The following is a 67091-nucleotide window of genomic DNA, read 5'->3' on the forward strand; positions in this document are numbered from 1 at the left end:
CGGTAAGGGCATCTATTATCTACTACTATAGGGTGTTGTAGTAGTTAGTAGTGTTATGTACTAACTACTATATATTGTCTTAAGTCACGTGATCTGTTACGTGCTCGATTTGCCGGTCTTTTTAGTTATATATTACTAACTCGCGGTATTACGGCTAGTATAGTTCTTACCTAAGGAGCTTTTAGTAGGCGTCTCGAGGTTATTAGGTATACGGCTACTAAGCCTATTCTTCTACCCCCTCGGTCTATACTATATCTTGCTCGTAATAAGCGATATATAGGTCGTAGTATTATTTAGGCTCTTTAGCCGGTTCCGCTATTACGATATTCTCGATAGGGGTTATATACCCTACTATTAGGCGTAATAGGTTATAGAACGTAGTCTTATCGAAGAGGACGTCCTTGACTCGTATAACCCTATCTTTTAATAGGTCCTATACGCGGTAGATGTTAGTAGAGTCGTATCCTATAAGGTAGCCTATAAGCGCTCTCTCTTAGAGTTTCTCGCTCTTACTAGGCTGATCTAGTCTATAGATAAACACGTATATAAGGGAGCTATATACTACTATATAACCTACGTTCGGAATTCGTCCTATTACTAATTCGAATAGGGTCTTCTAGCCCTTTAACTAGATAGGGGATCGCTGGAGGATATATACCGCTACTATAGTATATTCTAGCTAAAGCTTTTCTAGTAATCGTACGTAGATACGAATAGTTCTACTTATAGTAATGATTAGAGCTCTAGCTCTTTCTACTAGGTCCTACGTAGGCGCGTATTCCGCGGTTACGTACTATTTAATCTTGTTATTATTAATAACTAAGCGAAACACCTTCCTAATAGCGGGCTCGTTATCGCTATAGAAATATACGAACCTACGACTAATGAAGTTAATAAAGCTTAGTAAGCTATTAAAGCAAGCTAATACTGATTGCTAATCCCTATTCTTAATAGTGAACTAGAAGTGTCTATAGGTATCTAGATCGTAGAAGTAGACGAGGTACCTATTACCGTTATAGGCGATAGTGAATTCTGCTAAGTCTATAGCTATATAGCCGTATAGGGTCATTACCCTAATAGGCTAAGACCGATTATATACCTTATAAGCTTTGCTAAGCCTATATACTCTATAATATATAGTAAGGGGTACGCTTAGACTATCGTTAATAATCACCCCCTTAACTCTAAGCGGCAACTACTTAATACGTTTAGCGCTAATATAACTAAAGATTTAATGCCACTAGCGGCTAGAGAGCTTTCGGTGTTTAATAGAGGTCCTACTAGACGTAGCTACACCTTTAGTGCCCCTAGTACTATTCATAACTACGAGAACGGTACGGTTACTATCCTCTTAAGTAGTTAGAGATACTACGCTATTAGTAGGTTTATCGCTAATATTTATACCCCTACTAATAGTACTAATAAAGTGCGCGTTACGTATCTTTTTAGTGACCTTCGGTAGTACTAGGCCCTCTTTTATAGGCTATTAGTAAATGATAGGTGACTTAGGTAGTAGAACCACCTTAAAGAAAGTGATTGTACTAGTAGGGCGGTATAGGTCTATCAATTTAGTATCGTTATACTATATTGAATTGCTATGTCCGTGCTACTAGAGTCCGGCTCTTTCTATACGTATATAAGAGATGACGTTTATATAAAAGCCTAGGTAGTAAGCCACATCTAGTAAGGTAAATAAATGGCCCCTAATTGATATATAAACACGCCCTAACGCTATAATTAGAAAGGTGGTTGTTCTAGCCTAGATTTCTAAGGTAGTAAGGCGCTCTATAATGAACTCTATACCCTCCTAGTTATAATGATTAATTATATAAGTGTCTAAACAGTTATTATATACCTAGTAATCCCTAAAGTTAACGCTTAACTTACTAATTAAGCTAGAAAGAACAGTAAGGCCAATAAAGCCCTTATCGCTTAGTAATGCCTTCTTCGTATTAGTAATAGCCTTGTTACGTTTCTAGTCCTTACGATTGTTACGATTAATACGCTAAGTAGACGCTCGCCGTCGTCGCTTAAGTAGTAGTTAATAAAGTTTCTCTAGTACTTCTTCTACTACTCTAAGCGCTAATCCTTTACTAGGCGCTTATCGGGGTTAATTATATCGTATAAGAACAGGCCCTTATAATAGGTGTCCTTAGGCTCGCCGGTAATGTTCTAGTAGCCGCTTAGCCTATTATTGTCCTTATCTTTGTTCTTATTGCCGCGGCTACTACTACGACCCTTATTACCGCGGCTATTACTACGGTTATTACTACGGCTACTACTACGGTCACCCTCCTTTTAACTAGTACCTATAGGTACTATTTCATCCTCTACTAAGGTTTCTCCGGAGAAGGTTACGAAGACTAATCGACCGTTAGTTATTACTAGTACGGTGTTGCGTATCTATTCGAGGTAACGCTTAGTAAGCTTTTGTAGTAACATTTTATTACGCTTCTACTCGTTATATAGAGAAGCACCGTAGGCTAGAGCCTACTTCTACTAAATAGTAAGTAGGAAGTGTCTACTAAGGTCGTCGTACTCGGCGTAGTTATACTTAAGTATCTTAGTCTATAAAACTAACTAGTCTAAGTACTAGTTATCGATTCTACGTACGCTATCCTTCTAAAGCCTAGATAGCTTAAGCGTAAGCTACCGCTTACGTAGTATATCGTCTAGACTATACTGATCCTTAAGAGCCTAGTATTTCGCTCTAAGGGTGTTCTAGCCGTGTATTAGCTCTTACCCTAGCTCTGTCGTCGTACGGATAAGGTAGGTAATAAGCTTTGATCGCGTAGTAGTAAAGATGTCGTATATCCGTTACCTTCGGTCTACGTCTATTTATCGTAGCTTAATAAGGTCTCTTAATATAGCGTCTCCTACCGTATACGCTTGTTAGATTTCCTTAAACGTTAAGTGAGTAGGCTCTGTTAGCTCGTTACTCAGTTAGTGAGGATCTATATACTTCTAGACATTTGAAGACTCTACGTAGAGCTCTAGCTAACGGTCAAACTTGTCCTATTAGTTATGGCTCTTCAGAACTACGGTACCCTAAGGTAGGGCACCGGTAGTCACCGGCGTCTCGGTAGTGGCCATAACTGCAAAATGGGTTGTAGGCTAGTAAAAGTTCTACGCGGGTTTACTAGGCCTAGGGGATACTACTGCACTAGTTGTAGCAGTAGTGCTGTGACGATACAAACTCTGCTTTAGGGCTTCCTTGTCGCAGCGAATGTTAGTGAGCGCTAATCGGGCTCATAACTATCACGTTAGAAGTGTGGGAAGTTATTGTACGGGCTTATATAGGGTGTTTCAAAAGCAGGTTGTGTATTGCATGTGTCTATCTAGAATGGACAAGTGTTGCTCTTGAAGAGGCTGCAGGTGACTAATCAGTCACCTGATTCTTAGCGTACGTGGCCTCAAGTTTTGATGATGGGATGTTGCCTATGTGCACGCTCGGATCGCGACAACTCGAAGGTCGTTTTAGTAGCTAACTTTGTAGGCAACTCCGAAAAGCGCGTTTAGCTGTCAGACCCGTGGGGTGCAAGCTAGCTTCCATGAAAATTTCATGGCTTGTGCAACCCACCCGGTCTGATAATGGAGGTAGACTTTTACCCGTTGCAAAACCTCTAAAACGTGCATTCTATAACAGGATCAACTGTTCGCGCGTCGTTGTAACCACTATATAGCAACGAGGGACACCGCAGTATGTTGCAACAATACGAGGGCTACGGGAGAAACTTTTTTGACACAAGAGGACATGGCGGTATTTACCGACACAATGAGGGACATGGGGTTTCACCGAATACCAATTCATCCTCTACTGGCCGCCACTGAAGCACGCTGACGAGTCTCAATCTTCCGGACGTTCAGATGCCTCGACCGGATAGAATCCACTCGAGGCCAATCTGCACACACCGTATGGACACACCATGGACTTCAACTACTACAGCTTGCGAGTGCTGAAACATATGTTCCCAAATCTGGACAAGTACATGATATACGATATCTATTCTCAAATGCAACCCATCGTCGACTAGAACGGCAAGAGACTACGAGGTGAGCAGCCTTTCGCCGATGACAAGTCCAGAGACCTGGCCATTGCGTTGTCACTCGAGGTGTGTCGAGCAGTCATAGGTGGCGGCGTGGAAGAGACTGTCACATTTGATCGAGCCGTGCAGAATATCGTCAACACTGCCTTCACGATCGACCAGGGCAAGATATCGTCGGACGACAATCACTCGCACCATACAGCGATGAATCATCCCGAACACATTGGACAATGGAGGAACGCAGAAGTGCTGACCAAGCAATTGGACATGATGAAAGCGTTCCACAAGCGCACCGGTGAACCAATTGGCGAGAGTTTCATGGAGAAACAGATACAGACCGCGGCAGAACGAAGACGCGCACGTGATTCATCAACCGTACAATTGGAGGAGCCCGACGACATCACTCAGATAAGCCATGAGGAAATCAAGCTCGCTACGGCTGAACTCCGCAGCAATCCTGACCAAGGACAAGCAAATGTCGCATCACATGAGAAGAACATCGATCGATCGCGCAAGGTGAGCAAACTGAGATCGAGATTTCGCACAGCGACATGCGAAAGGACTGCGACCCCGTGCCAAAGCAAAACTTCATGCCGCGCGCCACTCTCCAACACATTTGCTAGGCCGACGCTGCTCGGAGTACTTTCAGCATATCATGCTTGCTCTGCTCTCAAGAGTGGCCACCAGCTGCCACCTCTTTCCTCAACAGCCCTTGCTCGATCATAGCAACCATTGCGGCACGGCTGTCTCCCTGTTCCCGAAAGCAAAGCTTCAAAGCGCGCCACTCTCCAACAACATTCGCTACGTCGACGCTGCTCGGAGTTTTTTCAGCAGATCATGCTTGCTCTGCTCTCAAGAGTGGCCACCAGCTGCCACCTCTGTTATCACCAGCCCTTGCTCGATCACAGCAACCATCTCGGCACGGCGGTCTTCCTCTTCCCTACAACAGCGGTATCAACGCAGTCTTGCAGACTCCCGAAGTGCACCTTCCTCTTGACCAGACCAGGGGCATAATGCGCATACTTTCCAGAGTTGGTCATGATATGCCCGCCTTCTGGAGTTGCTATTGGCTCTTGAATCATGCACCAGCACGTGTCGCACAGAATCTGCGCACCGAAGTCCTCGATTTTCTTCAGCGCGCCAGCTTGAGACGCTTGAGAGTAGTTGTGCCGGCTCGTGGTGACTACGAAGGAGATGTCGGTGTGGCACTTTTTGCCGGAGCACAGGGTGGAGAGCGTGGTTAGCTCTTCGAAGGAGAAGTGAGGGTTGCCTAGGGCGATGAGGGAGATGGAGGAGTCTTGAGCGGTGTTGAGGGTCTGCCAGGTCTGAAATACATCGCCCTTGCTGAGCTGCACTCGCTTCAACGTTGCAAGGCTGGCTTCATGTTTGCTCGCTTCTGGTGTCACGCCTGACATATGGAACATCGGCGCCGACGAGGTGGTCGCGAACGCTGCGCCGAAAGCCTTGAGGTCAGACATGGTCGGTCTAGTGCCCTCCAGGCCGAGCACGACTGGTATGTTGGGACCGCAGACGTGGCCAACGGCATATCCGAACAGTGGCCAGAGCGAGTCATCAGATGCTGCAAGCTTGGCCACCTCAACAACCAGCTTTGGTGCGCGTTGCTCCTCAACATGACATCCAGCAGCGGGTGCTCTGCCAGTCAAAGCAATACACACATCAATGAAGTCCGGGTACTTCTGCGTACAAGCACCGAGCACACTGTTCGCAAAGTTTACCGCATTCGACTCTGCCCACCCAATGTGCTGACCGGATGTTGGCACGGTGTCTAGCAAGTATGGCGCACCAGTATAGGTCGGCCTGGCTCCCATCTTGGTGTAAGCATCTGCCAACCTTTCAGCCTGCTTGGCATACTCAGCATCAACGCCAATCTCCTGCCACCGACGCTTATCGATGGAGATGGCGTTCATCGAGGTTGGTACCGCGAACTTTGCGTCTCCAAGATGGAGGAAATGCTCGGCGAAGCGTATGCCGGCCGGTCCTGTGTACACGCACGCGTCGATGTGTGCTTGTGTCACGTCGATGAACGATGCCGCCTGCTGCACTTCTGCAGACTCGTACAGGACCTTCATAGCGATACTAGCAGCCTCTCCATACTTTCCGTCCAGCATGGCTTGGTCAGACATGGTCAAGGTGACACTTCGTGCGACTAAGGACCTCTTCGGCGATTCGCTGGGCACTTCCACTGGTTCATGGCTGGCCACGACCGATCGACCTGACACAGCAACATAGTCGTATTGCTTCAATTGCTCAAAAGCCTGACCGCCAACCACTACGACTGGGATGGAAAAGTCGAACATCATCTTCGACACAATGATGCCAAGTGTCAAGATTTGCTCCTCATGCTGGAAGATGAGCGCCGCAGGTCCTGTACCATTCAGAAGAACCTCCAGTATCGCAACGCTTCCTGAGCAGGATCCACGGCCGGATGGTATAGCCAAGACATGATCCTTCAGTCGTTGACCTCGAAGTGGATGGGGTCCATCGACAATTTCGCCGCACACTGGGTCAACACCACCCCCGAAGCTCAGAGGCACATCAGAATAGAGCAGGCGACCTGAAGCTGTACCATCGACCAGGCAGCGGCCATTGTATTGCATGGCCAGGTGTGGCTGATGCTGATGCTTGTGGTGTTGATGGGAGAGCTAGAGAGTCGCTGATTCGACGCAGCAAACAAGTCAAACGCCGGCCGGCTGTTGCCGGGTGGAAGTGCATACAGCGGCTCTAGTGCAGTGTGAACTTATCAGCAAGGTATCATACGTTGTAATGCTTCCAACTGATATATCCGCTGATTTCATGACGAGTGAAGATATCCGTTCCCGGCACCCGCTATATACGGCAGGTCATCCCGATCATGCTTCCAATGCTTGTCACTGCTTTGGTCAGCATGCATGTTCGCGACTTCGTGTATGTCGGACTTCGTCGTGCTAATCTTTACTGCACTCCATGATCACAATTTTGCTTCTCTTGCCTTGACTATGACAGGGAAGTCGGTTGCCCTTAGCAGAAAGATGTCCTGAACGGGCAAGTTCCTGCCGTCGGTCAAGTCACCAGCGAGCTGATATTCGAATTCTTGTACGAGGCGTGGCAATGCCTTAAGCATCACCAGCATAGCAATGTTCTTGCCGATGCAGGTACGACTACCGAGACCTGCAGATAGATCGCCAGATTAGTGTCACAACACACAGAATTGGTGAGGTAAGATCTCACCAAACGGAAAGTAGCACTGATTCATCCTCTCCTTGGTCTCCTGATCTTCCACCAGCCACCTCTCAGGTTTGAACTGCTCCGGATCCTCGAAATTGTCCGGATCATAGTGCATAGCCCAAGCATTCAAGCTGACGACTGATCCTTCCGGGAAGTGGTAGCCGCAAATTTCTACACCGCCAACAGGCACGGTTCGAGGCAAGCCGAAGCCGGTCTGCGGGAAGAGTCGTAGTGTCTCGGTCAGTACAGCATTAAGGTACGGCATTTGACCCTGCAGCTGTCTGAACGATATCGATGCGGCGTCGTGGCTGATAGATGTAATCTCTTGTCGAAGCTTCTGCATGCAGTCGGGATGCTTCGCGAGGTAGAACAATGCCCATGCTGAAGTGGAGCTTGTCGTATCAGAACCTGCTGTTACGTTGGCACCAAGGCCCATCTGCGGGCCATATTCAGCTCACGTCCTTAGCTGGAAGATGAGATACTAGCTTACTGTTATGTGAGCGTCTGCGAAATAAGCCGGATCTTTCTCATTGACATCTAGAAACTTGTCCAAAATACTTCTCGGGCCATCAGCTGCCTGTCGAGAGGCTATCGAGTCCGGATTTGCTACTCGGTACGCCCTGCGTTGAGCTGTGGTCTGGCTAGTGAAATTGTCGAGATACATCTTGCCGCTACCTCGAGACTTCTTCAACTTAGCAACGAAGCGCATGGTTGCAATGCCCAGGGCATGAAAGTCTGGAAAGAAGCCCATCCAGCTGCCGTAAGTGAAGGCACCAATCACTGCTTTGGCAAGGTTGCCAACATCTTCCCCCGAATCCAGAAAGCCGAAACGCTTCCCGTAGCTGACTACGCCAATGCTGTCGAACGTGAAGCATTCGAGCCACCAGTTCAGGTCGATCCGTTGTCCTTGCATGCTCTGTAGCTGTTTGCAAAGGAGATCGACACATTCAGACACACCAGTCTCGTAGGCGAAAACACTAGTCATCGAGTACATCGAGGCAAATCGTTTGCGCAGCTCTCCATGGTAGCGGTTAGAACGTTCTTTGAAGAGGGACGTAGTGCCGGGCGGAGACCAGGTTTCGTAGGATGAAGCTTTGTCGAAGCCACCGCCATGGCTATGAATCTTCCTGATTGCATCGACATCATTGATGCTGTATTGACCGGGTCCATATCGAACAACTTTACCGTGCTCACGATGTAGTTGGAGAACCTCCTCATGCCATTGCCCGGCGTAGAACCTGCGGAAGACCCAAAGCTTTGTGAAGCGGGCGATGAAAGGGCCGGGGATCGATCTGAGGGGATCTTGGAGTACCAGAACCAGTTTTCGGCTGGCGAATGTTACAACAGCTGCCAACAGTAGATAGAACGAGAGCGCCATGCTTGTGTCTTGGATCGAGTGCTGTACGCTGGAGGAGCAGGCGTACCTGCGAAGAGTAGTATGTTAGTCATCGAGCCCCAAACGTGCCAACTCATCCTGCACCTGCTAGAGGAGCGTCCACTCTTGACATGCACGCCAGTCACTGAGAGCTTATCGGACCGCCTGTCTGAAACATAGCTGCAGACGCTAGCCATCGGAATCCTGGGTGCCGCCCACAAAATTGCAGTAGCTCTGAGCTACAATGGCAGCGATGGAAGCAGTGGTTTGACAGAACCATGAAGCAAAGCCCACAGGAGGAGAGGGTCATGCTGCGATGCTAGGATCGTCGTGTAGCTGGTGGTCGCATTGGACTTCGTGCAAGTATTGTCAGCCAATCACGCAACGCGCAAACCTCACGGCAGAGCCGAAGAGATCATATCCCGTGAGGTCTGGAAAGCTCATGCGTTGCTTCTGCTGGGAGATGACGTGTTCTTCTCTGCTATGCATGGGAGCTGCCATACCATGTTCCTGACCTCACCTCCGTGGACTTAGTCTATTGGTAAGAGAGCCCGAGTGCAGCGCCGTTGCCTGACCGACACAAGGGTGGAAGTTGCTGCCGCTCCCTCATGGGCTGTCCTGAACATCGTCTCGGCATTGATCGGTGCCAACGCGTCCGCTGGCGGCGATAGACGGGAAGCGGGGGGCAAGGCGTATCCCGCTGGCATGTAGCATCTCATCAGGTACCAGAGCAGGATGTGCAGAGCGAGTAGCCTTGAAGAGGGAGTTACAAGGAAAGAAAACAGGTCCACGGTAGCGTGTCTGGATGCGTCGTGTCAGTGACTTTGTGTTTGGGAGAAGCGCGATGGCCCAAGCTCAGACCATGATTGGGCTTGCCCGAATCAGTCCCATCTGCGGAGGGTCTGATTGCCGAGACAATGACAATGCGCAGATTTCAACGGGGCATTATGTCACAAAACCCTACACACATGTTTGACATGATGCAATTTCTTCCAGGCATTCCAAACGGCCTACTGCACAGGAATGATGCTGCTTTCAATGGGTTGATTGAGAGCATGGTCAGCCCTGTTGGCTCAATCTGACTCTTAAGAGGACTTGATGGCCTCCAGAACTCACCGACTTGACCCTCATCCCGAAGATATCGCCCTCGACTTGCTCTCTTGAACGCCCCCGTACACTGGGCTCAGTGATATCAACTGTCATCACGAAGCAATGGCTTCCATCGAATGTGGCGAGGACGCCGCAAAGCATTTTGCCTTTGCTCCAGGATACCGCAATCTCAATCACGGTACGTGTCCATAAGTGCAGACGTCCACGGCGAGCCATGACACCATTCAATCCCAGCCTGATCGACAGCTAACCACTGCCTTGAAGGGTCATACGGCACTTACCCCATCGAGGTTCGCGACGTGCTGCGGGCCTACCAAGAAGAAGTCGAAGCTCGCCCAGATGCCTTTGTTCGATACAAGTATCGCACCGGACTGCTGGACGAGTGTCGTGCCGCTATTGCACACTACCTGGAAGTTCCAACAGACACGTGTGTCTTCACGCCAAACACATCTACCGGTATTGACACCATCCTGCACAATCTGGTTTACTCTGAAGGCGATGTGGTGATATGCTTCAATACGATATATGTATCGTATGCATACACTCTGGACTATTTGTCGAAGACTACCCCAATGAGAGTGGAAAGCATCAATTTCACGTATCCAGTTTCGGACGACATCCTCTGCCACTTGTTCGAGAAGACGATTGTATCCATCAAGAACAATGGTCAAACCCCCAAACTCGCCATCTTCGATACCATCAGCTCGTTACCGGGAGTTCGGATGCCATTCCAAAGACTGGTGAAGATCTGCCGAGATCATGGAGTTCTTTCCTTGCTGGATGGTGCTCACGGAGTAGGTCAAATCCAGCTTGACTTGACCAACGTGGACCCAGACTTCTTCCTCAGTAATTGTCACAAGTGGCTATACGTACCGCGAGGGTGTGCTGTCTTTTATGTTCCGAAGCGTAATCAGTCTCTGTCGAAAGTGACACTGCCGACTGGATACCACTACGGCGATGGCTTTGTTGCAAACTTTGCTTCTGTAGGAACACTGGACGACACCCCATACCTTTGCGTTCCAGCAGCCATAGCTTGGCGCAAACGGATCACCTGGAAAGGGAAACAAGGCGATGCAGCCATCATGGACTATATGGCAAATCTGGCACACGATGGAGGCTCCGCAGTAGCACGTATCTTGGAGACGGAAGTTCTTGAAAACAAAGAAGGCACTCTCGGCAACACTGCCTGCACGAATGTCCGACTTCCGTTATCACTGGATGACCTTGCTGAAAACGACATGGCTACTGTTCATAAGATCGGTGACTGGATTATGCGTACCATCAACCTTGAGCACGACATCGCATTGAACATATTCCCATACGTTGGTGCCCTCTGGACCCGCCTCCATGCCCAGATATACTTGACACTTGCAGACTTTGAAGCTGCTGGCATGATGTTGCATGTTGTGTGTGAGAGAGCTCAGAAGGGAGAATGGAAGACGGCATCTGCCAGAGCGACATACGACAAAAGCAACGGACACACTTGAAACGATATACCACACAATCTTGCTTACACCTTGAATAATAGATGCTACAAAGCCTACGTACACTCCTCCCCCAGTCTATACGATCGCCAATTACAGCAGCACAAAAGCTCTCACATAGCCGCACCAACATCCTCCATCATGTATTCTTCACGACCAAGTCTCCCCACAATCTTCGGTCTCTGCTCGACTTCCATCTCAGCCAGCTCTTTGTGCAGCGAGCTCGTGCGTTCTAGGTCCATCTCAGCCAGCTCGGCCTGTAAATCCTCCATACCAGTCGGCTTCTGCCCCTCGTCAATGCTCCGCGTCAACGGCATCCTTCCGTCATCAACAACGCCTCCAGCGGTGCAACCGTACACAAGCTCGCGGTCGTGCCGATGTATGCCTGGGCGACAAGCGGGAGGATCACACTTCCGGTCCGTGACGAAGTTGACCGCTCGCAGCATCCAGTCCCGGAAGAATTGGCCGCAGCCCGGAGGCAGCGAGGTTTCGATCAATGGCTGTCCGTAATTGCACCTGACCCTCTTGAGGATGTCGTCGATCAGCAAAACGACCATGGTTTCTGGCATTTCTTCTCGGATGGAGCCCTCCTCAGCAAGAATCCTCTCGAGGTACTCCATGATGGCTGCAATGCTGCCATGTCTTGGGACTGATTGCGAGGCTGGCGAGATCAATTCGAATGTTGCAAATCCTCTCAGTGCCGCTCGGATGGCATCGAGCAAAGTCTTGCCATCGAAGCCGTACTTCACCGGACTCGGACTTCGATCGAGCTTGGTCCAGTGATCGTGGATGCGCGCTGCTCTCTTGCACCTCTTACTCGCCAGCCTCACTTCGTAGGGCAACACTTCCGCACCGGTCAGGAATCGCGTGCCACAGATCTGACAGCATGCCGATGCGCAGTCGTCCTCGCTCATAGCAGCGATCGCAGCGTGTGTGGTTGACAACTCATGGCCGCAGGGAAGAATGTAGCGCACTGATTCCATGCCACAAGCCGCGTCGCATGGCAGACGGCTCAACTTTTCAAGAAAGACGTGCTCCACATCGGTCTTGTGCGATGATGCCCACTCTACGTCCCACGATGCTTCCTCGTCCCTGACGAAGGAATAGCCATGCCAATCAGACAACTGTCCCCGCACATGGTAGTAGGCTCGGAGGGACTCGCGCGAGAGCAGGTGCCGGACCATTGAGATGCAGCCGTTGCTCTTTACTGCATCGAACAGCATCTCCATGTTTTCGAGACCTAAGTCGAAAGTGCGAGTGCTGGTCTGGCCGTCCTTCGTTATAGTCTCGAGCTGGAATCTGGTAATGAAACGCCGACTGTTCCTGTCGAAGAATGGGACGATGGCCAGCTTGGAGCGCCCTGCCACATACACTAGATCCTCGATCCCCTTTAGGAGCTCGCCGTGTGCGCCGTCTTCTGCTAGCAGCCCGGAGGCGATGCTCGAGGACACGATCGCGTGGAAACTTGTGTCGATCAGACCAAGCGAGGCTGGATTCTTGGGCGGACGACTCATGTATGCAGCATACTTGGGTGGATCTAGACACGGGACTGTGTCTCGGTCAGGGAGCAGATTACATGCCGGGCAGACGAGTTCGACGACATGAGTGTGAGTTGGTGCGTTTTGCAGCTGAAGATTATCGAAGTGCGACAGCAGTTGTTCGAGTGACATCTTGAGGTTGCGTGCAATGTTGTTGTAAGTTGGCGCGGATATCTGAAAGAAGAAGCGAAAGGGTGAAAGTGCGTATTATGAGGAGACACGAAGGCATGATGTGTTGTCGGCACATCCCGAAGCCCGCTCGACAAGTGAATGATCTCGAAGCACGAGCCATGACACGTGACAGCTCTTTGCTTAGCCAATTCACTACATCGGTCCGTCATGGTCGGCAATGCTGTATAAATGGTTGATAGTACGTTGAATATAGCTGAGAGAGATGGAGAGTCGTGGACATTGCAGCAGGCGGGAGCTCGTCAGCACTTTGTAGGCCATCAACTTCGCTGCGTGTCTCAAAACGTGTCGTAGTGCAAGCATGAGCTTCTTTGAGATATAAGTCATGGAACTGAGGGTACATTTGCATAATCAGCTACGGTAATATTGACCGGTCCAGTGCTCACCGCCATTGTAAATCCAGTCTGCGCTACAGCTCTTCGTCGAGCTCTTCATCGTCCTGCTCTTTCTCGATATCCATCGAGTCAAGTAATGCATGTAGCGCCGACGTTCCCTCCAAATCCATCTCTTCCATGTCAGCATTGAGAGCATCCATATCAACGTCCACGTGCTGCTGCTCATCGCTGTGTTCTGCTAGTGGTTGCTCACCCTCTCCACCGGCCTGCCACAGTGCTGGATTGTACATCAGCTTTCCACCATGACGATGGACACCGAGGTGGCTGGCCTTCATCTCGTTACACTCGCGATCGCACAGGAAGTTGACAGCTCTGCACAACCAGGCATAAAGAAACTTGACGAATGCCGGCGATACAAACGTGATGCTTAGTGGCCTCCCATTCGCGTCGGATACAGTCTCGAGTGCGTCCTGAATTAAGTAGTCCACGAGGATCTCCGACCTCTGATTCATCCAGACGCTTTCGTCCGACAAAAAGCTCTCAAAGTGCTGCATAATGCTCTGGGTGTATGCAGTCGCCGCGAAACAGAGTGAAGGTGGTGCGACCAGATCCGAAACCATGAAGCTACCAAGTGCCGCTCGAATGGCGGTTGCGAGGGATTTGCCTTCGAAGTTGCGTGTGTGAACGCTTGGAACATGGTCGAGACTAATCCAGTGAGCGTTCTTGCGTTGCCGCTTGTGGCGTTCAAGACTTTCGACTGCAACCTCGACTTCGTAGAGAACACGGTACTGCAGCACAGGAGCCTCACAGTGGGGACATGCTATGGTGCTATATTCTTCATAGTACATCTGCCCGAGAATGGAAGTCGAAGTGTGCATGACATGTCCGCAAGGGAGCTGCAGGCGCAATGCGTTCCGCTCACCAGTCGCAGAGTCGGGGAATACAGACTTCACACGTGAGTGGAAGGCGTCTCGAAGATTGAAGCGCTGTGACTCGCTCCAAACTGTCTCCCATCTTCGCTCTTCCTCGAATGCTGATGCGATCCCGTACTGATCGGTCAGTTGTTTTCTGACATGATAGTACGCAAGCTCGGAGCTGCGAGAGACCAGATGCTGTAGAAGTGAAACCCAGTCGTGCATCGGGGCCAGCCCGAAGAGCATGCAGCTTTCGTTGGAGTCCAATTTGAAGTATCTGGACGAGCTGAAGCCGCTGACGGTAGTCGTTGTTAGGCGGTATAGGTAGACGACTTCGCTGGTCGCTTCGTCGAAGTACGAGGCGACGCTCAAGACAGATAACCCTCCCAACCTTGGAAGATCTACAACTGCGTCAAGCAGGACTTGATGTGGTGCGGTGCCTGCTGTGGGAGCAATCGTGTGCGGTGTGAGCACGACGGGAAAGTCGAGGTCGAGTATTCCAGAGACACGGCGATCCTCGGGTGGCTCACAGCGATGAGTGACATCCTTTGGTGGCTCCAGATAGAGATGAGAGCCATCTGGTAGTAGCGAGCCGATTGGAAACTCGAGCTTCAACACATGATGTTGTTGTTCTGAGCCGTTGCAGTTGAGGTTGCTCAAGCGCGAGAAGATTTGATCAAGCGACATGACTGCTGGATGTATCGAAAGTGATTGATGGTGGATGAGTTGCGAAGATTGAGATGGGTACTAGGGCTTCAAGAGCGACTCCGTATAGTGTGTATGGGCGTGAAGTGTTGTGTGCCAACATATTCACTGTCAACATGAATGGCGTCAGGGCGGCCTCCACTGGTGCAGGTGAATGACGCCCCAGCCCAGCGACTTTCCCTGGTTCCGTGCAGTGTATGAATGCCATGGTTGACATACTGTATCTCGCTCGAGATATTTCGGTAACATGAGTCGTCCAGCAGTAGGCGTAGAGCACCATACAGGCGGCTGTCTAGATGGGCAGCGCATCTCATGGTGAGGACAATGAGACATAGACAGGCCGTAACAAAGAAGTGTGGACTCGTCTCGTCTCAGTATCTGTCGGCAGCACTCGCAGACAACTCGCCAGAAAGTAGCCGCTATGACTACGAGACGAAGTATGGTCAGCATGATAAGATACCCAATTGCGCAATGCTATCTACTCACATCAGAGAATGTCATCTTCTTGCCCTGCAAGATTTTCAACATTCCTGTCATGGTCTGCAGTCTTGGCTTGATGATCGAGATCCATCGCCCCCAAGCGTGTACTCAAGGTGTTTGGCGTTGCTCCGATAAAACTGGTCTCTGTCATGGCAGCTTCCAAGCTCCCCATTTCTGTGGCACTGTTGTCTTCCAGAGGGGCCTCCCCCTCTTCACCGATCTCCCAAAGCGCCGAGTTATACATCAGCATACTGCTGTGGTGATGGAATCCCAGGTGATCAGTCTCTTCGTTCCGACACTGGCGCTCGGCGAGGAAGTTTACAGCTCTGGTCAGCCAGGCAACAAGGCCCTTCACAAGACCTGGATGTAGCGAAGTCTGGTGGAGTAGTACTTGCTTTCCATCTATATCGCGCACCGGTGTGTCGACGGCAAATTGCAACAAGAGTGCCACAAGTCTCTCTGGGTCGTGAGCCATGTAATAGTCCGTCTGGGAGAAGCTTGTGGTGAAGTTATCCAGTATCATCCGTACGGTGTCCATCGATGTCAATGATAGCGATGCCGGACATAGTAGAGTTGGCGCTTCGAAGCTTGCTAGTGCCTCGACGAGCACTTTTGAAAGGCTTGCGGTGTGCAACCCCCTTGACTCCGAATTTGGGGAGTGGTCAAGACTCGTCCAGTCGTGGTTCTTTTGCACAGAAGCATCAGCCTCACGTCTTTCCTTCGCGAGTCTGTACGCAAGACAGTCTTCCACAGACAGTACCGGCTTCTTGCAGATGTTACAGCAGTCAGACAAGCACTCGTCGAATGTGAGAGTCTTCAGCGTGTCCAGAGCTATTCGCTTGGTATGGCTGCAAGGAAGCTTCAAGTCCACCAGATCCTCGGCATCACCGTCTGTTGCGTAGCGAGGCGACACTTTGCGAAGGTATAGCTCTTGGGGCGAGAATTCAAGTTTCGGCGGTCTATCCCACTCATCATTCCACTGGTACTCATCGCGGTCGAGAATATCTGGGTCGAAGTCCAGCAAGTGGTCATGAACGTGATAACAGGCACGATCTGACGCCCTGGTGATGAGATGATCCAGCATCGCGATCCATTCTATCGTCTCTGTATGGCCGAACAGTGCATCCATCTCGGGTGATGTCAGCTCGAAGTCCAGCACCGTTTCCATAGATTTTGTGGTCAACCTGATGCGAAAGATCAGGTCGGCTACCAAGTCGTCAAAGAACGAGACAACTTGAAGTTTTGAATGGCCAGAGACGAGCGCACATTCGTTGATCGCGCTCATGAGGGCGACCATGGCCTGTGGCACTCGTCTGCGAGTTCCTTGACATGTTGGGCATTCAGTCTTTGGTAGCTCGACAAAGAATGTCGGAGATGCGAGTCCGAGACTCGTTCGCTCCTCTGCTGGCTTGTTACGATGCGCCACATGCAATGGCTCCATCAGGTATGGTGCATCGATGGTGTCGGGAAGAAGTTCCCCCACTGGATACTCGAGTTGCAGGAAGTGGGTCGCATCCTCCTGCGCGTTGAAATCGACGGCCGCGAGCTGTGCGATGATCCGGGCGACTGACAGGTCCGACATGATAGTGACGATGCCGTGAAAAGTTGTGGCTGGAAATTGTAGTGTTTGGTCGCATGAGCCGAAGAGTAAAGTAGTTGTTGGACCCAGATGTGTCAGGTGTTGTCTCTTTGTGGGTATAAATGACCCCACTCGAAGTGAATGCCATCGAAGTGAATGCCAAGGAAGTGAATGTGTGTGTACATGTCCAATAGGTAGGACCTCAGAGGGTGGAATAGCAGAACATCGTCAAGCTTTGGCAAGAAGTCTCGGGTAGAGGTACTCGTGGTCAGTGAATGCCTGCTCTTTGTTGTTAGTCGCAGGATCAGCGTGTCTCAAAGGACAAGAGAGTGGCAAACATGGGTAGATGTCGCAGCAGAAGATGCCGTTTTGTCCGCGCTGTTATCCAGGAGACTGACTTCGATATCCGGAAGTGTCACCAGCTCGCAACTCTGGGAACAGCGACTAGATCTTATCAACTTATCCGTTGAATGTGATCTCCACGTAGTCAATCAAGTCCACCAAGTCCTTACACGCCATCAGGCGCTTCTTCTCCTTCTTCGTCATGCCAGGCATCCGCGCAGTCATCTCGCCAATATGATGCAACACCAGCGGGTACGGTATCGGGCATTTGACAGCCCATGCCATGAAGTCATGTACACACTGCACTGGTGTCACTTCAAAGCCCGCAAAGAGAGCAGGATTCTCCAGCATGCCACGAGCTGCCATGACTCCATCCGCCAGAGCGAGCTCCGCGATCTTATTGACGTCGCAGAGCGTGTACGCATCGCCGTTCGCAAACATCGGCACGTTGATGTAAGGCCGAAGCTTGCGGACCGCTTCGTAGTCTGGTGGAGTACTTGAGCGCTGACTGCGTGTGCGGCCATGGACGGTGATGTAGTCGACTCCAGCTTCTTGCACAATCTCGACCCAGCGCGTCGTCTGAGCGAGGTCCTTGTGGAGGCGAATCTTGACACTCACACTCTTGTCGGATGGGAGTCGTGCTTTGGTCATTCTCACCATCTCAGCTACGACCTCTGGATTCTCCATGAGTGAGCAACCAATACCTTCTTTGATCGCCCAGCTTTGCGGACAGCCGCAGTTCAGGTTGACGCCATCTACCCAAGGAGATATAAGTTCGGCAGCACGAGCGAATTCTGTCGGGTCTGAAGCTGCGAATTGAGCTATCACTGCGTGTTCCCGGCCATCAGAAGTGGGCTGGCTCTCGATAGGATGTGTGGTGAAATCAGAAGCTCTTGCTATGTGAGATCGGTTGAACTCATGTGCGAGCATCATCGGAGTATAAGCTACGTCTGTGCCATACTGTCGAGCCAGAAGACGGAAAGGGAGCTTGCTGTATCTGGGAGCACTTTTAGCATCACCTCATGGGCGACTAGGTGAGACATCCGTACCTGACCATCGGTGCTGAGACTATATCACAGCTTAGCCTTATGTCGTCAAGGTCAAAGAGATGCACCTACTATTTAAGGGTCTTCCTTCCTCCTTGGCTGCTGCCAGAATTTTGAAGATGCTACAAGCCAAAGAAATGATCAGGAGATGTACTCAGCTGTGGCAAATATTACCATCATACCGTGGCCTGGTGGCAGCCGCGTCGACATTTGCCATGTCGCCGTTCTCGATGCTGCCCATGTTTACGCTATCGTTGAGGAAGTGAGGTTGATGACTGAAAGTTGTTCCAGAACATCGCGCTCCAGCGACTGGCTTGGCTTCCGCGGACGCTAGCTCATGTGCACGCTCAGAGTCAGGTAAGAGATACCATTCTCGGCAGCTGTGTGGGTTAGAAGTTCCTGATTGTTGGGGTTTCCAGAAGAACAAATGCTAGAAGTTCTACAGTCCTGGGCATAGTTTTTACAACCCCTGTATTTACGCTAACCCCTTCCGGCTATAATGTCCATCTCAGAAGGTGTTGCTACCTTCAATCTCATTATCCACACACTCACACACGCGCTATCTATCGCCACCATGCCGAAGGGACGCGTCTTTACCGAATTCGAGAAGGGCGAGATGTGGTCTCTTCACAAACACGCCCACTAGCCGCTGCAGCAGATTGCAGACGCCCTTCAAACTAACGAAGGCTCTGTCTCTTCAGTAATCTCACGGCTTGAAAGAGTGCCACCTTCCACACCGAAGAAGAGAGGCCCACCACCTGTAATCAACACCTCCAAGCGTCAGCGACTTGTCCATCGAGCCACCACTGATGCTAACAGCCGCCGCCTACGATACGAACAGATTGCCGCGATAGAGGGCATCTTCAGCGACGTCCGGACAGTAAGAGCTGCGTTTGAGAAGGAGGGCTTCTCACGATATGTCGCAACACGCTAGCCGTTGTTGACTGAGAAACATAAGGAGGCACGGCTTCGATGGGCAAGGGCTCATATTAAATGGACAGTGGAACAGTGGGCTCAGGTCCTTTGGACAGATGAAGCTTCATTCAGGTGTGGAATATTCGGACAGGTCTATGTGCCACGCAGGGCAGATGAGGCTTATCACGAACACTGTCTTAAAGCACGCTTCCGCAAGTTCTCAGCCTGTATGATATGGGGCTGTATCTCTGCAGATAGACCTATGGAAGTCCATATATTCGAGAAGGGCTCTGTCGACGGTGAGGTGTATCGTAGCCAGATTGTCCCTCTTATCCACACGGCAATTGAGAAGCAGCGAGTGTCAACAGGCTCGTAGGACTGCATTGTTATGCAAGACAACGCCTCAATCCACAAGGCGAAGGTAACGGTGAGTCTATTTAAGGAGAAGGGCCTACACCTTATGGAATGGCCAGCCAATTCACCAGATCTCAGCCCTATTGAGAATCTATAGGCTCTTCTTAAGCATAGGGTAGGTGCTCATTTTCCTACAACACGAGATGAGGTAATAGCTGCTATCAAGATTGAATGGGCCAAGCTCACACCTGAGGACATACAACGTATATGCAAGAGTATGCGAGAACGCTGCGAGGCAGTAATAGCCAACAATGGAGGACATACCAGGTGGTGAGCTACGCCAAGCAGTGGATACATCCTTCTTAATGAGGAAAGGTGGAAGAACAGGGGTTGTAAAAACTATGCCCAGGACTGTATAGTTTGGCCTCTTGCTAGATTCTAACGGACAGGGGTCTTGGCATAGCGTCGGATATAGCCGTGCCAATCATAAGCTCCACAGTGCCCATATGATCCTTGAGGGCATCGACGGGAACACGAAGTTTGTCGGTCACAATGCTATACATTCCGTGCTAGAGTCCGGTCATACAGCTCTCACAGAGCTAATATGTCTCATAACATCGCTCAATGACGATGAAGTTCACCACGAATTTGCCGGCCTTCGCCAAATCTGAACCCTCGACCCAACTCCCCGCTGATGGCTGCAGTCAGATGGCAGCAACGTTGAATGTTGTCCATAGAAATGAGATGCGCACCATGAGGCGGATGCGATACTGGAGAAAAGCGCTCAGCTTGCTTATCTGCTACGACCCCATACTGTGCAGCCCCATCTGTAGTCCGCTTCTGATTAATCCACATCATGAAGAGTCTCCCCTGAACAACAACGATGCCGCCTCTGCCTGTCTGCTATGTATAATCATTATAGTATGTCCTCGTGTGAACGCTAACATCACTCGCTTTTCTCACTCCGTCAAATGCATCAACTTCGCGCCGAAGACACCCGTCCACAGCATCCATCATCTACCCAACCCCATGCCACGCCATGCACAATGCAAACAGAACGCTCACAAACCGCACTAGACAGGATTAAGACGGCCTCTTGAAGACCTCAACTCCCAGCGCTGGCGTTTCAACATGCTTATTACTAGGTGCGCCCTCGTTTTTGCGCCTTTCGAAGAAATTATGGCACTCGCCGACGACGATCGTCCATTCTGCCAGTGCTCTGCCGCTGTATCGTGCTCGACTTGCGCTCTCGCCACGAGGCTCGACAGCTTTCATGGCTCCTTCGATGGAGTATCGCTTGTTTGAGTGGCTTTGCAAGTACTGCTGAGCGGGTGGAGGAAGTCTGGGCGGAAAGAGTCGCATAGGCGGCATCGGCTTGTTTGCAGGGTGGAATTCGAGCGAGAACTTGAATGTCAGGGTTCGGTACTGAGATTGGGGAGCGGGCTTTGTAGTGTCGTCTGCTTTGCAGGCTTTGTTGGATACACTTGGATCATCGGTTGCGGTTCGTATTATCGGTGATGGTCGTTCTGCTGCAGGTGTCGTGGTCTTCGACTTGGTCGCCTCCTTGGCAGGACCCCTTGACTTCGAGCGAGCTTTCGAGCCGATCATCTTTCTAAAGAACCCGCCAATCCCTTTCGGCGTATCAGTGTCGGAGTCCAGTCCATTAGACGAAGAGGAGTCAGGTCTTGGGTCGACTCCATCAAGGAGAGCCGCGGCTTCAGAGGTACGTCTCCAAGCAGGCTTCTGCATGGTTGCATCTCCGAGCAATCCCTCGAACGTCAAGAAGGATCCACCAGTAGTGGCTTGGTTGTCCGTTCTGACAATCAGTAGCCTTCGTCCTGGGGCCGGATTGCATGGGCTGGTCACGGGTGGTAGAGACTGATCGGCCTCGGCTGCGTTGCGCAGGTGCAGGTAATGTGACCATGTGTCCTGGAGACGTTGTTGCAAGGTCTCCAGCATCTCTAAATCAGCGTCGCCATCGTCGCCATCATGTCGGCCAAGCCGCCAGCACAATAGTCGCATGAAGTAAGCCCGAACCATAGGGCACCAGTGGTTGAATCTGCTCTCAAACACATCCGGGTCTAGGAGGAGGCTCAAACAGAGGTTTGTCCTTCGATCCCATTCCTTGCCGAACATGTTCCAGACTGTGAACAGGAAAGCATACAACCTGATCTCGGTCATAGTATTGTCGCTCTCGATCATCTTCCTGCAAACAGTCTGCCAAAATTCTTGGTTCAACAGGGGACCTTCAGTATATTTCAACTGCTCATAGCGGATCAATATGACCAAAGCCTCCTCCATGAAGTCCATGAGTACGTAGCAAGCCGAATGGTCGAACAAAGATGTGGCCCGGGCGGCGGCTTGAAGCAGATCGTTGAACGATTGGGCGAAAAGCTCCCTCGCCAGAGGGTGATCGCCCGTGCGCTCTGATAGAAAGTCTCGAATCAACATAACCAAGCGGTTCTCGGCCATGGGTCGCACAGCATTCGTTGGCGGCAAAGGCAAAGTCGTGGCAACAGCATCTGGATCTCCTAGCATTTCGTCGAACGTAGGAGCCGGCAACGCTGTCGAATCCTGCTGGTTCTGAGCAGCCTCTCGGTGGATTGTAGCATCGAGATTAGCTAGAATCTGCGCGTGTACGAGTAGCATGCCCGGTGCACACATTCTTTCCTTCTTGGACGAGTCCGAAGGTAAGAAGTCCGTTGCAAGTATATGGAAGTGTTTGGCGAACACGTAGAACAGATCGCTTTCTCTCCCATTCCAGCGATTTAGCCACGTGCCCCACCATTCCACATGTGATGTGCCTAGCGGGAGTGGTGGAGGTGTTCTGAGCTTCCGCATGTACTTCATGAGCGAGGTGAACTCAAGCTGGTGCAATGCAGGCGGGAAGTTGGCAACAATGTCGGCGGCAAATTCGGCCATCTGGTCAAACTTGCCAATGCCGTTCTCAGAGAGCACACGTCGCAAAGTATCCATGGGAGGCTCCCATAAACGGACCAAGACGTCTGCCATACCTGGCACGAACATGAAAGCATACGCGCATGCTTTGCCACAGAACGCTACGAGACTGGCAGATGCATTCCTCATTGACATCTTGTCCACCACAAAAGCCATCTGCGAGCTCAAGTTCTGTACGAAGATATTCCGTACATTGTGGTGGACGGAATCAGCGAGAAAGTCCGAAGCTGCTGAGCCAAGCGACGTGTTGGAGCGGTTGCCAGTCGATAGTGTCACCCTTATCCGCTCAACAAGGGGACAAAATGGAGATGGCGACAGGCGCCACTCTGGTCGCTCCATGATACCAATGATGCCATCTAGGATGACAGGTCGGTCAGTGCCTGAGATCGATTGATTGTTACGGCCATGAAGCAGCTCGACCAGGCCAGTCCACCACTTGTTCAGAATGTTGACTCTGCGATCGAGATCCTCTGGGCGCAAAGTCTTGTTCGACGGATGATCAACATAGCTTCGCAAGAATGACATTAGTGAATTGCGAACAACATTCGCCTTCAGTGACGTCGTTTTGGATGAGAACTTGGTAAAATCGCCCTCCAAAGTACGAAAGACATTCCATAGTTCGTCTTTCTTCCTCGTGACGCCGGACAGTGGACTGGGCTGATGTAGCTTTTCAGAAGATACTAGCCTGGGCATAGGCGCTGCACGATCAGACATTGGCGAAGACGATCTTAGATTCGGTAGCTTGTCTGTAGAGAACGATTTGGGGAGTGCAGGCACTACAGGTACCACATGCTCGGCAGTCGCAGGTAGCGCAGAGGCGCGAACATCATTCGTGGCGACTTTCGTCAACTTGTTGCGCGAGGTCTTCTTTCGCAAGAACGTACTGCGGCGCTTCACGGATGGCTCAGTGTCCTGCTCGTCACCAGAATGTGGGCTTTCCTTCCGTTCTTTGGTTCCTCTCGCGCTTCTGGAAGTGAGAGTGCGCGAAAGCAGGGACTTTCTGCGACCATCAGAGGGTATCGCTTCCTCGGGAACAGTGCTTATAGATCCAGGTCCAGCAGCACTTTCTTGCTTGGTTGGAGATGGTGATCGTGAGGGCGTTGATGGTGCAGAGTTCTGAAGGGAATGTTTGGAGAAGCGTCTCGAGAAAGACTTGTTCGAGAGCACAGATGGCCGGTGCTGAGTTTTTCCCGGGGTGGTAGCCGTCGTTGATGCCGTTCTTGTAGATTCGAGGCTCGTGCCCGACTGTCGGATTGAAGACTCGATGCTACTACGCTTGGATGCGCTGGGGGGTTTCTGCAGCTCTGTGACTTTCTCGAGCGCCTGTGGTAGTGCTTTCGCGTGGTCGTGCTCGTCCGGCGTACTCAGACTCGAGGAATCCGGCACAGAGGTATCTGAGGTGGAGGAATCGTCGACATCGTCCTTCAGCGGGTGTTCTGGCAGCGGGAAGCCTTTGATCTCCAGAACGTCAGGATTCGCGTACTGCTGGTCCTTGGCCGCTGGCATGTATGTGTACGACGCTGCTCGCGGCAGCTCTCCATTGTTCCTTTGTACTGTCGTCGCTTGCCCACTCGAGGCCGATTGTCTTCGGCTGCCTCTTCTGCCTCGCTCGAATGCTCGCTGGTATTGTGGTTCTGTCGCATGCCCGTTGATTCTCTCAGTCGCGACTGAAGCCATGTCTGCCCAATTTTGCCAGGCCTGTGCTCCTCTTCCAACGAGTCCTGCTCTCGTGTTCTTCGTTATTGCTCCATGTCGCAACGCTTCACGAGCGGCAGCGCTCCGCACGAGCAGCTCTAGAAAATGCTCCCCTCCGCCTTCGATGCGGCCTCTGACGGGGGTGTCGTCGTCTTGTGACAGTCTGACAGACCTTCGAAACAGGCGCCGTCCGTTCTGCCGGGTTGGATGATGCAGCTTCGACCTCGCTGACGCTCCAAGGCTGCAGCTCTTTGTTTCCCGCTCGGCTCAAGTGGCAACCTCGAAGCTTTGTCGGTATCGTCAGACAACGAGCATGACAAGCGACAAGCACGTCTGCGAGGGTCTCGAGATTCCGTCTTTCGAGGCCCCGTCAAGGTGGACGGCTGGCGGTTGCAATGGTCCGCCATCCCGACATGCCCGACTGTGCTGGGCCTCTTAGGCTAATACTCCGACGACAGGGAAGACGGTTCCATCGATAGTGTGGATGCTGCTATTTCGGGACCGCTGCACCGTTCCACTACTCTATAAAGCCATCGAAATTCATTCGTCTCACCAAGTGGCGAACCGCTGGTGCTCGCCACCGCTTGGGCCATACAGCATGCACGAGCGATGTACAGTACCACCTGATCGATCCGGCCACAATGCGACCAAGGGAGGCATTGCACACATCTGCTGCAGAAAGAACACGGCTCTCCAAAAGATCAGCCTCTGTTTCCACGCGACGGAGGAGGGACCGCGCGTCGCCTGGCAGAAAATGGCTTGCACGATCCGCTCTCACTAGAGCAGCCGTTGCTTTAGCACGCCGACCTGCCGAGCACAGCAGATGCAGTATGCAAAGGTATCATGCATCCCGAATAAAGCATCGTTGCACAGCACAGAAGATAAGATGCGCGGTAGCACGAGCAGAGGGTCGCGAGCTGCAACGTGCTGTGGGCTTGGTAGCATGAGCCTTACAGATGAGTGGTAAGCGAGCGTCGATTGTCAATGCTTTGGGAGAACTGATAGGCCGGCACTTGACGGCATCTCTCAGCAGCCATATCTAGGTCACACATATCACCTGCGAAATGGCGCTTTGCAGCAGTGATCTTCCTGCATCTCAAGCTGCAGCCACGAGCTCGACGTGCTTCTCCGGCCATGCACGGAGTTGCATCCATCTCTTTATCGGATCTCATGCAAGAGCCGGAGAGATTCGGCAAGCCGTTTCTACCGCTTTCGGCGCAACGTTCTAGCAATAACGCTCGCAAGCCTGGTTGCTGTTGTTGCAACCTGCTTGTTGGGAGAACGTGCTCGATCTCTGTGGCTTCATGCATCCTGTGAGCAGGCAATCTTGCGGGCCAATGATGAGTACCTGAGCATGACAAAACAACCTCCTGACCTAGATCTTCATGTGTGTGCTGGCACCTCATCGTTGACCGAAATACATGTCAGACTTGCTCGACCCTGCCATGCCACTGCTCCGAAGACTGTGTTCGTAGTCAAACGCCTTCATCAGCCCCATCAGATGTGCTGTCGCAGCCAACACCACCAGCACATGAAAGATCTGATGCGAGCTGCCCCAGATATCGAATGACCCTGGCCTCCACCTCTCCGGGACCCGTGCAGCATAGATCATTGCACCTGCTATGTACAGCGCACCTTGACTGACGAGCCATGAAAGACCAATCTGCTGCTCCATCTGCTCGAGCCCATACATCTGCAGACCATGGAGAACAGGAAATACAGCACTCAAGCCCATCAGGACAAACATAGACGCTCTGAAGGGTCGCCATTCGGGTGATCTAAACTTCGGATGCATAATCACGATGAGGGTTCCTGCACCGATGGTGGTAATCTGGCGCTCATGTCAGTACAGTAATAGCACAGCCGTAGCAGCAAGTTTCGAGGAGGTCTTTACCATAGACCAATACACCCTAACCAACCTCGGCTCCTGACTGAATCCATAGTATATAGAAGAAATAAAACTCCCCCAAATCAACACCACAATCCCAATATAATCCAATCGATTGCCAAACCTAGCAACAACCTCTGAATGATTCGAAATCGTATGATACGTCGCCGACATCCCCAGGCAAACCACCGCGCCAAGGAAGAAACAAGAAAAGACCATCACATCTTCATTCGTCGCCAGACCGAACCGTGGCTTGATGATTGTGTAGAAGTACCCGCCGGTGATAGCTGCCGCCAGGGCTCCGAGGAGGTGAGACCAGATGTTGACACTTTCGTTGTGGAGATGGCCGATGCTGGCGGCGGATTTTTGGTAGGAGTTGGAGGCGGGTCTGTAGCCGCTGTGGATGTAGTGGTTGTCGCGCATCCATGCTGGGAGGTCGGTCCAGAGGATTGTGAGGGCTTGGTCTAGTTTTTGTTCGGTTTTGGTGATTATGGTGTTGGTCTCTTTCGAGATGGAGATTTTGTTGTCCATGATGATGCTCTTAAGGCCACGGAGGGTCAATAGCGATGTCGAAGCTATCCAAGAGTGTCTATAGAGTTCATAGCATCAAGAATGTCGAATGAAGTGGAAACTGTTGAAGGTTGATGTATATGTTGAGGTTCTTTCCTGCCTGCAGGTGTGGCATTGATGACGGAGCTGGCTCGGCTCTGTTCTCGCATTCGTCGCTCTCGCGTTGCGCCTTCTCGAGTACACATCAACAAACATCAACCCACTTTCACATGTGACATGAACAATCGACTGCACTGGTGGCTCCATTGACTTCGCATCACCGCAATCCGTTGCACTCTGAGGTCTCCCGAAAGACCTGCCATCCAGCATGACGAGCTCAGTACGGCCGCAAGCACGAAGAGCAGCATCCGGAGCATGGAATCGCTTCAAGCAGATGCCCCAAGACCCTCTAGACCATTATGGCCTGCCTTCAAAAGGCGAGACGCGGTAATATCCATCACTCCGAGCAGGTCGTCTACCCTCACTAACAACTCCCCAGACTCCACGACCCCAAAGTCCAAGAAGCATACTACACCAAAATCGTAGAACGCTACATGAAATTCTGCGCCACCGAAGACCTCGACATCGCCTTCAATACCCTCTCCCTCGACTCCTCCTCCTTCAACAACAACAATAACACCCCACCCCTCTCCGCCACAGGCCCCACAGGCACGAAATACGGCCCCAATTCCCGGCCGCCTCTCACCCACAGCAGCACAACAACAGGCGCGCCCTCCCCATCCACCGACCTCCCCAACATCCTCCTCGCCATGCGCAAACTCCGCGAAGGGATTTTCGCAACCCGACGACGGGACACGTTTGCGCAAATCGCATACAAATTCATCATTCACGCGAGCATCCTCTCCCGGTCGTGGGAACACTATAAACCCAGTCTAGACTATCTCCTCTACTCCATCCACCCGCACACACCCCTATCATCAACGGAATTGGCGGAATTCGTAACCTACCGCATCCTGGACCTATCCTGCCGCCAAAACGATCTCCTCGAAGCAGTCACAATCCGCCAGCACTTCTCTTCCGTAGCGCCAGGACTCAGTGCAGGCTCGTTGCGGCGGGTGAATGTCATTTTGCAGGCTTTAGTGCATAATGATTGGGTAAGGTTTTGGAGGGTGAGGAGGGTGGTTGATGGGTATCAGAGAGCGATTATGGAATTTGCGGTGCCGGAGATGCGGTTGCATGCGTTGAAGTGTGTCGGGAAGGGGTATTTGCAGGCGGATCGGGCGTTTGTGGAGAGGAGTGGGGATCGGACGTGGGAGGAATTGGTGGGGAGGGACGGGGTGGGGTGGGAGTTGGGGGAGGATGGGAGGGTTGTTATTAGGAGGGCGAAGGGGATGTGATGAAGATACGACGAAGGCTCGTCATGAAATGCCCGCTGGAACGTGAGAGAGGATGCTCTGGCAACGAACGCTATGATCGCATGACTATGGGTATCTACAAATATGCTGCATGCTATGCGCCGATCATTTCTCTGGAGCAAAACACGGCGTTCAACGCTTCCGGCGCCTGGTCTGTGTCTTCCTCCACACTCATAGGCCTGCTCTATACATTAGGGCTATACACCCATGCCCTAGCCGCAGCTGCTGGCGTCGAGAGTGTCAGACCCGCGATGCCGAGATCTTTGCTTTCCACAAAAGACGAGCAGGGCACGTGTACTTCTGCGCTTCCCAAGCAAGGGCCGACCTATTGGCACGGTGAGAGCGGGTACGGTGGCAGCGTCGATGTTTGTGGAGTCGAGAGCGCTATCGAGCTCATGGCTGCGCAGTGAGTGTGCGGCTTGGTCGAAATGGCGCCAGTCAGGGAGACGGTTTGACACTCGATCGACTCCTATCGCGGCGAAGTGCCATAAGAAGCCGGCGATACGCCACCATTACTATGCCGACTGCCACCACGACTCTTTCTCTGCCTCTTCCGCTGTCGTACGCCCGAAGGCTGTTTGACGTACGTCTCGGTCTCGGGATCATAATGCAGCAGTTCCAATTCCAGCTGCCATAGCGGTGCCTCCGGTAGAGTCTTGATGAAACCTTCCAGAGGTCTGTCTCGAGCTTTCCAGTATACGGTTGGGCGCTTGGCACCTTCTTCGTTCTCGACGATGAGCTTCCAGTCGCGTAGCGCTCTGCAGTCGTAGGCGCCTTTGTCGTCCAGTCCTGGGCCGCGGAGCTTGAGGCGGGACCGGACGGAGGGGTGGATGTATTCATGGGTGTCCAGTAAAGGATCGTCGGTGGGCTTGCCGTTTGTCGGGTCGGTATAACAATATCGGCCTGGTGTGCGGATCTTTTGCCCGCCCAAGGCGTAGAAGCCTTCCATGCCGCTGAAGATTTTGCCAAAGGACCATGGGCGTGGTTTCTGGTCCGTTCTCTCGTAGTAGTCTTCGAGTTTCTCCCATTCGTCGTGGACAAAGTCGAGGTCAAAATCCAAAAATGGTTGGCATTGTGCTATCATCCATGCCAGAGTGATAGTGGCTATCTGTTGGTCGTCGTAGCCGCCACCGACGTTACTGTGCGCTCCAGGGAACCAAACTTGGCGCAGGGTTGTGTTGTTGCCTTCGAGCTTCTCCCATAAGGTGGGTGGAAATGCGAAGCGGCGTTCATCTAGTGATAGTGCTTGGAAGGCATATTCAATCGCGTTCGACAGTGAGGTATCGTAGAAGGATAGCTCCTTCATCTGTCTCGACTGGAGACCAATCCGTGTGAGCCAGCCCAATTTCGGCGTGCCCAGTGAGCCCACGGTGTCGAAGCAGCCCACCACTTTGACTGGGACATTCAGCCGGGTCAGTCCACGCCGTTGCAGCTCACGCTTGTACTCCGGATCCAAGGCGCTTGGCTTGTCGGGAAAGGGGACATCCGGGTTCTTCGGTACATAGTTGTCGTTATGTCGATGCTTGACATCGCGATAAATCTCGGCCAGATATGGTACGCCCTCTCCAGTCAGAACTCCAATCTCGCCAATGAACGCAGCTATACTTCGTGCACTGAAGGCGCCGCGACTGAAACCGAAGACGAAGATTTCGTCGCCGGGGACATAGTTGGTTGCGATGAATAGGTAGCCTTCGCGAACGATTTCTTCGAGACCTTGACCTGAGATGCCTAGGATCTTGTTGCCGATGCCACCTCCGCCACCGACTCCCCAGTGATAGTAGACGATCTGCGGTATACCATCTGAGCTGAGTGGTTTTATGGCGCGTGCTATGCGCGTGACGTTGCTGGGAATGTCGAGGGATGCCTTTAGGCTGCCACTGTCAGAGTTGAGCCAGGATCCTGGTCGATGTCAGTAGGGATGTAGATGATAGAGACGAATGCAGACACGCACCATCTTCACACAGGACAATCCTCTTGCCGGGCCGACCGCGCTGTGGTTCGCGAATGGAAAGTGCTCTGCTCTGGGACCGAACTCGGCTCCGGCTTCTCGCTCTGCTCGGCTCAGCGCTGGGATGGCGCGACATGGGCAAGATGTGTCATAAAACCTGTCGCCACGATCCCCGGCGTGTAGTCGCAATATTGCATGTTCGAGGCCGAGCGACGAGGCAAGGGAAGAGGGTGGAACAGAGGGCCAATGGTGTCTGGAGATAATCCGTTGCTGGTCATGTTTCTTCGAGATGAAGTCGGGCAGCGATGGCAGAAGCTCAGCCACATCCGAATCGCTGATGTCTTCCCGGCCACTCCAAGTCATCCGCCAAGAGCTGATCAACGAAGCCAGTCGAAGGGAAACGCATCGTTGCGACCATGTTACAGACACAGTGCGGTGAGTGAGTCTTCGCACCGTGATCTCATGTCAGAAGTATGTCCACAGAGGTCGATGTGTATGTGAAAAGTGGTGCTTGGTAAGGAGCTCCCAGATGTTGGTTCGGGAGGGTCCATGCTTCGCGCTTTGGCAGTCGCGTCAACCTCGACCTGACTTTCAGCAACACCAACACTGGCATCTGTCGCAAAGCACACCACCTCCCAATCCTACCTCGTCACGGCTCTATATACTGTTGCGCATATTGTGGTACTGTATAGCGACCTTCCGGGACCGTCAGCATTGCCTGCTGCTCAAGAGACCGTGCCATTTGGAGCACTTCTTCCACCATTGAGCACGACCCAAACATCCTCCACAGCGCGAAATGCCGCCCTTTCGCGATGACCAGATTCTTGTAAGCTCCATATACCCATATATGCTCAATTTGAGCACGCGCTGAGTTTGTTTTGCTAGATCATCGCGCCTGGGTCGCAGACAACCCTTGCGCAACTAGGACTACCCGAATCATTCACACCCGCACGATATCGACTGCCCTCGCGCATGTTCCCGGCCGAAGAAGCAGGTCACTACGAGCCGGTGAAGGTCCGGCGGAAGGAGAAGCCTGTCAAGTCAACAGAAGACGGCGCAGCGACCAATGGCGATGCATCACACGATGAGGCAGAATGGGAAGAAGATCGTGTGTCAGAGGAGGGCGCCATATGGCCGATACAGCGCGGCAGCATCGTGGACTGGCGATGCTTCTATGCCTTGATGGAGCACGTCTACAACACCATCAATCCGCCCTTCCACACACCAATCCTCATTCTGTCAGAACCTGTCTGGACACACAAGGAGTATGAAAAGGTCGCGCAATTCTTCTTTGAGAAGTTCAAGACGCCTGCACTCGCCATGATGGACTCCGCGCTGGCAGCAACTTACGCGTACGGTATTCCAACCGCAACAGTGGTCGATGTGGGGCGGGACAAGGCAGATATCTCGTGCGTGGCAGATTTCACATTACACGACATTGGGAGATCGCTTGCGGTGCCGGATTGTGGTGGCGAAGCTATGACAGCGAGATTGGTAGAGCTGCTGAAAGGGCGAGGCTTCTCCCGTGAGATGTGCGAGCAGCTGAAGAAGAGCACTATTTGTGAGATCCTGCCGCCTGACGCCGATCTTCCAGGCTCGGATGGCGCTGAAGGAGGCAACCCAGCTGCAGCAGCATCCACAGGCGCGGACGGTGCGGCGCCTGGCCAGAGAAAGTCATCAGCGGCGGGTGAGCTACCAAGAGGACCTGGACCTGGAACAGAGGTTGGAGACGAGAAAAAGCTGGAGGACGAAGACGGAGTTTTGGACATTGCCAGCATCGTGACTGGCGGGAACATGCAAGACTATCTCGCAAAGAAGGAACAGGAGAAGCAGGAAAGAGCGGCTGCCAAGAACGCAAAGAAAGGAAGCGACGCCCAACAAGCACAAGCAAAACAACCAGCAAGAGTGCCAAACGCCAAGCGAAATCGAAACACCTTTGTCTACGAAGACTTTGCGTTGCACGATGCGATGAAGAAAGCGGGCACTTCAGCACAGGGCATGGCAGACATGCAGTCGTCGCTCGACGACGGGCCAAACAAGCGACAGAAGACACCCGAGCCACAGTCAGCTGTATCAGATAAGCCTGTGGACGGTGATCTCGACGGCCTCACCGATACCTCCCGTACTGGTGGGCTGAGAAGAGAAATCGAAGTTGGACCAGAACGATTCCAGGCGGCATCCGGGGGTGTCCTCGATCGGCTCAGCGACGCGATACATTGGACCATACAATCGTGTCCCGAGATTGGCAAACGCAGCGACTTGTGGGACAACATGATCATTCTTGGGAACGGCTCAAAGGTGCGAGGCTTCAAGGAGGCACTGCTGGCAACTCTGCAGGCAAAATACATCATCTCGCCATCCTCCGCTACCATTTTCACATCGGAGCTGCCTTCGAACATGTCCACGCCGCTGGGTACGGGAGCTAATACGCCCCAGTCGCATATGCCTGGCCAATCGCATCCCAGCTCAAGTGTCAATCCGCTCCTGCACGCCGCTCTTACCCAACAGCAGTCGCAGCTTCAACCATCTCCATCATTGGGTCAGTCACAGCATCATCCAAGTGTGCACTCTGGCCACGGACAAACCCCGACCAGTATCAAGACGCCAAAGATACCCGAGTACTTTCCCGAGTGGAAAGAGGTCGGTTACGACGAGGCGAGCTTCCTTGGAGCTCAAGTCGCAGGCAAAGTTTTGTTTATCGCGGATGGTGGTGCCACCAAAGGATACATGACACGGACGGACTACAATGACCAGGGTCCATCCGGAATTCACGAAGTGCGCATGTAAGCTGCATAGCTTGGCCTGGAGATGAGATCGCTGGCGGCCAGATGCGCTATGGGACAGTTCGGTCTCGCATGAGCGGATACTGTGAACAAGTCGGGCCACCAGATCACACCGACCCATGTACGACTATGCAGAACAATGAAGCATGGTCATGACTGCAGCTTTGGCGGAATTAATTCGCGCATGACAACTCAGTACCGATAGGAGCAGTGAGTGAATTGGTATGGTATCCTATTGGTTAATACTGGTTACCACGCGGTTGTTGGTAGGTACGGTATCGCCGTCGTCGCTAGTGGTAGTGGTATGGTATTCTCACCTCACTGGCACCGGTAACCAGATCCAAATGAGGTATCCACTGCGCTCCAGTCGGATGGCTATCCGCAGAGGGTCACTACCAAAATAGCATGTTGCCGGAGTCGCGTAAATACGCGTGTTGTGTGTGTTCTCGTACCTCTCTTTCTTATTATCTATTCACCTCACTGCCGCCAATATGCCAGCCTTTCGATGGCTATTCACCTTGCCTTCGAAGAACACCACGAAGGTGACTCTATGCCTCAAGAACCCCAAGTTCGACGCTGAATTGCGGCTCGACGAGTTCAATATCGATGGTGTTGCGTACACGCGCAAGAACGCCGTCCAGCAGCTGAAGAAAGGGCGTACGAAGATCTCTCCAATATGGGCCTATAGAGAGGCGTTGGTACGTAATAGCGATTTAAGAGAGGTGTATTACTGCTACAACTGTGAGCTCGAGAATAGGCCGCAATCGCTACCTATGATGAACGGCAATCAAGGTCCACTTGTCCATCTTCAGAGCCATTAGATGAACAAGCGTGGTGAGCCTATTGCCGTTGTTAAAGAGCCTGAAGAGAGCTCGTAGTCGTAGACCTTCATCAACTTCACCCTAGTTCGAAAGTTCGATAAATTTAAGCGCCTGCTTATCCGGTGGATTGTGTATTGTTATATAGCCTTCCGTATAGTAGAGAACACCTACTTTCGAGAGCTAGTATCTTGCTTATTATCTAAGATCGGTATACACCTACCGAAGGCTAGTACTACGATTTGAAAGTAGGTTATCTATAAGGGCGTGCGTACTATAGGGTCCGAACGAGATAGTTGTTGTTCTACGAAGCTACGAAAGAGGAGCGCGAGGCGCGGCGAAGTTATAAAGCAAAGCCAAGCCGCGCTAACCCGATGCGGAAGGTCCGTAGTTCAGCCGGGCCGACGTAGCTATAGTAGGGGGTCGCGGGCTACCCGTAATAGTACCCCCCCTCCTAAAACACGCCTTAGTCCTCTAAGCGTTATCTACCTTATAAGGCTACTTGCCTATCGAGCTCTATAATCGCGCGAACGCCTAATTATCCTCTAGTACCCTATCGTTATCCGATAATATCGTATTCGCTCTATTAAGACTATCCTCGACCGGCTTCCTTCGAGAAACATGTTACCTAGTTAGCTAGCTTGCCCTAGACCTAAGTCTATCTTCGGCTAGCACTCGCGTATAATCCTTATAACTAAAGTTAGGTATTATTGTAGGCTCTATAGGCTCTACTCGAGTATCGAATATATACGGAGTAGATTCTATTAGAGGTAAGGCTCGAGGCGACTTATTCGTAACGGTGTCTTTCGGAATAACCCTAATCGTATTGAGCCCGAGCACCTTAGTAGCTAGTAGGGACTAGTTAGATAGAGCTACGAAGCCTATAGGCGTAGATAACTCCGGCCGGTTATAGTAAAAGTCTATAATAGCGGCGGCTACGTATTTAAGTATATCCTCTATAGGTTACTAGGTCTTACTATCCTCCTCGTTCTAATATCTAGCCCATTTCACCTTATACTATATATCTACCTTACGCTTATACCCTGTTAAGAACATATAGGCCGTAGGACAAGTATGTAGGTGTAGGTGTGTCATATAATTAGATCACGTGACTAGGGTTTGCTAGCCTATAGGCTAGCAAACATCCGGATACCTAGCATCTACCTATACTAACACTAGCGATACTATATATAGATACACGCTATCCTATTAGGTCCTTCTTTGTCTTTTGTGTAATCCGCCGTCTTCTACTACTACGCAACTCGTACCTGTTTAACATACCCCTTCTTTACCTTACCTACCCGCTTACGGGTATATATATTAAGGATCTTTTCTACCTCGTATATATACGTAGGTACTACTACTATATCGGCTTCTATATTAGCCTCGGTAGTGTTAGGTTCGATAGTTATCGGTAGTAGCGGCGCTAGATACTACCCTTTAAGTAGTAGGAAATCGGGGTGGTCGGCTTGTTATAGTAGTAAGGTATAGAAGCAGTTATTAAGTCCTACTAGAGCGTCTAATAGTTTTAGTCAATAAGAGAGTCTAGCCGGCATAACTTCCGTAATCTAGTAAGGGCCGGTATATCTCCTATCTAGCTTCTTAGATAGTCGAGTCGTATAGATGTTCTTAGTACTAAGATATACCTAATTACCTACCTTATAGTCTAGAGGAATGCTTCGGTAGCGGTTTACTACTTCTACTTAGAGAGCTTATAACATTTGTATATTCTCTTAAAGGTACTTATAAAGCTCGTAAATTCGACGTATAAAGGTTTCTACTAATCGCGTATCTAGTCGCTAGAGAGTAGTTAGTCCTCCCTTCTTTCTAGCGTTTAGGTCAACTCGCTCTATAATCTTAGGGTTGTAGCCTAAGGTAGCGTAGAACGGCGATATACTAGTAGTCTTAGATAGGTGATTATTAATCGTAAACTAAGCAAGATATAGCTATTCTGCCTAGTTATCCTATACCTTATTAGTGAATATACGAAGATACTGTTCTATCGCCTAGTTAGTACGTTCTAACTGTCTATTAGTTTCTAGGTAATACGAAGAACTTAGCTTACGATTTGTACGGAGCATCTTATAGAGTTTGTTCTAGAAGGTAGTAACCTACTCCTTACTACGGTCTAATATAATAGTGTTAGGAAACCCGCGCCGACAGAACATATGTTTAAGGAAAAGCCTTGCCGTATTCTATACTATTATTACGCTAATAGGGATCAGCTCGACTTCCTTAGTAAGCCTATTAGTAACGGTTATAATGTTATTATAGACTATACCGTTAAGAGTACTATCTAGGAGTCCGATAATAAAGTCGACTGTAATATATTTCTAAGGCCGATCTAGAATAGGAAGTGGCTATAATAATCCTAGTAGCTAGGAGTATAGAGATTTTGTTATACGGTAGGTACGGCAATTCGCGGTATATCTACGTACGGATCTCGCTAATCTAGGCTAGTAGAATTTACGTACTACGAGTTTATAAGTACGAGCTCGTCCTAGATAGCCTACTACTAGAGCGTTATAGTTTATCTTAATTATCCTAGTCTATAAGGCTTAGTCATTTAGTACCTATAAGCTCTAGCCGTCGTATTAATTTCGAATATATAGTAGGTCGCTATCTACTTTATAGTATACTAGGTGAATCTTCGCTCTCTATAGTAGTATAGGAGTGCGGTCTTTCTATAGGTCCTTAATCGCGGTCTTAAGCTCGTTATCGGTTACGTACGCCGTCGACATTCGATACTCGAGTTCGGCTTCCCGCTAACTTTTACGCGTCGCCGGTTGTTTAGTAGGCGCATCTCGTTCTATAGGCATAAACTCTTTAGCTTTAGGGTTTAGCTATACTAGTTCCTCTTCTTCCGGCGTATCTTCTACTATTACCTATAGTAAGGCGATCTTAAGGAATCGCTTAGGAGGTAGCAATGTCTAATACTAATGCTAGTTCCGAGGGTCGTCTACTCCCTACGGAAGGTCCTAGCTACGTCTCGTTAGGCTGTCTAGCTTTATACCTTGAAGTCCTAGACGGTATATTATCTTAAAGTTGAACTATAATAAGAACTTAGCCTAACGCGCTTGTCGCCGATTTAGCTACTTTGTCTTTATAAAGTATTCTAGGTTCTTATAGTCGGTATAAATCTTGACTAGCTATAAGTCCTTATTATCTACCTCGTAGGCGAGCTCGGGTCTCTATTCCTTAAAAGCCTTAATAATAGCTAACAGTTCCTTGTTATAGATTTCATAATTACACTCCTATAGACTTAACTTCTTCGAGTAGAAGGCTATAGGATGTAGTATACCATTCTCGTTATACTACGAAAGCACGCCGGCGTTTATAAAATCTAAAGAATCTGTCTCTACTACTGTTTCCCTACCTAGTATATAATGTACAAGTATACCGGCTTTACTAAACGTAGCTTTCAAATTGTTAAAGGCTCGTTAGCAATCTAGTAACTATTAAATCCTTCTGTTCTTATGATTGCTTAGTCCGTCCGACTTGGTCAGGTTTGTAAGAGGAGTAGCTATACGCGAAAATGCTTCGATAAACCGCCTATAGAAGTTAGCAAATCTAAGGAAGGCCTAGACATCCTTTAGGTTCTTAGGAGCTTCCTATATCTAAATACATTCGAGTTTCTCGGGGTCTATCTCGATGCCGTTAGGGGTTATAATTAGCCTAAGATACTTCACCTTCTATTAGTAGAATTCGCTTTTATCGATGTCTACTATAAGTCCTATATCGCGTAGCTTAGTAAGAACCTTCCGCACGTATTTAATATGCTCCTCTAAGGTGTTACTAAAGATAAGTACGTCATCTAGGTAGGCCGACATAAAGTCGTCTAGGTATTCTTATAAGACCTTATTAATATATAATTAGAACGATACTAGTCCGTTATATAAGCCGAATAGCAACACTAGATACTCGTAGATGCCGTATCGTGTCGTAAACGCCGTTAACTACTCGTGCCCTTTAGCTATCCGTAACTTGTTAAAGGCTACTATAATGTCTAGCTTCGTAAAGTACTTCTTACCGTATATACGGTTAAGCGTCTCTTATATTAAGGGAATCGGATACCGGTTCTTAATAGTGATCGCATTCAATCCTCTATAGTCGATATAAACACGTAGCCTACCTCTAGGCTTACGTACTACTAGTACTAGTATAGGAGACTAGCTCGTCTTTTGCCCTACTTTCCGTACCTTCCCTTTAGATGTTTACTCGTCTAGCTATTTCTTAACTACCTCGTTCTCCTTCTTAGCTAGGCCGTAGGGCTTACGGTATAGTAGCTCTTATAGACTATTAGGCTTAATATGAATCTTATAATCTACGCCTAGTCGGTAAGGTAGGAGTCCTTTATAATCCTTAGCTAAGAAAGCGTCCGTAATATCGTAGTATATTAGCGGTAACTTCTCCTTTAGGTTATAATTAAACTGCTTATTCAAGAATTGGTCTAGATTATTAGTAGCTATTACACTTAGCTTAAGCTCTCCGCCGTCGCTCTTACGCCTAGTAGGCATAATGTAGAAGTACTTAGCCCTAGGCCGGTACGCGTATATCCCCTACGCGCGTTAAGAAACGCCCTAGTAGTCTACTTCTTTATCGTCTATATCTTCTAGGTTATATAATAAGACGTTTAGCTCTATCCCTCCTACTATAAAGCTCGCTACTTCTCTAGTAAAGGGCTCTAGTCCGTACCGTACTAGTGCCTACTTCTTCTTCTCGCGGTAGTTTAGGGATTGTACTGTTATCGATGTCTTATTCTATAGATAGTAACTAAAGTAGTAATCCGATCTAAAGGCCACCTCGCCTATCTCCTAGAAGATGTTTAGATTATACGCTATAAGCTACGGTAGGCTAAAGACGATATCGTATTCGAGGTTAGTAACGTAGTATAATATTTGCTTATAATAATTACCGATAACTACGTCTATAAGGGCCGCGTGTATAATCTACCGCGTAGTGGCCGTTCTATCTCCTAGTATTAGTCGTCGGCTTTACGTTAAAGGGATTAGGGGTATTATATATTTACGTATAAATTTCTAGTTAAGAAAGAGAGAGGTAGAAGTAGAATCTATAAGGCCTCGAGCCTTTCTATATTATATTATTACGGATAACACTATATAAGGGTATATAGCTAGCTATTACTTATCTAGTACGTATACTAATATCTTAAGCTCCTTACTATAGTCTATTACCGTCTCTTATATTCCGTATCTCTTAATCTTATACTCTTTCTGTCCTAGGAAGTTCGGGTGACCGCTATCTACTACGCTTAGGTAGCGGTCGTGCCATTTCCCTACTACGGATCGGCGGCTAAGGAACTAAGGTTTACGTTCGGATTCGGCGTAGTATTACGTAGACGCGGTAGGCGATAGTCGCTATCGTACCTATATATTAGGTATTTAGGGTTATACGATACGTAAGAACCTATACGGTAGCGGTAGTACTTACCCTACTTCTTAAGGTCTTCGCGCTACTTACGGGTAAGCGTAGGTAGGTTCTATAGATATATCGGTAGATCCTCCTTCTTCTTAGTACTAGCGTACTATAGTAGGCGCTATACTAAGGCACCTACTATACCGGTAGCGGTACTAGTAACTACGTTACCGTTATTCTAGTTATTCTAGCCGCTATTACCGTTCGAGTTACTAGTACTACGGGGGCGCTCCTTCTACGGGTATAGTCGATCTGTCTCGTAGAAGCTCTCGTCTAGTACGGTATACTCCTCGATAACGTCTTATATACTATCTAGGCGGCGGTCGACTTCGCGTTCGCCGAAGGTCTTAATAAAGTACTTACGGTTTAGTCGGTTACGGAATAGTATAAGCTCGGTCTTATCGGTCTATAACATCTAGGCGCGTAACTTCGAGTAGCGGGTATAGAAGGCTATAAAGGTTTCGCCTTGTTCTTACTTATAGGTAGTAATGTTAACTATAGCCTTAGTTCCTTTATTACGTATACTATATTAGCGTATTATCTAATCTAACAACTCTTCTCTAGTCTTAAACTCGTTAAAGGACTACTGTCTAGGCATAGGGATCCTCGGCTTAATACTTCGCTAAGGATTACCTTACGTCTACCTATATACGAAGCGTAGACTATCTACCTTAGTACAGAAGGTTACTATAGTTAGCTTTAGGAGAACACTACTATACTAGCTGTCGAAATTAGGGTCATTATCATTCTTAAAGTACTTAGGGTTAGGCACACCCTTACCGATCTCTATACCGCGAGTAAGGGTACGGTTAATAGTAAAGAGACGTTCTAGGAGGTTAACTAGTAGTGTCTAGGTACGGGAATTACATATTCTCGAGTTACGACTATTATTAGGTCCTAGTCGCGGACGGTCGTTATTACGTCCTCGGCTATTATTACTACGGTCATCGTCGTCTCTATTATTATTACTACTACCGCTACCGCTACCTCTACTAGTAGCTTCGCGATACCTACGTAATAGCTACTCGAGTAAGGTCTCGCGTAGGCGGGAACGAGATGGTCGGCGGCCTAAGCGGCCCCTACCTCCGTTCTATATAGTGTCTCCTACCTTAAGCCGAGCCTTTAGGTTATCGACTTCTTGTTATAGGGCCTAGTTCTTCGCCTTAGTATCTTATGCCCTCTTCTTCTCCTTCTCGTAGATCTCGCTAAACTGCTTATATAGGTTATTAGCTTCCTTATATTTCTTCTCTAGCTCTTATAACTTAGCTAGGTCGTAATCCTTCTTACTCTTAAGATCTGCTACTATTTTCTGTATAGTAAGCTCTTTACTTCGTAGCATCTTATAGATACGGTCGTATTCGGCATATAGCGTAGTATACTAGGTGTTCTAGAGGTCGTTAGCTCGCTCTATTATATCGAGTTGTCTGCCCTTAGTAATCGCCGTATTAACTACTTATAGTACGAAGTCGTAGGTGGTCTTCGGGTGTTAGGATATAAGGGTCGTAAGGTTGTCTAGGGTGACATTCTAGTATTCGGATACGAGAATGTATTCTACCTCGTCGAGTAATAGATATACCTCGTCTAGGTCGCCGCCTAGGTTCTCTTCGAGCTTAAACTCGAACAGTTCTATAAAGTCAATCTTACTACCTTCTTCTCGCTCGAAGGCCTTCTAGTAAGCTTTATTAAATCTCTTATTATAGCGCGACACCGGTGTCTACTATAACCCCCCGGTTATCGTCCTATATCTAACTCTAAGGAAAAGAGGAGAGGTCGGGGGAAAGAGATATACGCTACTTGCTTTTGCCCTTAGGCTTAGGTAGCGGTAGTATACCGCCGTTTGCTATTTATAAAGTTATGTTATCTAGGTTCGGGGGAGGCGTAACGGTGCCTATATCCTGACTGTCTACGAGCGCGCGACTACCTACTAATAATGTCGCCGCGTTACGTTCTCTAGGTATCTACGCGCTATACGCCTTACCGTGTTCTATATTCTAATACGACTCTACGCGTTCTCGAGTTCTACGGTTCTATCTATTCCTATTATTACGCGTCCCTTACCTAGATCCGCGATCTAGGTAGGGTAGTAGAATAAACTATAAGGGCGCGCGTACTATAGGGTCTAAACGAGATAGTTATTGTTCTACGAAGCTACGAAAGAGGAGCGCGAGGCGCGGCGAAGTTATAAAGTAAAGCTAAGCCGCGCTAACCCGATACGGAAGGTCCGCGGTTTAGCCGGGCCGACGTAGCTATAGTAGGGGGTCGCGGGCTACCCGTAACATTATCTATAAATACGAGAATTAGAAGGTTTAGCTAGTAGTAGAGCTGCTATATACCCTTAGCGATATTTATATCTCTTTCGACGTCTAGACCTCGCCTAACTATTACTCTATCGTAAGTGTTTATAGCTATTATATCTACCGTAGCGGTAAGCGTTATGCTAGGCTCTTAGCCTTTAGAAGACTACGTAGTGACTATATAGGCGAGAATATCGTATTAGCCCTATAGGAGGTGTTCTAGGAGTACCGGCTCTTAGGTAAGATCGGATTCTTTATCGCGAATAATGCTACTAATAACGACACGGCGATTAAGGTCCTACTATAACGGATGTATCTAGAGATGAAGGCCTATTATCGTAAGGGCCGCCGCCTTCGTTATTTCGGTTATATCGCTAATCTCTACGCTAAATCGCTACCCCTAGGAGAAGGCTCGGGAAGGGCGCTTAAGGAGCTCGAATTGGATGTCGAACGCGGCGCTATTAACGTAGTATACGAGTTCTAGTTAAAGCGAGGAGCGGTTAGTAAGCTACACAATATAATAAGGTGGATTAGGGCCTTGATATAGAGGTTAGATAAGTTCTTAGAGGTAGTAGGTAGTAAAGGATTAGAGGAATTCGATAAGCTAAAGGTGAGTAGGATCTTGTACGTAATGACGCTAAGGCTTATCTAAGCTTATCTATTGGCTTTTAGCCGCTCCTAAACGCCTCCGACGTTCTACCGGCGGTACTTCGTAACTTCGAACATCTCCCTAAATATACCTCCTAGCTAACCTATTATCTTATAGCTCATTCAAGACAACTCTATACGATAGAACAGCTTCTATTATATAATCGGACGAGCGCTTACTATTAAAGAACGTGTCGATACGTTTTATATATAACACCGCGACGATACGACTATCCGAAAGAATATACTCTCCCCGAACGATTAGGCCTAGCTAGATTCCCTCTATAACACCCTCTAGGTCTTCGAGATAGGCACGATAGATACGTAGGGCGAGAAGAAGCACCTATATAACTAGTATCCGACTCTATACTTCGTGCTTAATACACTCGATAGGTATAAAGAGTAATTTGAAGAGGAAGTAAGGAATAACGACTCCTACGAATATCTCTCCGCGTGTTGCGCTATAAGCTAGTCTAAGGCCGAGAAGTACTTTAGACTTGTAGATTAGATGCCTGTCTATTACGCCGCTATAATACTCAATCCTATCTAGAAGTAGGAGTGGTTTAAAAATATATAGTCGGCCGGTACTAAAGAGCAGTAGAATTAGATTAATACTACCCTTGCGTAAGTATAAGAGCTCTATATAGACTTCTATAAGCTAGCCGATTAGATAGCTATAACACCTACTAAAGAGCCGGCGTCTAAGAAGCGTAAGAATAAGAAGGGTAAGGCACTAGCGGCATCTCAATCTCAGCCTTTACAACCGGTTATTATTAAGGATAATAACGACCTTCGAAGCGTACTTAATAATAAGTATAAGCGGCAGAGGGTTAACGAGCTTCTTATACCTACTATTAAGCGTGACTCGCTTAAGAAGTACCTAGCTAGCACTTGTGAGATTAATCCACAAGCTAATAAGTCTGCTAAGTAGATTAAGGCCGATAATATAGCTCTATACGATGCCCTTAGATACTAGTACCGACACTATAAGATAGAGCCGGAGCTAGCGAGGTTTGCGTTCGATACACTCGCTATTCCGCTTATGTCGGACTCTCTAGAGCGCTCCTTCAGCTCAGGCCGTGATATAATTACATACAGACGCTCAAACCTTATAGACACCATTATTAAAGCCTGTAGCTGTCTACGTAGCTAGTACGGAGCACTAGGTAGTGACGATGTGGACGATGAGGTGGCTATCGAGAATGACTATAAGGACAACTTCTTCACACGAGCTATAGAGCCTGGACCGGAGGTTGTAGTGACAGCAAGGAGCAGCAGCGGCAGCAACACCTTGTGAAGATACAGACCTTCCTAATTAGGAAAGTGGTCACCAACTGGTATGTATTGGTAGGCTTATTCAGCTATAGGTTATTGGTATGGTATGGACAAGATGAGTACCGGTAACCATACCAATACACTCACTAGATAGGAGGCAATTCAAGCCTCGCCGCAAGACTTTCACGCGCACTCCAAGTTCACTCAAACAAACGCCAGTGATCTGTGCCCGTGTGAAGACGCCGTGCTATTATTACTGCCATAACCCTGAGGTACCGAGTGTTGACCACGTGAGTCCTTCCAATGCAGTCCGGCCCTGGACATTGGCACGAAACGAAAAGACTTGGTGATGTCCGCGATGCTGACGGGAACAGAACAATCGGTCCGCGGAGACAGAGCCTTCGCTGCTTGGCACACCTACGTACGAACGCATTGTCGGAGTAGACATTCCGCGGCGAGCAGTCTGCGAAAGCGAAGAAGTGAATACGAGTTTTGCACCTGGTCCCGTGCTTGAAAACAGGTCCGGAGGATCGCGGCACGTGGCTGACGCCCGGAATATTGATCATACAGTACCCTGGACATCAGGCTGCTGATCGATTCAGGCTGACTGACTGAACAAGGCTTTCTCTCCCAGGCTTTCGGTCTGCACGCGATGCTGTGGTCACAAGCTTTGGGTCAAGGTTCAGACTAAGCGCATGCTTTGTTATATACATGCAATGACCCGAAGAAGATCGTAGTGGTTGTCATGCTTGGGACCCAGCAGAACATGTTCACGCGGACGCGCGTCGCATGCTCGCATGCCCGGGTAACTTTTCGCTCGCTATGCTCATGTGTTCTACAGCAGGCTCTGCTCATAGTTCTGCCAAGGAACCGGCCGGACAAAGCTGATAAGGCTCGAATCGGGTTCGCGTGCACCGAGTTTGACAGCTCATGTCAGGGGACATGCTGGTCCCGATCTTCAGAAACGCAGCTTTTAAGCTTCGAGACTTCGACCCACGGCCAAGGGTCGACATATTCTTGGTAAAGCTTGCCTGGGATTCTACGTGTATGCTTCCACTGAAGCAACTGCAAATAGTTGAACATCAAGGCCCGGTGACAGCATAGACGGCGGGTATAAGAAGGCGCAAATCCTCCCCAACTCAGGATGATATCATCAAGTAACACTTTCTCATATCAAAATCCACCGAGCATCAAGATGCAGATCAAGTACATCGTCGCAACCATCGCCTCATTGGCAGTCTCGAGCGCCATTGCAGGTCCCGTGGCAGAGCCTGCCGGAAATGTACGCGCCTTCGATATCAAGCATCATAGACATAGCGAACTAACGCCCCCCAGGAAGTAGCCCAGCCCGCCGCCCTAGAAGCCCGTGCCGAACCCGCCAGCGAGAATGTCAAAGACCTTCACAGCAGATACGGCGCCAAACTCCACGACGCCTACCAACGGAACTACGCCGGGGGCAAAGGCACCCCTATTCCCACCCTCCAAGACCTCCTCAAGCTCAAGCAGATGGCTGAGACTACCCCTGCCGATGCCCTCGACAAGAGGGGTGCCTACAGCTACAGGTATTGGTGGCGCAGCCAAGGGTTCAGGAATGGATGTCAGCTGTTCTTTCCTTACTCCATCTATGCCCATCATTTCGGCTATCGGTTGGATAACTATTACCGGTGTTTCAATGTCTTCCAGGATTGCGATGATGATTATGATGGGTGTGATTGTGATTATGATTATTGCTGAAGGGGGTGAGCGGGAAGGATATCGTGGGGAATGGGGGCTTGGGTGGTGGATGGGGAGGATGGGGATACATTACGTTCCTTTATGATTGATGATCACGGGCGATGGATGTAGCATGGATAGAAAGATATCTGGGGTTAGTGAAGAGTGAACTCATTGGTAATGTCATATCTGTCCTTGTATCTCTGCCCTACTTGTGTCTCTACCAACTGCCAGTGTCGTTAAGCGGGAAACGACACATTCGCCGCCAGTCAACTTGCGCGCAAGGCTGTAACGAGGTATCCATCGACTTGCCGGGTCGAGCAGTACAGATGATACGCCATCATCGCAAATGACAACAATCAACCACCACTCCCGCAGCTGATCAACCATTCATGTGTCCTCCAGCAATGGCACAATGATAGCCAGCCAGAGCATCGTACGTCACAGATCACGAAATCAAAGCTAAGAAGTATATATACCATGGCGCTGGAACACAGCATGAACCACCGCCTGGGGTAGCTACTAAGCTGCCTCATCATCGACATCATGTTTCGTGCTAGCATCCTTACCCCTCTTGTCTGCACATCAGAACTGCAATCGAAGTATTACACTGCAGTGTGCTTGCATTAACGCTTGTGCCTTGACGCAACGAGGATCCGCGGCGGCAAAGTTGTGCTTCACAGCTGGATATCTGCAGGTGTTATCAGCGGGCTGGTGATACAACATCAGATCAATTCTTCTCAGAAAGTTACTGACGTCTTTCCAGTTAAACAAAGTCCGAATCAAACATGGCATCGTCAGAGAACTATCCCTCCTCCTCTCCCTTCACAGAAGACACCGCCAAACGCCACGCCTCCGTAACCTTCAGCGACTCATCCACCATCATCAACGACGAAGACGCCATCACGCCCCCCGCCGGCGTCTTCCCAGACGACAAACCCGGCAATAGAATCATCCTCCCGGACCCCTTCCTCGACGATGATGAAGACGGCGTCGACGTCGACGATCCCATCAGCCCCTTTAACCCAACAAAGAAACCCCATCGCTCCCAATCCCGCATCTCCGACTTCCGCGATCATGGCGTCAAAGCACCAAGCATGCGGACTGCCTCGAAGAAGAGATCCTCGTCGGGGAGTTTGAAGCCGCTGAAATTCAGCTCGGCGGATGGGAGGGCTTATGGTACTGTTAGTGGCTCCAGGGGGAGGAGGAGGTCGATGCATTCATTGAGTGGGAGGTCCATGTCCGCGTCGAGGGGGACGATGTGTTCGGTTTGTAGACTGCAGCGGAAGAGTCTCGAGCCGGCGGCACCGGCGTCGAGGGCGGGATTCGTTGGGTTTGTGGTGGGGATGAATGTTGTCTTCTTGGCGGCGACGGTATTTTGTGTGGTTTGGCCGGCGATGAGGAGGGAGTGGAGTAGGGTTGGGGTGAGTTGAGTTGAATCCCGGGTGATGGTGGTCGCTTTTACTGACAGTGTTTTAGTGTGCGGTCGTGCCTGCAACGCTGTGGCTGGCGTTCATTGTTGTTACAGCTAGCTCGTGGCGTTTACCGAGTGACTGCGAATGTCCTCCGTTACGGGAAGCATCAAGGAGTACAGGTGGGAGGAAGAGGCGACAAAGCTCTGGACCATTGTTTCCGAAACCTGGATTGTGGCTCGACCGGTCCCAGCAGAAGCCGGGGTGCGAGTCTGATTCGGAGGCAACAGAGGTCTAGCATTTCTACTCTAGTCTATCAGCGGATTTGTTTACAATCGTCGATGTACTTCATAATCTGCTCTCCTGCTGAGCCTGCTTCAAAAACTCCTCGCTGAAAGGATAGTCGGTATATCCACCTGGACCTGGCTTGTAGAAAGTCGGTCGATCCCACTTGTTGAGCTCGATTCCATGCTGCAGCCTGTACGGTAGATCCGGCGTGCTGATGAAATACCGTCCAAATGCGATCAGGATGTTATCAGATGTATACATCTCACCGACCACTTTCTTCGCTTTGTCAGGCGTATACCCACCAGCCAGAATCAACGGCTCGTTCGAGCCCCAAGTCTTGATGAATGGGTCAAGCTCGACAGTACCGGACTCATCATGATACACACCATCGGCAGCGCTACCTGAAAGCCGGCTCTCAATCAAGTGCAAGTATGCGAGGTCAAATTTCTTGAGCTCTTCGATGATGTAGTTGAACTGAGGGACGGGCTCTTTCATGAGCATGCCTTGGAAGTTACCCCATGGCGAGAGACGCATGCCGACTTTCTTGCTATCACCTGCCGCTTCGACGACCGCTTTGGTGACTGCGAGGCCGAAGCGGGCACGCTTTTCGATGCTGCCGCCCCATGCGTCTTGGCGTTGATTGCTGACGTCTTGCCAGAATTGATCGATGAGGTAGCCGTTGGCGCCTGTCTCGTCAGCGATACGGTTCATCTAAGCTGGGCGATGCTTACCATGAATCTCTACACCATCAAAGCCAGCTTTGATAGCGTTTCTGGTGGCGTGTGCATAATCTTTGATGAAGCTCTGGATCTCATCCTCTGTCATCTCGTCTGGCACAACCGTTGGCTCACCAAGCCCCGTCTGCGAAGCGATTGCACTGATCGCACTAGCACTTCGAACACGGAAACCCTGTGGAGCCAGGACCTTCTCCTGTGCAACGCGCCCCAGCGCCCATAGTTGTAGGTAGATATACGAGCCTTTCCGATGGACAGCATCGACAATGTCTTTCCAGCCAGCGACCTGAGACTCAGTCCAGATTCCTGGAATGTTTGGGTAGCCTCCAGCCTGTGGAGATATAAAAGTCGCTTCTGTGACGAGTAAGGTTCCTGGGACTGATGCTCGCTGCTCATAATATGCCTTGGCATACTCGCTGGGGTTGTTATCCTTGTCTGCTCTGAACCTGGTCAATGGTGCCATAGGCAGGCGGTTCTTGAGCGTGATGCTACCGACTTTGATCGGCTTAAAGAGGCGGTCTGCCATGATCACTGGGATTTCGAAGTGATCTTGCTGGGGTGAAGTTGTCTGTGAACGGGATAAGAGATGCGACCTTGCCTTCAGAATACTGCCCAATGAGGAGAAGAGGCTGATGCCGAGGAAGTGCAGAAGGTAGCTCTTGGAGCAAATTCAGCGTTGGGGGTCATCTCTGCTGCTTGTTGTGAGCTTGTTACCTTCGCGCGTGGTCCAGCACGCCATCACCGTCTACACGAGTGGGCGAACATACTCCACAAGACGATTACAAATCGTGAGTGAAGTGGGAAGGAACAGCCTCGGGAGAAAGGAGCCAGATCTGGCAGGTCCTTCAGTGCTTCGAATTCGATGCTTACATAAGCGCATTGATCAATGACGACCTTGATATCGCTCTGACATGCAGTCCCGTCTGCTGGTCAGGTCGCGCAAAGTACTGTTACTCCTCGTAAGATCATTCCTGTTGATGAATATATTCAAGCGACTGATGTCGTCGACCCCAGCCTCCGGCAAGCTCAACCCTCGCAACTTCCCCAGGCCACCACTCTGCGAGCGGACACCCCGGCACCTCGAGATCAAATGGGGAGGTCAAACGATAGCTGAAACGAAGGAAGCCTACTGGGTCCTCGAAACGTATCATCCGCCGACATACTACCTCCCTCCGTCATCCCTCAAGATCCCACTCTCGAAGAACAGCCACGGCTCGTACTGTGAATGGAAGGGTCGGGCATCATACTACGACGCAACGAACCCGAGCACAAGTGAAGTGGTGAAGAACCGTATCTGGTCGTACGATGATCCGACGGGTGGCTTTCAAGAGATCAAGGATTACTTGAGCTTCTATGCCGGGCCTTGGGACTGCTATGTAGACGGCGAGCTGGTTATACCGCAGCCGGGAGACTTTTATGGTGGATGGACAAGTTCAGATGTCGATACAAGCCATGTGAAAGGGGCGCCGGGGACGCGGCATTGGTAGTTGACGAGAAAGCCGTTGGGCAGTATGCATCCTTGTGCAACAGACCAGAAGATGGCACGTGTGACGAATAATGGGATTGAAAAGCTGGAGAAGTAGTTGGTAAGAAATATCGAATCACTGTGAGGCAGTCCGCTGTATCGTGAACATGATGGCAAACGGGCAGAAGGTGAAGTGAGATCATCGCGGTGGTCAGGGCGTCCAGGGACGCGACTGCTGCCTTCTCACAATGCTCATTCTCGATTCAAGCACATCATCTTTGCAGCAGACACCAGACATTCTGCCGATCCCACGCGTAGAGACGATGAGCCAGCGCAAACTCACTACGACAGGGCCACTGTAAGTTTAGCTGCTGGCGTAATGGTTTCACTTGCTCACCAAATTCAGCGAGCTGGCGCCAGCGAAGTGGCTGCCACCACGACCCAAGCCTGACACACCAGACCTCTTCACGGCACTCCCACCGGAGCTTCGGAACTATATCCATGAGCTGGTGTTGCCAGCAGGCCAGTACTACTGGATGCACGGTGGATTCAGCACACAGAGCAACGATGAGGAGCCCTCAATGCTACGCACCAGCAAGCAGATCCGAGCAGAGGCAAGCGCGATGTACTACGCTAGTAACGAGTTCAGGTTCAACATGCTGCTAGGTGGTGAGCGGTTTGCAAGGTATGTTACTGGGCGCAGTGAGCATAAGAGCAAGGGATGAGGCATGGTCATCATCGAAGTTGAAGGAACGCTTCGACGCCTTTGTGAAGTTTGTGTCAACAAGGGCCACGTCGAAGACCAAGCTGGAACGAGTAAAATGGCCTGCCACGTTCTAACCAAGACCTGTCTGGATTTGCGCAGGCGGGAGTCGTTCTGCGAACCAGGAGTATAGGTGGTCAATCTGCGACGGAGGGACAGGACGGGCGTTGGGATGAGCCTACTACGAGACTCGCGCGAGTCACAATGGTTACTGCCATATTGCTACAAAAATATACACATCTTCCAATACTATTATTGCTTCTAAGGTGACCACCAGCTCCGTACGTACTGGCCAAAACGACATTACCGTGAGCATGTGGCAACATTTGATGCGATGGCATCCCACGAGAGGAAGACCATGCCACAGCATCTCGAGCCTCCGCTGGCGATGTAACACTAGACAGTGGTCTCCTTCCCCACCCCATTACCCAGCCCCTCACCCCCAACACCCGGCGCCGCAACCCCCCGCTCCTCAGCCTTCTCCTGATGCACATCAACCCCCTTCACATCCCCCTCCTCACCCACAACCTCCGTCCCCGCCTCCTTCCTAATCCTCGCAATCTCCTCCGGCGGCGGCGCCTCCCACTTGGAACTATTCCACGGCAACACATTACTCAAATACATCGTATCGATCTCCTCCAGCGTGCGTCCCTGCCCCTCCATTACGAAGAAGTAGATGATCAACCCGCCGAGGACGTTGCAGCCGGCGAAAACGTAGCCGTAGCGGAAGTCGATGGCGGAGGTGATGAAAGGGGTGAAGAAGGCGAGGAGGAAGTTCCAGAGCCAGTTGGACGCGGTGGAGAGGGCCATGCCTTTGGCGCGGTAGCGGGAGGGGTAGAGTTCGCCGCAGATTGTCCTGGTGGGTGAGGTTAGCGGGGATATATACACCAAGGCCTGCTAAGAGGAAGAGTACGTACCATATCATAGGACCCCAAGTCGTCGCGAATCCGAAAATGAAGAATGCAGCCATGACGATCATGGCTGTTGCGGCGGATTCCGTGTTGCTTGGATCATCGCGGTCGAGACTGAAGTGGCCGATGCTGGCGAATATTAAAAACATTATGAACATCCAGGTGGAACCGACGATGAGGGACTTGCGGCGACCATAGTGTTCGACGATGTAGAGGCCGTAGAAGGTTGTGCCGAAGTTGATGCCGTTGAGGATCATCTGTGTGACGAACGAATTGTTGATGCCGGTGCCTTGGAAGATTACGGTGCCTGAGGAGAGGTGTGTTAGCGGCGTTGTCTTGGGGGAGGGTGGAAGGCTTGAGGGGCTTACCGTAGTAGAAGAAGTAGTTGGCACCGGTCAGCTATGAGATGGTCAGCTCTGTCGACAGTACCCGTCTTCCAGCCAGCACACACCTGCTGAAACATCTGCAACCCCACCCCAAGCAAAATCCTATACGCCATCTTCGGCGCAAACATCATGCGATACCACTCCTGCACCGCCGAGCCCTGTTTAGCCTCCGCCCTTAACTTCTGTTCAATCTCCTCGAGCTCCACATGAATCGCATAATGGTTCTCCGGCGCGCCATAAACCCTCATCATCGTAGCCTTGGCATCCTCGATTTTGCCCTGGCGGTACTGGAATCGGGGAGTCTCCGGGAAGGCGAGGATTCCGACGCCGAGGATCACGGCCCAAATGTAGCCGACACCCATGGGGATGCGCCAGGAGGCGGCGCTGAAGCGTTGGTGCTCGTAGCAGCCGAAGTTTATGCAGGCGGCTAGGAAGATGCCGAAGGTGATGAAGAGCTGGGGAGTGTTAGTGGGGAGTGTTAGTGGGGGGTGGAGGGGGAGGGGGGAGGGGGGGCTTGCTTGGTAGCAGGAGATGAGAGCTCCTCTGATGTGGCGTGGGCCGGTCTCTGCCATGTCTACCGGACTGGTCAGAAACGTGCCAAAGCAGCGCAGGAAGGCATACTAACACATCGGCACTAAGAGCGATAGCCCTCCAACACTAAGTCCAGCAACCCAGCGTCCCATCATGACTTGATACCAATGGTCCGTAGCAGAAATCATGACAGTATTGCCGACACAAAAGACAACACACCAGACGACGATGGAGTACTTCCTACCGATGACGTCCGCAAGAGGACCGCCGATGAGGGCGCCGATCAGAGTACCGATGGATAGCATACCAACAATAAGGCCGGAGCGGACATTGCTGAAGTAGAACTCGCCAGCTCGTTCACCGGTCTGGTATTGTTGACCAAAGCGCTCGAGAAAATCAGGCATTGCCAGGAACCCAGATATCTGGCCAGTATCCTGCTCTTGTTAGTCACATCTCATGCAGCGTCGTGGACAGATCGTACATAGCCAAAGACTATCCACCCAGTAATTAGCACCTGCTCCCGCAATATACTTGGTCTTGAAAATTCACTCACTAAACCCTCCCATCGACACCAACACGGCCATAAAAAAGCTCGCACCCGTAACCCTCTTCAACGGCTCATAGCTCAGATTCGTCAAACTCTTCCTCCCATGCATCGACTGCGCATGCGTCGGGTCATAGACATCATAATTAACCCAAGTCGTAAGACCCAAACGCTTCTGTAGCCCAGGAGCTCGCAGGCTGCCAGTAAGTTTCGACATTGTGAAAAAGAGCCTGAGCCGAGGAGGTGGTGTCCCAGGAACAAGGTTTGAGCATTGTTAGAGAGTTCTTATAGAGCGGTCGTTGTGTCTGGCGGGGTGCTGCTGATGGTATCACACGAGGTGAGCCACGTGAGGGACATGCGAGCGGATGCGGACGGGAGTGGTGAGGGTCTGGGGTTGTGGGTGGTGATTGGTGATCTTGTGGAGGAATGGGGTGTTTGGAGGTCAGCTTCAGGTGGATGTAGCGTTCGGTCTCGCGTGATGTGCAGATATTGCATGTGCTCCGGGGAGGTGTTGGAGGATCGTGCTGGGAGGATGGGAGTAGATTAGAGTCAACTGTGCATACTTCCGGGCATTGCGGGACTCGATGTGACTCGTCGAACATTGACATTGTTCATACAGCATCCAACAGATCTGCATACTGCACTTCTCTTCCTGTATTGTTCAAAGGAGTCGTTCGAAGCTCTCGGCACGATTTGCCGGAATAGTCGCACTACGCCCGGATCTCGCGGAAGATGGCTGTCAGCTTCACCATCACTTGACGCAGTGACACAACTTGAAGATGCCCTCTATGTCGTCTGATTTGCGAGCCCGAGAGGCATGTAAGCTTCATTCTCCGTGTGGAGAGAGTCGGGCCTCCAGATCGTAAGGATGAGCTGACGTTGCAAAATCCTGGAGAAGCTTCGAGCTCGGTGGTAGGAGTGACTGATGACCCAGCACAATGATCACCACGAGCTTACACATCCTCATGCACTGTCGGTGCCCGCTGAATAGACTTTACCTTCTTCGTTGATTGCACAATATTCTTCTTCTCCGGGTGTAGCTTCTCGTCCGCCCAGCGGTATAGTCTCTTCTCGTGCTCATAAAGCAGACCCGTGGCAAAGATGATGGTCAGAGGGATACTAGCCGCCCAGAACACCCAGTGCTTTGCTTGACCAGGCCGATAACGATCACTCATCGAGAAGATGGACGCTACCAACGTCAACGGGAAGATGATTGACGCGAATAGGCTCAACCTCAGCCCTTGTTCTCCATCTTGAATACTCTTGTAGGCGGCATGGAGACTCGCGATCTCGTTGGCAATGGTAGTAAGGTCATCGACCCGATCGCGAAAAGGCCTCAGTCGAGCAGATATCGTCAAGAAGTCCTTCTGTGCATCGGCAAGTGCTCGGGGCAGGTCGCGGTCAACTGTCTCGTCGCCAAGCTGCATACCCAGCCGCTCCATGTTGAGCGTGATGACACGTTCGAAGTGGCTCATCTGCCGCCGCATATAATTGATGTCCTTCGTGGCGACAGAGATGTTCCCGAGATCCTCCTTGAAGCTGGTAAGTGTCGACTTGGCGTTGAAGTTGGCTTCATGGTCGTCCGAAAACCACTCTCCGTTTGCCACGCCATAAGCAATGAGATCCAGCTGGTGACTCCAGTATTGAGCGACGAATTTGATCATGAAGCAGGCTGCATTGATAGGGCGCTTCTGCGCGGCATCAAGCAATGTCGTGTCAGTGCATGTGGTCCAGTAGTGCACCAGCTCGTCGAAAGGGGATGCCATGTTTCGCTTCTGGACCACATCGGCATCGAGGCTCGGTGGCACTAACGAAGGACATCCGCCGTGGTATGGGGTGCTATTGTGGCGAGTCTCAATCACTTCTGCTTCGCGCGGGTTCCATCCGCGCGACTCCCAGAGTGCCTTCCGAGTCTGATACAGCTCTGGATCCTCAAGCATCAAGCAGGTAGGAGCACACGTTTTCGTTGGCCTGCCATCTTTCGCTACGTCTTCACGTGTCTTCTCGCGTATATGCTTGGTTTCGTTGTGCTTTTGGCACTCGCTGCAAGAGTCCAGCGGAGGATCGACCAGAATCACAGCTGCTAACATTAGTACAGTGATGATGAATCGAAGCAAGCAATTTACCATCCCAGCCATCTGGAGAGTGTTCATCGATCGTGTCATGAGATGCCCAGAAGCTGGCACACCGACGTATGAAGGCATGTCGTTTGTCGGGCACGATACTTGGCAGATCCACATCTCGCCACCGCTCAATCTTGCGCCTGTTGATGGCGTGTGTCATCTGATTCTTCTGGGTCAGAATGGCGTCTTCGTCGTCTAGAGTCCTGATCTCGTAGTATCGTAGAGGCAGAAACGTCGCTGGAGTCCGCATGGAGGGAAGTGCACGATGAGGTATCGAATTAGAGTCGACAAAGTTCCACGTGTTCATCTGTTCCGACAAGATCAGGGGGTTGATTTTCAAGTGCCATCCTAGGACATCGAGAAACTCCGGCTCCATATCTTCGAGGATGTATAGCCGTCGGCGTGCGACCTTTGCGGCGCCAGCATTGGGATGGGTTGTAGCTCCGCCATTCGTTTGCGATGCATCGTCATCACGCGTGGCTCCAAGCTTTACATCGTTGCTCTCGATCTTGACTTCAGGATTGTCGTTGAAGTATGTCCTTAGTTCTCCTGGTGTCTGAAAAGTCTTTTCCTTTACGCAATTCTTGTGGAAGTCGAGTACAGCACACCTGCCAGGTGTGTGGGAAGATGGTACAGCATCGTACCTGGCGTAACGATCTGTAACCAGAGATCTGCCGTTGTCCTTGACATTGGTCAATTTGTTCAGCAGAGACCGCAGTGCAGGATATACGGGCTGCAGAGCTCTCAAACGATCCAGATAGGAATGTTGTTTCCAATCAAAGGAATCCAAAGAACTGTTCCGGGAAAGTGGCTGCTCTGGTGGTGAATTCAGCGCCATCGAGACTCGAGAAATTCGCCGCCAAGTATTCTCGCTGGAGAATCAGTGTTGCAGCAACAAGTAGAGGAAAGTGGATGAAGTTGAAAGGAAGTATACCATCACCAGTGACCACGGAGGATGTAACCTATTTGACCACTGCCTGCCTAGCTGAACGCCCTCCTACCCCGTGCGCTCAGCCGCAGATACATGCAGGAAACATAGTTAGCGAGGCCGTGGCTCGCCAGTCACTGGAGGATGGTGCACAGCGTGAAGCTGCAAGACACGAAGACTGTATTTTGAAGATGTCAATGTTCAACACACCCACCAGGAGAGATCTGGTCAAATGGTACTGTACTGTGCTGTTGCCGTGCGGGAAATGGCGGACCGTCTCGTCTCGTCCCGGAAGTTTCCGCCGTGGTCAACAGACGAGGACAAAGATGCTTGGATGGATGTGGCGGTGTGTAGCCACACTCCCGTGGCGAGGATTTCAGGGCGTTCTGCACCAAGCGAGGCAGACGAGCCATCAGCAACTCTTTGCTGCATATCGTAGCATTCTCTGTTCTGTTATCTGGCGCATCAGTTCAACACGGAGAGCATGCGGCCAAGGCAAACGTTGTTCTCGCGAGCCTTTCTACTCCATCTGATGCGCAGGGGCTGCGAGACCCTGATGCGCAAACGAACACATATATGCTACGTTGAAGCCATCGGGCTCCGTATGGAAGAGTGCTGATGAGCCCGAAAATGGTGTAATAACACTGCGTTCCGGAATGGTTCGATGGCAAAGGTTGAGATGGGTGGCAGTGGCGGTAGAACTACTCAGCGTGGGTGAGAGAATCGTAAGATCTCATTCGGGAGTGGCAGACCCTGACCAACGAATGTCCTATGGCGTGAACTTAACCCTGCTGTTCCTGCATTACGATTGCGAAAATAATGATGAGCCCATTGTAGAGAGCTGCCGTACTTTCTGCTCTCACACTCCTCACTCCTCACTCACACTCCTCACCTCCGCAAGTAATTGTTCTTGCTTCTTTGTCCAACCTCCCCGACGAATCCGCCTACACATTGTTCTCACAGGACGAAATCTTCCCCTCCACGCGACCACACTCCCACTTCGCGTACCAAAGCACCACACCGCCCAACATGGACAGGCCGCAGAACGTTGGTATCAAGGCTATTGAGCTGTACTTTCCCACACAAGTAAGCATAACATGCGTGAGCGATATGGCAACACTGCTAACATTCGCAGTGTGTCGACCAGACCGAGCTTGAGAAGTTCGACGGTGTCAGCGCTGGAAAGTACACAATTGGTCTTGGACAGACCAAGATGAGCTTCTGTGACGATCGCGAAGGTTAGAACTCGACATGGCAGCCTGCAGAAACGGCAGAGCAAGACTGACCCATGGGCAGACATCTACTCCCTGTGCCTCACAACCGTTACCTCCCTCCTCAAGAAGTATGAGATCGACCCAAAGAACATTGGTAGGCTCGAAGTTGGCACAGAGACGCTCCTTGACAAGTCGAAATCGGTCAAGACTGTCCTTATGCAGCTTTTCGAGCCCCACGGCAACACGAACATCGAGGGTGTGGACACAGTCAACGCCTGCTATGGTGGAACCAACGCGCTTTTTAACACAATCAACTGGATGGAGTCCTCGGCATGGGACGGCCGCAACGCGATTGTGGTCATGGGCGACATTGCACTTTACAAACAGGGCAACGCTCGTCCAACAGGAGGTGCTGGCTGTGTCGCAATGTTGATCGGTCCTGATGCGCCATTGGCCTTCGAGCCAGGCCTTCGAGGCAGCTTCGTCAAGCACGCATACGATTTCTACAAGGCCGATCTTACCAGCGAGTACCCCATCGTGGACGGCCAATACTCCATCAAGTGCTACACCGAGGCAGTCGACGAGTGCTACAAGGCCTACAACGCAAGAGAAGAGCAGATCAAGAGCAGAGCGAACGGACACGCGAATGGCGTACACGAGGCTGAGACACCCCTCGACCGCTTCGACTACATGTGCTTCCACGCACCTACATGCAAGCTGGTCTCCAAGAGCTACGCACGTTTGTTGTACAACGACTACCTGAAGAACCCAGAGAACACGATCTTCGCGGATGTGCCTGCTGAGGTCAAGGACATCAAGTACGAACAATCAATCACCAACAAGACCATCGAGAAGACCTTCATGGGTCTGGCGAAGAAGAGGTTCGCACAGCGCGTGCAACCCTCCGTCCAGGTCCCAACACAATGCGGTAACATGTACTGCGCAAGTGTATACGGCTCGTTGGTGTCCCTCATCAGCAACGTATCTTCAGAAGAGCTCCAGGGCAAGCGCGTCACCATCTTCTCATACGGGTCTGGTCTCGCAGCATCCATGTTCTCGCTCAAGGTCCGCGGCAGCACAGAGACTCTGAAGCAGAAGGTTGACCTCCAAGCGAGGCTGGACGCGCGCAAGGTCGTGGCACCAGAAGTTTACGATCAGATGTGCAACCTGCGCGAGAAGGCCCATCTCAAGAACAACTACACCGCCCAGGGTAATGTGGAGGATATCCGCCCTGGTGTTTACTACCTCACGGAAGTGGACGACATGTTCCGTCGCGCTTACCGGGTCAAGGACTAGAGCTCCTGCTTGAGTCGTGGCTGTGTTGCATCGTGATATAGACTTCGCCGAAGCTATGAACTCGCGGTGAAGCGTTTGGGAGATTCTGGCAGATCTAGACTTTGATACCATTGCTGGACGCTTGCTCCAGCTTGGCGAGCTGCAGCGCGCCCTTTGTAAATAGCTATGGTCAGATCCAAACTTGGGAATAGATGATGAGACGTTCAGATCACTTCCAATGATTGACGGGCAGCCAAGCGCTTTGGAAGCGCTTCAGAGCTCGGGGTTACCGGCTAAACATTGAGGCGCAGCATGGAGGCAGTCTTTCATAGCAGCACATTTGCGAGATCTAGATTTCTTCACACGACGGGTTTCGCTCATCTCAGAGATGACAATCTGCGGAGTCTGAGAACAGCCGACGAGTTGGCGTAGACGAGAAGTTGATGTGGTGGTCAAAACGTAGCTGACAGTGCAAAGATCCTCGCAAAGTGCCGGGGTCCAAGACGGGTCTGTCGCTGCAGCAATGCAGAACGGCGTTGCTGGCTCGATGCCCTATTCGTTGCTTCCTTGTTGACCATTCCACGCTAAAGCAAGTGGAAACAAAGATGATCGGTTGTGGATAACTAGTGGATAGCTCGGCCGGAGAAGAGCGGAATGTATTTCGTGATGCGGTGATGGCACGACGATGTGACACTGAGAGAAGAGGTACAGTATTGTTTGTAGTAGTGGTACCACGAAGATTTGTTGCAGCCGCAGATGGAAAGAAGGTTCGTATCTATTTAGGTCCAGTCGGTCGAACGAACGTGGGGCTAGAGGAAGGTGCCGAGCGACAGTGAGAGAGGGACGTCACGTGCGATAGTCCGTCGACTCTCTTACACAACCAGGGCCTCGCTCATGGAACCCCATACCAACACATCTCCCCGCCCACCGACCCATACGCTCGTTCTTCCTCTTCTACCTACCGGCCTGGACCATTGTCGACACGCACGGCAGAACGATACGCACATCCGGGCGAAACATCTGGTGTTGAAGGAGATCGAGGAGGCTGAGCAGGCCATTTGGCCGGCCAGTACGCACCATGGAACAACGACCATCTCTGCTGGACGGCGACGTGACACCCACCCACGAGCGGAACAATGTCTTCGGCGATGAGTTTGAGGTGGACGACTTCGAGTTTGACGGCGTGGCGGACGGCTTCAGGCCCAATGTCGACAGAGACGGAGCAGGAGACTTCAGCGCGCGCCAAGACGATGTCACGGTTGAGCCTGTCCGGACGGTATCAGCACACTACTCCACCACGCCGGTGACGCCGACGATATCGAGACAGGCGACGAGGACTTCGACGAGGAAATCGAGACAGTATCCGAACCCCTTTGCCAGTCCCGAGGATGACGATGAGACCTCGCGCCATGCCGAAAGGCCGCACAGCTTGGAGTTCGAGCCGGATGGTGTGGCCCGACGGTCGACGTCGTCGGCATCTTCGACTGTATATGCGCCTACACAGAGTCCGAGGTTTGGTGCTGGGCCGAGCCATCCGTATGGCATGTACCAGCAGGGGACTATCGCGCGGACAATGAGCGTCGCGACTAGTTCTACAGTCCGGCCTACGGGACGCCAGTCATATTCGCAAAGTCGGCCGCAACATCCATATGCCATGTATCCGCAAGGCGTAGACGACGATGACCTGGACGATGATGACGACATGCCCATCCACCAGAATCCCATCCCTGTAGGCTTCCCTGGTGTTTCGCAAGCCTATACTCGACGACTAGGTCCCGACGGTGAGGATCAGGATATCATCGGCGAGGATGGGCATACAGAACAGCTACCGCCGTACAGTCGATATCCGGAGGATGGACCGGAGAAGGCACCCTTACTACCACCTGTGCCTCTACACAGTCGAGCACCGGTACTTGGCACGGATCCTTCGATGCCCTTGATGCACACAACAATACAACCTTGTCCCACGCCTGTACCGCAGTCCATGACAGATGAGTCCACACTACATCGATCAGCGACTCGCAACTCAGCGCAAGGACTTTTATCGTCATCATCATCAGATGATTCAAGCATAAGAGCTGCGAAGAAGGAGTGGAAGGAGAAGACTTGGAAGGAGAAGAGGAAGACACGCTTCTGTGGCATACCTTTCTGGTGGATCTTACTGTCAGCATGCGTGTTGGCCTTCGTGGCCGCGGTGCTTGGTGGAGTGATAGGTGGATTTGTTGCAGGCGGGAAACATGCTCGAGACAAGTGAGTATCGCTCGATACATTCGAGGCAAGGAAATATACTGACATTCTTTCTAGACCAACCGTGACTGTCGTGACGTCGCTGTACGATGCTAGTCTCATCGCTTCACCGACGTCCGGCGCTCCACCGACCGGTACCTGGGCACTCTCACTGGGAATGCCCGAGGAAACACATTGTGACTGCCTGCCTGAAGTGTCACAGCAAGTGGCCTGGGACTGCGACCTTGCCCCGAATTCGGCCCTTGGTCTTGTGGTCGCCGCCGGGAGTCCTGGTAAAGGCATGGGCGCCAATGTCTTCTATGCCTCGTACGACAACACCATCGCCTATGGCGCCCAACTCAACAACATGAATACCAGCTTCGCAAATTTCATGACGGTACAAGATAAGGACGATCCAGCAAGCGGGCCGGCGTTCTACTTCCAGCAGTACTACGATAAGGTCGTCGTCGTCCCCGAACAGGCCATATCTGTCGACGGTAGCAACAACAAGCTCAAGCCCAGAGCACGCTTCGAGTCGGACTTCGAACTGCCCGAAGACTGGACACATCGTAGGCAGGTTGCCCACCCGGGAGAAAAGCCTTGGTTCTGTGTGTGGAACTCTACGTTCCTGGAAGGCTTCATCTATGTGCAGCAACCCGTGTCGTCCAGCACGACGAGTAGCAGCATGACTTCGACCGCGCCCCCGACGAATTCGACGCCACCCCCATCGTCTCCTACTTCACCATCACCGACCACCGGTGGTGTTGCTGCTAGTACGATCACACCGTCGCCAGGGGTGATCACTACCACTATCACCGCGCCATCATTAACAACAGCTACATATACTGGTCCTCCACAAGGCTTCCCTGCATGGGTCAGTGATACTATGGAAGAGGCCAAGCGGCGAGCTTATGGCGGCTTTAAAGACGATCGTGAAAAGCACGGCAAACGCGACATCTCTATGGACGACTACTGGAGTACCTTGGAAGTCTTCCCCTACATCGTCAAGCTGGAAGAACGCCGTGTCGCTACTAACGATGTGGCGCCGTACTGCCAGCAGTACCAAATCCTAGACAACGGCAATGCGAACTGGGTCGGTGACGGCGACGGTAATCCCATCATCGTCGAGCTGGACGAACACGATTCTAGCTTCGCCGCATATGATTCTAACACGAACCGTAAGCGCAAACGGACGATACACGGCGGCTGCCATTGTCAGTGGATGAGCGGCGAGCAATTATGATGACGGCGAGCGAGTTTCGCTATTCTTACCACCTTGACGACTTCACTACGGCCAACCGACCGACCGACTACCTCTTTTTCTATCTTTTTGTTCGACGGCTGGAAGCACAGACCGGAGTTTTGTACATGGGTTGAAGTTTCTGTTTTGTCATGGCGTTTGAAGGGTACCATATGAAAGCGCGATATAGCCGCACATGGAGCGAGGGATTGCAGCGATGGTGCTGGAATGGAGTTGGTTCTGTTTGAAAGCGAGACTGCAAGCGAGGATTGATGGAGTTCTTTTGGGCTTGATGGGCTGGGTGGGGTGGTATGGGTTGGGACAGGAGGGAATTGGCATTTACCAGAGTCTTGCAGACAGCAAATCTCCTTACGAGGGTTTCTTCTTAAGGAAGTGTGTGCGAATTGAGCAGAAGTGTAACACTGCGAGCAATTTGAGGAATTTGGACCGAAATATCCCTTTTACTTTTCTTTCGTCTGTTTATGTCGATGGTGCCCTCTTTCGTTCTGTGCTTACCCCGTTGATATTCGCAACGGAAGCGAAGTGCCACCGCGGCGGTGGCGTGGCTACTGCACGCACTCTGCAGCGATGTTGCGGTGATCCTGCACTGCACTGCAAGCGAAGTATTGGCGACTCCGATCTTGGTATCTCCAGACTGTCGTTCCATTTCAGCCCGACTTCGATTGCGTCTCAAAGCGTTGGGGAGCAATGCGGACTGTCGCAAGGTGGTCTGGCGCGACATTGCCATGCGCCTGCTCAATGTTCACCACGCTGGAGTCTAAGGAGCAAGCGGAGTTCCATGGTCACCATCCTCTACACCGGATTACATCATCGCGTCGTATCGCATCGCTGGTACGGGAAACATTTCGAGACGACGTACAAGGATGTACAAGGATGTACAAGGATGTACTCAAGAAGCGGCGGCGGGAACTTGATGGGGTTCGGAAAGTTAAGGAGTTCTGTACTTTTATTAAGGAGGGCAATGTCGATGTTGAATGGTTCTGGATTGATACGTGCTGTATCGATAAGCGTAGCAGTACGGATATACAGGAGTCTATCAACTTCGATGTTCAGATGGTACCGGAGCTCAAGATGTTGCCTCGCGTACCTTGCTGAGATGTCGGGCCATGAGGCGTTCAAGGAAGCCTTTCGCGACAGTGTCTGATTGAGCGAGCGTGGACTTTGCAGATGCTACTTGCGCCAACGACTGTGCTGTTCGTCATCAACAACCGCGATTGGGAGATTATTGGGCACAAAGGCAGGATGGCCGGTCTTGTCGGATCGGAGAAGGACCTCACTAATGAGATTGCTGAGATCACTGGAATGAGGAAGCCAGTACCTCTACTACTTAATGTGACATGAGCAAGAATATCCCGTTTGTTGAATCTTGGAAGGGTGATTCTATTAAGTCCTGTAAGAGGACACTACTTATATAATCGTTGATTACAAATTGATTGACAATAGTTGGGACCTCAAACAAAGACCCAACTAATTGAGCCCCTATTTGGGTCTGCCTCCGGCAGCCCCGAGCGCCACCTAATCTCGGTGCCTGAGGCTCCTCAAAAAATCCTTTCAACACTCCCCCATCCTGAGAGTTTCGATGTCCTCAGGCGGTGCTCTGAGACCCATCTTTTCTACGAGCTCACAATGTCGCGGCCGCGGGAGTCCTTTAGTAAGCACGCGTCATACGGACCAGAGCGCCCACCTCCACCAAAAAACAACACCACATCTTCAATCGTGTTTTCTTTATCCAATATCAGGCCCATTGCAACCAGCAAATTTATATACGTATCTGGATACATCACTGAACAGATTGTCGTGCTTGGATTGGCTATATGTGGTGTTGTTGTCGCATGCTACCGTCGCAAACTTTTCACCTGTTTCTTGGATTGGAGAAGCTACTGCAAGATGACCAAACACCTTTCAACACCTCAAAAGAATCAGACAGTAGGAGCCTATCACTACTGCAGACTTAAGGGCATCAAGTGCTCGCAAAGAGACCTTGTTAAGACCTTCAAACCGCTCTTCACACCCACAAGGCATCAGGTGCGCAATGCTCTGGACACTGCAGGCTCAAGACAGCCATATCACCCGAGAGATTGGAGAATATCATATTCAGCAGGGGTCAGAAGAACGCAGTAGATACACATTGTGACTATAGACGCAGCAGAACGAAGAACAAGGTGGTGTGGATGTGAATAGAGAGCTAGAACAACACCTTCAGAAATGAACATAATCCCACCAGTTGTTTTGGGCGGTTTGGTCAGTGTGGAGCGTGGTAAGGAGGTCAGCAATGTTGTCTATAGTAGGGACTCTTTCTATAGAGATGTCGTTGTTGGTAACATGTTCTCGGATAAAGTGATGTCGAAGGGCGATGTGTTTGGTTCTAGCGTGGAACTCTGGGTTGCGAGTCAGTTTCATCGCACCGTTGTTGTCGATCATGATTAGTGTAGGGTCGTTGGGATTTAGACCAGGAATGTCCATTTCTTAGAGAAGTCCTCTAAGCCAGATAGCTTCCTTCGTAGCCTCCGTAGTAGCCATGTATCCGGCCTCGCAACTGGAAAGTGCTACTGTCTTCTGTCTCTTTGAACTCTAGGAGATGGGGCTTCCTCCTAAGGTAAAGACCCAGCCACTCGTCGATCGTGTAGTGTCTGTGCAGTTTGCCCAGTCGCTATCGCACGATCCTCGTAGTTGAGGAGGGCCTTTGTCTTTGCTTAATTTGAAGAACAGTCTAAGGTGGTTGGTGCCCTTCACGTATACAAAGATGCGTTTAACAGCCTTCATATAGTCCTCGCTTAGATTCGACATATATCTTGCGGCGAGGCCTACTGCGTAGGTGATATCTGGTCTGGAAAGGGTCGAGAGGTAGTTAATAGATCCGACCATTGCTTAGTAGGTTCGAAGGAAATCCTTCTGGCATGTTAAGGATGCATTTGCAGACAGACGAGTAGTTGCGTCGACTAGAGTAGACAGACTGTTCATATTCCTAAGCTCGAACCTGTTAAGGATCTGTTGTATATAGCTGGCTTAGTGCAGGTAGGTTCCCTTCGGTGTAATTCGTACATATATGCCTAGGTAGTACGCACACTAACCGAGGTCTGTCATTTCGAAGTCGCGCTTAAGTCCCCATTTAGTCTCTTCGATTGCTCGCTTGTTAGAACCAAAGATGTTGATGTCGTCGACGTAGACCGTTAGATATAGCTTGTCTAGGTAGATAAATAGCGAGCTATTATGTTTCGAAACGATCTATCTATTAGATTCGAGTAACATTCGAAGTTTGAGGTACTACTACCTTAGAGCCTACTTAAGGCCGTACAGAGACTTCTTAAGCTTTAGTACCTTACTATCTAGCTTAGGAAATCCTTCTAGTAGCTCGACGTAGATTTCTTCGTTAATATCTCCGTATAGGAAGGCGGGTTTTACGTCGAGCTAGTAGCATTCCTATCCGTAGTAAGCCTATAGCGCGAATAGGAGTTTATACGATAGTTGTTTAATAACTCCGGCGAACGTCTCGTCAAAATCAATTCTATAGATCTATTCGTACCCCTTAACTACGAATTGTCCCTTATATTTTAACACTTTGCCTATAGGCCCTAGTTTTTACTTAGAGACCTACCTACTACTAAGGACGTGTTAAGTTGTTAGTCTGTCGACTATATCCTAGGTATCGTTACGGATAAGGCTATTATATTCTTCTTCGTAGGCTTATATCTATTAGCTTACGTTAGTTTATATCGTAGCTTCTCGAACTATTCTTAGTTTAGGTTCTAGGGCTACTTTAGCTATATAGATTTCGTAGTTTTCGTAGTTACTATAGCTTAGAATACGTTCTAGAGCGAAGTTATATAAATTATCAATTTTATTCATCGTAAGACTAACGAGATTGTTATATTTAGTGATTAATAATTCGTGCTCTAGTCGTATCGTAAAATTACGGTAGCTACGGTAAGCGGGGTAAACAATTTCTATGTCTAGAAGTATATCGTTTTCGATTAGCTAGATATATTTGCGTCGTAGGTATTTATATAGTTCGGTCTTAACTGCCTATATTGTATATTTAGGGTATAGTTAATTAGTACTAGGGTCGACTTCGTTAATAAGGTAGTAAAGAAGTTCGTTATCGAGGTCTTATAGTTCCTAGTACATTCCTAGGTTATAAATATAGCTCGTGTGTCCGTCTCCTCTATATTAAGAGTAGGAGTCGACGTATTTAATTCCTTCCTAGGGTAGAGGTATAGCTAGATCAGTCGCTAATAGGGTACCTAAGTCATTTTCGTACGCTTTAGCGCTATACCTAGCGTTCTTATAAATGTCGTAGATAACGGGATTATATTCTTCTTTTATATTATCTTCTTTAAGCGTGTTTAGTATATAAAAGGAGTTTAGAGTCTCCTAGGTTAGTAGTATACGTTTAGTAGACATGTTTACTCGGTGAGGTCTACGGGAAGCTATAATAGTATTAATGTCTTTCGAGGGTGAGTCTTATTAGCCTAGTATAGGGGTATCTTTATACCGTGTGGTTTTATTAACCTAGCTTTCCTCGTCTAGGAGTAGTAAGGTCATTTCCGTCTCTATTAGCCTTTCTAGTAAGCTTATTAGTATAGTTACTAATAGTTAGTAGTACTAACCGGTAGTTATTAGTTAGTTATAGTAACCTCGCTATCGCTATTAGTTATCTAGTAGTAAGGTTCCTTACTGCCCTTAGTAACTAGATCTATATATAGCCTAGAGCCCGTATCTAAGCCGCTCTAGTAGGATGCTAATCCGTAGTTAGTATACGCTAAATTAGTATAATCTTAGAGTCGCGTACCTACGCGTTTTACGTATATATTTACCTCTCTTTCTTTCACCTTACTGTCGCTACAATACCCTTCGTATAGCTATTATTTACCGGCAATCGAGCCCTAGTATCTAATATTATAACCCTCTCTTTAAAGAACCTAGACTTCTATACAGATAAGTATAAGGACTACTACAAGCTCTATAGTAAGGAGTATACGCGTAAGAAGGCGATATAGTCGAAAGGGACGCGTAAACGGACCTCTCCGGTATAGTAATATAGCGAGTCGTTAATACGGTACGATAATAGTAAGGAGGTATATTACTACTAGACCTATAAGCTAGAGGGCAAGCCTTAAGAACTGCCTATCGTTAACGGTAATTAAGGGCCACTTTCTTACCTTACTATCTATAGATTAAATAAGTAGGGTCGGCCTATTACTGTTATTAAAGAGCCTATTATCAATCCGGCGTAGACGACTTTAATATAGGCGTAAGTCTCTAAGTTTAACAAATTTAAGTGACTACTTATCTAATAGATTATATACTACTATATCGCCTTTCGTATAGTCGAGAACGCCTATTTTCGAGAGCTCGTTTATTACCTATTATAGAATATTAGATAGTAGCTACTACGCGCCGGCGCGACTATTCGAAAGTAGGTACTCTATAAGTATAAGAACTAGAAGGCGAAGTTAATCTAGGAGATACTAAAGGCACTAAGCGATATTTATATCTTATTCGACGTCTAGACCTCTTCTAATTATCGCGCTATCGTCTCGGTTTATATCTATTACATCTCTACTCGAGGCAAGCGTTATACTAAGCTCTTTATTACGAGACAGCCCTTTTTACAAACTACCTCGTAATATAGTATCGTCGGCTATACGCCCGCGCGCTAGCGGCCGCTAGTACCCGCTAACTCGATTTGTACGACTTTATCTTCTCGCGCTTCTCGCGCTCTATTAGATAGCTCGCGTAACTATATATGTCTTTACCCGACCCTATTATAGTACTCTCGCCCGTAATAGTTAGTTACGCCTACCTATAAGTAGAGAGCTAACCTCTACCTACGATACCGAGACCGTACGAGACAATATAATAGTACTAGACCGTATATTACGAGATAGCCCTTTTCTACGAACTGCCTCGTAATATAGTATCGTCGGTCGTACGCCCGCGCGCTAGCGGCCGCTAGTACCCGCTAGCTCGATTTACGCTACTTTGTCTTCTTACGCCTCTCGCGCTCTCTTA

General features: G+C 50.2%; 25 protein-coding genes across 25 annotated transcripts; 11 read left to right on the forward strand and 14 right to left on the reverse strand.

Annotated features, from left to right (window-relative positions):
* Nucleotides 1-3926: 3926 nt before the first annotated feature.
* Nucleotides 3927-4669, forward strand: CLAFUR5_10549 (uncharacterized protein; the record flags this gene model as incomplete). Its single annotated transcript, XM_047909697.1, has 3 exons — nt 3927-3985; nt 4046-4562; nt 4628-4669. 3 exons carry the CDS (start codon nt 3927-3929, stop codon nt 4667-4669), a joined length of 618 nt encoding a protein of 205 aa, XP_047764342.1.
* A 279-nt stretch (nt 4670-4948) lies between these two features.
* On the reverse strand, nt 4949-6664 carry CLAFUR5_10550 (uncharacterized protein; the record flags this gene model as incomplete). Its single annotated transcript, XM_047909698.1, has 1 exon — nt 4949-6664. One exon carries the CDS (start codon nt 6662-6664, stop codon nt 4949-4951), a length of 1716 nt encoding a protein of 571 aa, XP_047764253.1.
* A 350-nt stretch (nt 6665-7014) lies between these two features.
* On the reverse strand, nt 7015-8843 carry CLAFUR5_10551 (Pisatin demethylase; the record flags this gene model as incomplete). Its single annotated transcript, XM_047909699.1, has 4 exons — nt 7015-7214; nt 7275-7707; nt 7762-8695; nt 8752-8843. The coding sequence occupies 4 exons, from the start codon at nt 8841-8843 to the stop codon at nt 7015-7017; spliced, it is 1659 nt and encodes a 552-aa protein (XP_047764252.1).
* A 1015-nt stretch (nt 8844-9858) lies between these two features.
* CLAFUR5_10552 (Hercynylcysteine sulfoxide lyase) lies at nt 9859-11243 on the forward strand (the record flags this gene model as incomplete). The annotated part of the gene is made up of 2 exons (XM_047909700.1): nt 9859-9934; nt 10021-11243. 2 exons carry the CDS (start codon nt 9859-9861, stop codon nt 11241-11243), a joined length of 1299 nt encoding a protein of 432 aa, XP_047764255.1.
* Nucleotides 11244-11353: 110 nt separating this feature from the next.
* On the reverse strand, nt 11354-12910 carry CLAFUR5_10553 (uncharacterized protein; the record flags this gene model as incomplete). Its single annotated transcript, XM_047909701.1, has 1 exon — nt 11354-12910. One exon carries the CDS (start codon nt 12908-12910, stop codon nt 11354-11356), a length of 1557 nt encoding a protein of 518 aa, XP_047764254.1.
* Nucleotides 12911-13376: 466 nt separating this feature from the next.
* Nucleotides 13377-14903, reverse strand: CLAFUR5_10554 (uncharacterized protein; the record flags this gene model as incomplete). The annotated part of the gene is made up of 1 exon (XM_047909702.1): nt 13377-14903. The coding sequence occupies one exon, from the start codon at nt 14901-14903 to the stop codon at nt 13377-13379; it is 1527 nt and encodes a 508-aa protein (XP_047764598.1).
* A 505-nt stretch (nt 14904-15408) lies between these two features.
* Nucleotides 15409-16983, reverse strand: CLAFUR5_10555 (uncharacterized protein; the record flags this gene model as incomplete). The annotated part of the gene is made up of 1 exon (XM_047909703.1): nt 15409-16983. The coding sequence occupies one exon, from the start codon at nt 16981-16983 to the stop codon at nt 15409-15411; it is 1575 nt and encodes a 524-aa protein (XP_047764597.1).
* Nucleotides 16984-17439: 456 nt separating this feature from the next.
* Nucleotides 17440-18609, reverse strand: CLAFUR5_10556 (tRNA-dihydrouridine(20a/20b) synthase [NAD(P)+]; the record flags this gene model as incomplete). The annotated part of the gene is made up of 4 exons (XM_047909704.1): nt 17440-18319; nt 18372-18390; nt 18441-18490; nt 18551-18609. The coding sequence occupies 4 exons, from the start codon at nt 18607-18609 to the stop codon at nt 17440-17442; spliced, it is 1008 nt and encodes a 335-aa protein (XP_047764600.1).
* A 2111-nt stretch (nt 18610-20720) lies between these two features.
* Nucleotides 20721-24272, reverse strand: CLAFUR5_10557 (UPF0592 membrane protein; the record flags this gene model as incomplete). The annotated part of the gene is made up of 1 exon (XM_047909705.1): nt 20721-24272. The coding sequence occupies one exon, from the start codon at nt 24270-24272 to the stop codon at nt 20721-20723; it is 3552 nt and encodes a 1183-aa protein (XP_047764599.1).
* Nucleotides 24273-25692: 1420 nt separating this feature from the next.
* Nucleotides 25693-26709, reverse strand: CLAFUR5_10558 (ADIPOR-like receptor; the record flags this gene model as incomplete). Its single annotated transcript, XM_047909706.1, has 2 exons — nt 25693-26121; nt 26185-26709. The coding sequence occupies 2 exons, from the start codon at nt 26707-26709 to the stop codon at nt 25693-25695; spliced, it is 954 nt and encodes a 317-aa protein (XP_047764120.1).
* Nucleotides 26710-27055: 346 nt separating this feature from the next.
* CLAFUR5_10559 (uncharacterized protein) lies at nt 27056-28085 on the forward strand (the record flags this gene model as incomplete). Its single annotated transcript, XM_047909707.1, has 2 exons — nt 27056-27174; nt 27227-28085. 2 exons carry the CDS (start codon nt 27056-27058, stop codon nt 28083-28085), a joined length of 978 nt encoding a protein of 325 aa, XP_047764119.1.
* A 487-nt stretch (nt 28086-28572) lies between these two features.
* CLAFUR5_10560 (uncharacterized protein) lies at nt 28573-30187 on the reverse strand (the record flags this gene model as incomplete). Its single annotated transcript, XM_047909708.1, has 2 exons — nt 28573-30002; nt 30055-30187. The coding sequence occupies 2 exons, from the start codon at nt 30185-30187 to the stop codon at nt 28573-28575; spliced, it is 1563 nt and encodes a 520-aa protein (XP_047764177.1).
* A 660-nt stretch (nt 30188-30847) lies between these two features.
* Nucleotides 30848-32838, forward strand: CLAFUR5_10561 (SWI/SNF and RSC complexes subunit arp9; the record flags this gene model as incomplete). The annotated part of the gene is made up of 2 exons (XM_047909709.1): nt 30848-30877; nt 30937-32838. 2 exons carry the CDS (start codon nt 30848-30850, stop codon nt 32836-32838), a joined length of 1932 nt encoding a protein of 643 aa, XP_047764178.1.
* An 11662-nt stretch (nt 32839-44500) lies between these two features.
* Nucleotides 44501-45039, forward strand: CLAFUR5_10563 (uncharacterized protein; the record flags this gene model as incomplete). The annotated part of the gene is made up of 2 exons (XM_047909711.1): nt 44501-44587; nt 44641-45039. The coding sequence occupies 2 exons, from the start codon at nt 44501-44503 to the stop codon at nt 45037-45039; spliced, it is 486 nt and encodes a 161-aa protein (XP_047764180.1).
* Nucleotides 45040-45806: 767 nt separating this feature from the next.
* On the forward strand, nt 45807-46728 carry CLAFUR5_10564 (uncharacterized protein; the record flags this gene model as incomplete). Its single annotated transcript, XM_047909712.1, has 2 exons — nt 45807-46442; nt 46498-46728. 2 exons carry the CDS (start codon nt 45807-45809, stop codon nt 46726-46728), a joined length of 867 nt encoding a protein of 288 aa, XP_047764181.1.
* A 50-nt stretch (nt 46729-46778) lies between these two features.
* On the reverse strand, nt 46779-47978 carry CLAFUR5_10565 (NADP-dependent oxidoreductase; the record flags this gene model as incomplete). Its single annotated transcript, XM_047909713.1, has 2 exons — nt 46779-47404; nt 47450-47978. 2 exons carry the CDS (start codon nt 47976-47978, stop codon nt 46779-46781), a joined length of 1155 nt encoding a protein of 384 aa, XP_047764182.1.
* Nucleotides 47979-48363: 385 nt separating this feature from the next.
* On the forward strand, nt 48364-48939 carry CLAFUR5_10566 (uncharacterized protein; the record flags this gene model as incomplete). Its single annotated transcript, XM_047909714.1, has 1 exon — nt 48364-48939. The coding sequence occupies one exon, from the start codon at nt 48364-48366 to the stop codon at nt 48937-48939; it is 576 nt and encodes a 191-aa protein (XP_047764183.1).
* A 226-nt stretch (nt 48940-49165) lies between these two features.
* On the forward strand, nt 49166-49642 carry CLAFUR5_10567 (uncharacterized protein; the record flags this gene model as incomplete). Its single annotated transcript, XM_047909715.1, has 2 exons — nt 49166-49275; nt 49324-49642. 2 exons carry the CDS (start codon nt 49166-49168, stop codon nt 49640-49642), a joined length of 429 nt encoding a protein of 142 aa, XP_047764574.1.
* A 434-nt stretch (nt 49643-50076) lies between these two features.
* CLAFUR5_10568 (High-affinity fructose transporter) lies at nt 50077-51912 on the reverse strand (the record flags this gene model as incomplete). The annotated part of the gene is made up of 5 exons (XM_047909716.1): nt 50077-50536; nt 50598-50898; nt 50960-50990; nt 51043-51551; nt 51603-51912. The coding sequence occupies 5 exons, from the start codon at nt 51910-51912 to the stop codon at nt 50077-50079; spliced, it is 1611 nt and encodes a 536-aa protein (XP_047764184.1).
* Nucleotides 51913-53005: 1093 nt separating this feature from the next.
* On the reverse strand, nt 53006-55013 carry CLAFUR5_10569 (uncharacterized protein; the record flags this gene model as incomplete). The annotated part of the gene is made up of 2 exons (XM_047909717.1): nt 53006-54132; nt 54179-55013. The coding sequence occupies 2 exons, from the start codon at nt 55011-55013 to the stop codon at nt 53006-53008; spliced, it is 1962 nt and encodes a 653-aa protein (XP_047764185.1).
* Nucleotides 55014-56132: 1119 nt separating this feature from the next.
* On the forward strand, nt 56133-57613 carry CLAFUR5_10570 (Hydroxymethylglutaryl-CoA synthase; the record flags this gene model as incomplete). Its single annotated transcript, XM_047909718.1, has 3 exons — nt 56133-56189; nt 56239-56341; nt 56400-57613. 3 exons carry the CDS (start codon nt 56133-56135, stop codon nt 57611-57613), a joined length of 1374 nt encoding a protein of 457 aa, XP_047764627.1.
* Nucleotides 57614-58670: 1057 nt separating this feature from the next.
* CLAFUR5_10571 (uncharacterized protein) lies at nt 58671-61061 on the forward strand (the record flags this gene model as incomplete). Its single annotated transcript, XM_047909719.1, has 2 exons — nt 58671-59842; nt 59897-61061. The coding sequence occupies 2 exons, from the start codon at nt 58671-58673 to the stop codon at nt 61059-61061; spliced, it is 2337 nt and encodes a 778-aa protein (XP_047764626.1).
* Nucleotides 61062-61766: 705 nt separating this feature from the next.
* CLAFUR5_10572 (uncharacterized protein) lies at nt 61767-62420 on the forward strand (the record flags this gene model as incomplete). The annotated part of the gene is made up of 2 exons (XM_047909720.1): nt 61767-62102; nt 62217-62420. The coding sequence occupies 2 exons, from the start codon at nt 61767-61769 to the stop codon at nt 62418-62420; spliced, it is 540 nt and encodes a 179-aa protein (XP_047764625.1).
* A 1138-nt stretch (nt 62421-63558) lies between these two features.
* CLAFUR5_10573 (uncharacterized protein) lies at nt 63559-63944 on the reverse strand (the record flags this gene model as incomplete). Its single annotated transcript, XM_047909721.1, has 2 exons — nt 63559-63690; nt 63819-63944. 2 exons carry the CDS (start codon nt 63942-63944, stop codon nt 63559-63561), a joined length of 258 nt encoding a protein of 85 aa, XP_047764624.1.
* Nucleotides 63945-65279: 1335 nt separating this feature from the next.
* On the reverse strand, nt 65280-65480 carry CLAFUR5_20317 (uncharacterized protein; the record flags this gene model as incomplete). Its single annotated transcript, XM_059463153.1, has 2 exons — nt 65280-65410; nt 65468-65480. 2 exons carry the CDS (start codon nt 65478-65480, stop codon nt 65280-65282), a joined length of 144 nt encoding a protein of 47 aa, XP_059319069.1.
* Nucleotides 65481-67091: the final 1611 nt, after the last annotated feature.

This window comes from Fulvia fulva, chromosome 7, assembly GCF_020509005.1.
Source record: "Fulvia fulva chromosome 7, complete sequence".
Taxonomy (NCBI): Eukaryota; Fungi; Ascomycota; class Dothideomycetes; order Mycosphaerellales; family Mycosphaerellaceae; genus Fulvia; species Fulvia fulva.